The following is a 72,089-nucleotide window of genomic DNA, read 5'->3' on the forward strand; positions in this document are numbered from 1 at the left end:
AAACAACATCCGCTGGGGATACGAATAAGTCAGGGTAAAACTGAAGTACTCGACTCGTGCAGGGGAAAGCGATTTCACTAAGGAAATGCGCACTCAACTCAACTGGGGAGAAGAAAATATCATTTCAACACAGGAGGAGCAAAAATACATTATCTACTACCTGCTACTGGGTAAGGAGATAATAAAATTCTGACAGAGAGAACATCTGTCATCGGTTAGGATGAACATATCAAGGATGACTCGCTAAGGGAAAGCCAGGGAGGAATATCCATTACCGGTTACTAGGTAAGAATAGCCTTGATGGGGGTGTCAAGGAGGATATCCGTCATCGGTTAGGATGAACATATCAAGGATATATCAACTGAACAACAAAAGGGGAATTACATCTATCGAAGGTTGGATAGAAAACCGTCAAAGAGAAAAATTCATCACCGGTTAGGATGAACATATCAAGGATTCACTCTGCGAGGGGATAAAGCAGGATTTACAACTACCGATTACTGGGTAGAAGACCAATCAAAGAGAAAATTCGTCACTGGTTAAAGTGAACATATCAAGGATAGACTCTGAAATGGGGAATAAAAGTAGGGATTACATGTATCAGTTACTGGATAGAATACCAGAGAAGAGAAAATCCGTCACTAGTTAAAGTGAACATATCAAGGATAAACTCCTCTCAAAGGGGAACAATAGGATTTACAACTACCGATCACTGGGTAGAAAACCAACAAGAGAAGGAAATCTGTCATCGGCTAAGATGAACATATCAAGGATCAACTCTCTAAGGAACAAAATAGGGATTACAGCTACCTTTTTACTAGGTAGAATACCAAAGAAGAGAACATCTGTCACTATTTAAAGTGAACATATCAAGGATGGACTCACGCGGGGGGAATAGATCCACTAGGGATACTACTGAGGAGAAAAAGAGTAGTTTTGCCAGGTATTGGGCAAGAAGTAAGACACTGCAAGCTAAGAAGAATATTACTAGATACTGGGTAATAGACTCTTAGGGGACCAAAGCATCTATCTAGGTAAGAACTAGAAAGAAAATTGTCAATCAAGACTCAACCCAATGAGGATATAACTCAAGGGGAGTAATTCCATCCAGAACATGTACTGGAGAGGAAACTGAAATAACAATCATCCACGAGGAAACAAACTCAGTAGGGAAACGGAGAAAGGTGAAAGTCTTTCTCCTTAAGGGGCAGACACTCTACAATTGGAGGAGGACAGACACCCGATTTGGTATGGAGATAGAGTACCACCATAACAGAGAATGAGAATCTCAAACAAATCAAATATGAAGATGCGAGATGTGCAAATTATGAAATTATATGAATGTATATGTATATGTATATGTATATGTATATGTATATGTATATATGATGATTATGCTAACAAAATGATCACAAAGGATACAGAGGTGTCGCAAAGAAATTGAACCATCGGTACAACCCTCGGTCAATCCACAAAATATGGAGACAAACTGCTGAAGAACAGAGAGATCAACATCTCACGGGCTCAACCCTAGCTGAGGAAAGAGGAGATCTTCCGAGAATGGAACAACATCAACTCTGTGGGGGAATCTAAGGTCAACACCATAAAAATGGGAGATAACCCTACTGGGAAGAATCAAACATCTCTGATCCACCTGCTGAGGAAACACGAACTCCGCTGGGGAAGGCCGAAACTCTGGCGAGGATGGAGAAAGAAACTCCATCCCGGTGACTTCACTGTGGGAAACAATATGCCGTAGAGTATTTGAATCAATCAACTCAGTTGGGGAAGAAGAAAGAAGCTCCAACGGGGATCAAACACTCCATCAGGGAACTGAATCTGCTAGATGGGGATAACAGTAGTCCATTGAGGAAATGAATCAACACTGAATGTCTAGGGATACCCGAAGAGTTACTGCTTGGGGAACCTTCGATGCTTCACACTCAAAAACTTTCTTTTCACTGAAATGTTGTTGATATTACTGTTACTTGCTTTTATATTTTTAAAGAAAACTTGATTTCGATTTAAAACCTTAATTTTAAAATGATCATAATGAAATTTAAAACTATTGGCTGAAGTAAATAAGAGTAGAGACAATTGGATAAAAGCTCAACTTTATTTAAAAGAATGGTAGTCTGTAAATGACAAGACTCCATAGATTTTACAAAGTTGAAAATGGCAATTTACATTGAAAAGGGTTACATTGGGTACATATGATCCTTAATCCTTCTACTCAATCTTGATATCCACTGTGCTCTTGATCGCTGCTGGAGATGAACTGATGTCAACCCTTGTGCTCAAACAAGTCTCCAAAATCATTGAAGATCAGCAGAATGCAGTTACTTTCCATAATCCCTAATTTTGTCATAAGTTGCCCCAAGGTGGGGTACTCAACTTATCGGGAAATTCTTTTCTGTTTTTATGTCTCTAATTTTTTCCTAGATCGCCCTTTCGGGTTTTCAATCCACTGAGGCGCTCATTTTTTCCTAAGCCTCCCTTTCGGGTTTTCCACTTAGCGAGTTGTTCTTTTATTATTTATTTTTTAGGCGAAGTATTTCTTGACTGCATCTGCGTTCATAGGACGAGTGAACTCTTCACCATCCATAGTTGTAAGAATCAAATCATCGCCTGAAAAGGCTCTCTCAACAACATATGGGCCTTCATAATTGGGAGTCCATTTTCCTCTGGAATCTGGTTTGAACGATAAAATATTTTTGAGCACAAGGTCACCTTCTCTAAACACTCGAGGTTTGACCTTCTTATCAAAAGCTTTCTTCGTCCTTTGCTGATATAACTGACCATGACACATGGAAGTTAATCTCTTATCTTCAATCAAATTCAACTGATCAAACATGGTCTGACACCATTCAGCCTCCGTCAACTTGGCTTCCATGAGCACATGCAATGAAGGAATCTCAACCTCTACGGGGAGCACTGCTTCCATACCATACACGAGAGAAAAAGGGGTTGGCCCTGTTGAAGTGCGGACGAATGTACGATATCCATGTAAAGCAAATGGGAGCATCTCATCCCAATCCTTGTATGTCACAACCATCTTCTGGATAATCTTCTTGATATTCTTGTTCGCAGCTTCAACAACCCCATTCATCTTGGGTCAATAGGGAAAAGAATTATGATGTGAAATCTTGAAGTCTTCGCAAAGAGCTTCCACCATATTGTTATTCATGTTCGATCCATTATCAATAATGATCTTACTTGGCACACCATAACGACATATGATCTGATTCTTGATAAACCTTAAAAGAACTTGCTTGGTTACATTTGAATACGATGCCGCTTCAACCCATTTTGTGAAGTAATCAATTGCCACTAGAATGAAACGATGTCCATTCGAAGCTTTGGGCTCAATCATCCCAATCATATCAATTCCCCACATGGAGAAGGTCCATGGGGAAGAGATAACATTCAATAGTGTCGGAGGAACATGAATCTTATTAGCATAAGTTTGACACTTGTGGCATTTCTTCACAAATTTGCAATAGTCAGATTCCATAGTCAGCCAATAGTAACCTTCTCGCAACATCTTCTTCGGCATTGCATGTCCATTGGAATGAGTACCAAAGGAACCTTCATGCACTTCGGTCATCAACAAGTCTGCTTCGTGTCTATCCACGCATCTGAGCAAAACCATGTTGAAGTTTCTCTTGTACAATATATCACCATTCAGGTATAAATTACCGGCTAGTCTTCTCAAAGTCATCTTATCTTTCAAAGATGCCCCAGGCGGGTAAATCTGACTTTGGAGGAAACACTTAATGTCGTAATACCATGGCTTCTCGTCTTTAATTTCTTCAACAGCAAACACATGAGCTGGCCTATCAAAATACATCCCAGATAAATTAGGAATTCATTCCAATACTTCACTACAATCATTGATGCTAATTTGCAAGAGCATCTGCCATCCGGTTCTCATCTCGAGGGATATGATGAATCTCAACCTTTGTAAAGAATGTTGAAATCCTCCTCGTGTAATCTCTATATGGTATTAAACCAGGTTGATTTGTATCTCATTATCCTTTCATCTGATTCACAACCAAAGCCGAATCTCTGAAGACATCTAGATGCTTGATTCTGAGATCAATGACCTCTTCGAGCCCTATAACGCAAGCTTCATATTCTGCCATATTGTTTGTACACTTGAAAGTCAATCTAGCTGTAAATGTAAAATGAGTGTCTTGAGGAGTGATAATCACTGCCCCAATACCATTACCATATTGATTAACAACTCCATCAAATACCATGCCCCAACGGAAACCAGGTTCTGGCCCTTCTTCTAGCAATGGTTCATCACAATCTTTCATTTTTAAGTTCAAAATTTCTTCATCAGGAAAATCATATTGCACTGACTCGTAATCTTCAATTGGTTGGTGAGCCAAATGGTCGGCCAAGATACTACCTTTGATTGCTTTCTAAGATTGGTGTTCGATATCATACTCAGATAACAACATCTGCCAACGGGAAATTCTCCCAGTTAAAGCAGGCTTCTCAAATATATACCTGATTGGATCCATTTTGGATATCAACCAAGTAGTATGATTCAACATATACTGGCACAGACGCTTAGCAGCCCAAGCCAATGCGCAATAAGTCTTTTCAAGAATTGAATACCGAGTCTCACAGTCGGTGAATTTCTTACTGAGGTAGTAAATTTCTAAATCTTTCTTTCCAGTCTCATCTTGTTGACCAAGAACACAACCCATATTATCTTCTAGCACAATCAAATACATGATCAACAGTCTTCCTTCAACAGGTGGAGACAAAATCGGAGGCTCAAGCAAATATTCCTTGATACTATCAAATTTTTTCTGGCAGTCTTCGGTCCAATCACAAGAATGATCTTTCCGAAGAAGCTTGAATATAGGAGCACATGTGGCAGTCATGTGGGAAATGAATCTGGAAATATAATTCAAGCGGTCGAGAAAACCTCTGACTTGCTTCTCAGTTTTGGGCGCAGGTATCTCTTGTATTGCTTTGACCTTGGCGGGATCAACTTCAATACCCCTCTCACTGACAATAAAGCCCAACAGCTTACCAGAAGGAACACCAAAAGTACACTTATTGGGATTCAAGCGGAGTTTTTACTTCCTCAAACGCTGGAATAACTTCAATAAATGCTCAACATATTCCTCTTTATCAATTGATTTAGCAATCATGTCATTGACATAAACTTCAATCTCTTTATGCATCGTATCATGAAAAAGAGTAGGCATTGCTCTCTCGTAAGTTGCCCCAGCATTCTTTAGACCGAAAGGAATCACTCTATAACAGAATGTTCCCCATGGTGTAATGAATGTGGTCTTCTCCCTATCCTCGGGTGCCATCTTAATCTAATTATATCCGGAAAATCCATCCATAAACGAAAAGACTTTGAATTTAGCAGTATTGTCTACCAACATATCAATGTGTGGCAAAGGGAAATCATCTTTTGGACTGGATCTATTCAAATCTCTATAAGCAACACACATGCGGACTTTTCCATATTTGTTCGGAACAGGCACAATATTGGCCACCCATTGCGGATACTCAGCAGTCACAAGAAAACCGACGTCAATCTTCTTTTCAACTTCCTCTTTGATTTTCACAGTCATATCAGGATGCGTTCTTCTCAACTTCTGCTTGACTGGTGGGAATTCTGGCTTTAATTGCAATTTATTCTCCACAATATCAGAATCCAACCCAGACATGTATTGATAGGACCAAGCAAACACATCTGAATATTCTCGAAGAAGATCAATCAACCCCTTCTTAGAATCTGTACACAATCGAGACCCAATCTTGACTTCCTTCACATCATCTTCGGAACCCAAGTTGACAAGCTCAATTTGTTCTTCAAATGGTTGAATAATCTTCTCATCTTGATCAAGAAAATGAGAAAATTCATCACTCACTTCTACATCACTTTCCTTCTCGGCTTCAAACACAGGGAATTCAAAATATGGAGAAGGAGAAGGATCATTGTATTCAATGGGGTTAGGAACCACCTTGCATAATGATTTGATATTTTTATTTTAGAGAAGTGAATTTGTGATCAAATATTATGCAGATGGACAATTATATTGTTTAGTTATGTTTTTTGTGATTACCATTTTCAGAATAAAGCAAAAAGTAAAAATAAACATCAAAGATGTGGATGAATATAATTAATTTTATTGATGATCAATTTAAAATGCCCAAAAAAATTTCACCTCTCCCTTAGGCATAGGAGAAGGATTTTAAAATATAAAAGCAATTACTTAGATCGATGCAAAATAATAGGAATATCAACAGCAGTCCAATTGTTGCATGTCTTTCCATGCGTCACAAAGTTGGTGCAGTCTTCCTCTTCATTGTCCTCTAGCATAGCAGCTAAGTGTTGTTCATTCCCATGAATGAACCCTCCGCTACGGAAACTGAGTTACATCTCTTCAGATCTAATGGTCGACGAACCCTTCTGGAACCCCAAACCAGTTCTTCCCTTGTTGTCGGTGACCTCTACCACACGCCCCCACTGATCAACAGGACCTTCTTCAACAATTCTCTGCGCATCTTTCAGAAAGGACATAGGTGCCCCAACTCTCTTCTCAACAGCAATAGACAAGGCTTGGAACAAAGTTCCAACCTCATCCTTAGCTTCCACGTATGAGAAAGATGACAGATGGCTAACCAACAGTGCTTTTTGACCTCCCACAATTACTAGCTTGCCATTCTTGACAAATTTGAGCTTCTGGTGCAAAGTGGAAGTAACGGCCCCTGTCTCATGAATCCATGGCCTTCCTAATAAATAGTTGTAGGTCGGGTGAATATCCATTACCTGGAAATTAATTTGAAAATCACTCGGACCTATCTTGTTTGGAAGGTCCACTTCTCCAATAACTGTCTTACGCGAGCCATCAAAGGCTTTGACAATCACCCCAATGTGCCTCATGGGAGCTCCTTGGTAAGATAACTTTGACAATGTTGACTTCAGAAGCACATTTAGTGACGACCCAGTGTCAACTAGCACAATTGATAAAGCATCTTCTTTGCAATTCATCGAAATATGCAAATCCAGATTGTGATTTCTTCCCTCCTTAGGGAGTTTTTCATCGCAAAAGCTCAAATTATTGCATGAAGTGATGTTAGCCACAATTTGATCAAATTGATCCATAGTAACATCTTGCTCTATGTATGCATGTTCAAGAACTCTCTAGAGTGCTTCTCTGTGTGCTTTAGAATTCAAAAGCAGAGACATGACGGAAATCATCGAGGGGGTCTGGAGAAGCTGCTCAACCACATTAAATTCACTCCTTTTAATCAGTCGAAGTACTTCATCATCATCGCCATTGGCTTTCAAGTTGTTGGATTGACCAGACTTATCTCTTGAACAACCCACTAGATCTACATTAGGCACCTCCGCCTTCTTACCAACAATAAAATCTTCTTTGTTTTCTGGGAACACCGGTCCAAAAACTCGACCACTTCGGGTCACCTTCGTAACATCTGCAATGCTCACCACTGAATTGGTCGTAGGTAATGGTACCTCTTGACCTTTCTCTATCATCGTAGCATTGTATTGATACGGTATAGCTATATCAGATGCATACGGGACTGGGCCCGCTAACCGTATTACCAACGGCGAAACTGATCTACTGCTGACGTTCTTATTATTGTTGCTATCATACTGAATCACTAACCGCTCAGGCTACTTGAAAACGGGCACTATGACATTGACATTATCATCTACATGACGGGATTGAACAATCTGAATCATGCCTTCATCCATCAGGCGCTGGATGTCCCTTTTCACTACATCACACCCTCTAGGGTTCACGCTACAAATATCACAACCATCGTGATCATGTTCACAGTCACTCACCAACAAGATATCTTTATGCATTTGTACCAAAGATCTTCGGATAAACCCGACATCAAAAACCTTGAATTCACCAAGACAACCGTCCACTCTTCATAAGCTTTTGCACCTCGTACTTCAACGGATAACAGTTCTCAATATCATGCCCAGGTGCACCCTGGTGAAAAGCACAGCGAAGCTCAGGTTTATACCACCAAGGAAGTGGTTCTGGGATTTGTGGTGGATTCCTCAGTTGAATCAAATTTTTGAGGACTAATGATGGGTACAGTTCTGCGTATGACATACGAATTGGGTCAAAAGAGACCTTCTTCCTCTCGAAGTTTTGTTGCTGGTGATGATTGTTGTTGGAATTGTTGTTGTTGTAGGTGTTTGTTCTTTGTTCCGGTTGTTGTTGTTGACATTGATGTTGTTGTTGTTGTTGTTGTGGAATTGGTGTTGCTTGTTAATTAGAAAATACTGGAATTATTGACGACACTTGATGATGATGATGCTGATGGGGTGGTAGATTTCTTCTTGCTTGAGGCCTCCTCTTCCTCCCACTAGAAATTACGTTGGTCTCATTATCCTTCCTCTTACTGAAACTACTCCCATACCTCTTGCTGATTGACGCCTCCTCCTTTGACAAACGTCCTTCACGGACCCCTTCTTCGAGTCTCATCCCCATGTTTACCATTTCGGTAAAATCACTGGGGGCACTGGCGATCATGCGTTCATAGTAAATTGAACTCAAGGTTTTCAGAATGATTTTTGTCATCTCTTTCTCCTCCAAAGGAGGAGTGATCTGGGCAGCCAACTCCCTCCAACGCTGGGCATACTCCTTAAATGTCTCCTTATCTTTCTTAGACATGGACCTCAGCTGGTCCCCATCCGGCGCCATATCCACGTTGTACTTGTACTGTTTCACAAAAGCCTCACCTAGGTCATTGAAAGTGCGGATGCTTGCACTATCTAGCCCTATATACCAACAAAGTGCAGCACCTGTCAGGCTATCCTGGAAATAGTGAATCAGTAATTGGTCATTATCTGTCTGGGTTGACATCTTGTAGGCATACATCACAAGATGACTGAGTGGGCACGAGTTCCCTTTGTACTTCTCAAAGTCAGGCACTTTGAATTTCACTGGGATTTTCACATTGGGCACTAAGCACAGATCAACAACACTCTTCCCAAACAGATCTTTGCCTCTCAGTGTTTTCAATTCCTTGCGCAGCTCAAGAAATTGGTCTTTCATCTCATCCATCTTCTCATAGACGTTCGGGCCCTCAGACGGCTCAGAATGATAAATGGTGTCCTCTACACGAGGCAAATTGTGCACAACAGGAGGTGGCACGGACATGACCGGGCTAGATGCCGGCATGGAAGCAAAAGTGGGAGTGAAACCTTCTGGCATAAAATTGGGTGGCATTCCCCACGGGAATCCAGCAGGCAGATTGAGAGCAAAGTGAGCGGTGGCAGTAGGCACAGTAGAGGTAACCACTTCAGAAATGACAGTCCTCGCGGGAGGAGTTGCAGGTGTTGGAGAAGCTTGGCTCTGGGCAGCAAGAACTGACTCCATCATGGCAGTCAGTCGGGAAATCTCCTCCTTCAAATATCGGTTCTCTTGCTCAAGGTGTTCCATGATCCTTTGATGATTAGCTCGAGTGTTTTACCGGTGAGTCAGCTTGGCTAAAGCATAGAAGAACACCAATCAGACACCTGGCAAAAACCTGCTTATGCAAATGATGCATGAAATGCAATGCTTGACTATTTTTATTTCCAAGGAACTTACTATATCATTTGCATATATATATATATATATATATATATATTTAAATGGAAATTGCAACAATTTGATATGACCAAAAATCTCTTTTTATTTATATAAATTAGAAGGATTACACTTAGTACATTTTCAGAAACCAAAATAAAGAGATACAAGAGAAAAGGAGACTAGTCATCCTAAGGATCCCTAACAACAGTGTCAGAAGATCTGGCTGAAGGAGCTTACTTCCTTTGAATGCGACAAATCTCGGTCTCAAAGTAAGCCTTCATCTGAGTCTTCTCGAGGACAAGCTGGTCGACAATCTTCTTCCAAGCAACGGATGGCTAAGGCATGCTAGAAGGTGAAACCTATGTCTCTCTCTGTCTCTTTATCACTCGGTCTTCAAGTAGCTCAATCAGTGCATCTTTGTCCTTAGACTCCAACTGCAACTCTTCATGCTTCTTGCTCAAAGCATGGAAACGCTCTTCCCACATATCCTTCTCTTGCTTCATCTTGATGAGCGCATCTTCCAACTCCTCTAAATCTTGGTTAGGGAGAGTTAATGGCTAAACCACAACCATAAACATAGGTCTTTCACAAGGATAAGACATCTTCAACTCCAAAGTTCTCTTCTTCACCCAAAGAGTGGAAGCTTCGAAAGCTACACAATTACGTGGACCAAGCTCGGATCTTCCTTTCCTATGCATATTATGCCAAGCATGCATAATCTTCTGCTTCAAATGTTGGGGATCTTTACCCTCTTGATAGAAAATAACTGCTAACAACATGTTATTAGGTTTGTCTCTCAAGGGGAGCTCAAGTTGACGACGAGCCAAAACAGGTTTGTAGCTAATTCCTCCTTGTGTACCAATGAGAGGCACATTAGAGAATTCACCACAACTATCAATAATCTCCAAACTGCTTAAGGACATATCATACCAAACTATATCATCATTAGTGAGAGACATAAGTCTCTGAGACCATCTTAGACATTGTTTGTTCTCCACAAAAGCAGGTGTCTGAGGCAAGTGGAAAATAAACCACTTGTACAGAAGAGGAATGCAACAAACAATCGTTCCACCACCCTTAGAATTCCTTAGATGTAAAGAGAAATACATATCACCCAACAAAGTAGGCACATCATTCCCAATCAAGAAAAGTCTAATGGCATTAACATCAACAAAACCGTCAATGTTAGGGAACAAAGTTAATCCATAGATGAGCAACACAAAGATAACTTCAAAAGCGTCCACACTACCAGCTTTAGCAAAAATGGTAGCTTCCTTGATGAGGAAAACAGATGGCAACCTAAACAATCCTCCTTTCTTCAGCCAATAAGCCTATATCTCAGACTTCTTCAAGTGAAGAGCTTCAGCAATAATACTAGACCGGGGAATCTCCTCCAGTCCACTAAAAGGCACTCTACTAGCAACAAGTATCCCCAAAAGATGAGAATACTCCTCCAAGGTAGGCACAACTGAAAATCTGGAAAGTGAAACAATGGTAGAGAGGATCATAGTATTGTACCAATACACTTAAGAGTCTTTCAACTACATCAGCAGACAAGATGGACAGAAGCTTCCCATGACGTTGTTTGAAGTCCAAGGGATCTAATGCAAAAGATGCAAGCTTCCTCTACTCTTTCAAGTCGCGACATCTGAAACTGTACTTCTTAGTGTTCCTTCGTCCATAATCCATGGTCTGAAAATATTTGCAAATGATACCTTAGTTCCTTGAAATTTTGTGTGATGAATGTTATGATGTGCATGAATGCATGAATGCAACAATCACAGATAAGGGATCACACACAAGGCAAACAAAGGTCAAGGGATGAATCATGTCATTGTCAAGATCAATCATCCATTTTGGTGGATTATGGTTTGCACCTTATCAACACCCAAGTTCCATTGATATTGACAAGACTTGATTGGATCAACCAAGAATCAAGGGTTTGTTGCAAGTCACGAGCATGGAGTCTGGGTAAGAACCATCCCAAAGGAGTGAACTAAGGGTAAAAACCTGTAGATCATGTTCTAAAAAGTTCCCAGAGTCTTAATTCTATCTATCAGATATTACAGGTTAAGATGACTGACTCATCGACCCATAATATTCTCAAGAGAAACTCGTTTGAGTGTAGTATCGAGTAATAACTGTTATCAAGTCTACACTTGAACAGATTCCGCACTACATCCTAAATAGGCCAAGATGGGTTAGGTGTTCTAAGGTCCTCAGCTTCTCAGACCCAAATTAGAGATAGTAATGCCTAACCACAAATACTTGTGTAACATTTCCAAATCTAAATGAGTCTCCACTGAGTAGATGGATCTCAAGCCAACTTGCTAAGGACTACTCAACACAAGTCGAACATGACTATACCATCCTCCTATCTTAATTGCACTTAAGTTCGGGTTAGAACTTATCTCACCACTCAGAGATCACCAAGCATAACAAGCAGATTATATCGCACATACATATATACAAACATCACATATATATAAATATATTCACACAAAAAGTAGGCTTAACCCACTGGAGACTACTCCCCAGCAGAGTTTCCACTTAATTTTTGTAGCGGGAAATTCATGATCGTCAAGCTATTGACAAGCTAGATATCTATTAACAAGAGTCGTCACCGCGCTTTTATTGTTTCCAAGGGAAAAGGGAAAAAGTACGAAGAAAACTCAATTTGTAAGAAGTTTTCAAACAAAACTTAATAAAAGTCAGAGATCGCAGGTAAGGGGGTTGGTTACACAGAGGGAAGGTGTTAGCACCCAAAGTGTCCTAGGTACTCCTACGGAGCCCTTTTTGTGTGCATGTGTATTTTGTACAAAGTGATGTTCAAAAACAAACAAAATGCGGGGATGAGAAAAGAATTCATTAATTATATTTTTGTGTTTGACAAGACCTTTGGTCTTGTGCCTACGTACCAACATATAAATGAGGGGTCAAAACCTCGTAGTTTGTCCTATAAATTTCAAAATGAGTATGTTGATTTTAACAAAAAGTAAGTGTGAAACGCACAAGGGCCTAAAATGGTTTGAATGGGTTAATTCTTTTTGGCTTCTTGAAAGTTTAAGTCAAGTATAATTAACTTTATTTACAAATTTGATTTAAGAAAAGAAGTTTAAAAATGCAATGGCATAAGGCCAAAGTTTCTATCTTTTTTACAAAAAGTGGTCAAAGTTTATAACAAAATAGTTCACACAAAGAAGATTTTGAAAATTGAGGGAGAGATTTTGAAATTAAAGAAATGGGGAGGAGATGAAGAGACTACCCTATGCACAAAATTTAAAAGTTTAAAGTTGAAAAGATCTGACCAAGTGGGTAGCAATCCAATAGACAAGTATGTCAATAGAAACCCAGAATTCCCTTGGACTTTTTAGAATCAAGCAACATACAAATGCACAATTACATCAATCTTGAAGAGCAAAGGCATCAAATAAAGATAGCTTTATCCAAGCTTATCCACTTCAATGATCTTCTTCAAAAGAGCCTATGTAGCAGGTGAATTCCACAATTCACAGGTTCAACATAACAGCTTAACAATGACCAATGTTGCAGATGAAATGAAGAGATCTTGAATGATGTACCAAATACACTCAAACTGCAATAACTTGGTTCTTCACAAATTGGCATTGGCCAAGTCCATTAGCAAAGGAATGTTGCCTAAACTCTAAGTCCAATTGAGCAAGATCAAACCAACAATCCACTCAAAAGTTTTTTAGTGTTTTTGTTATTATTATGTGCATTAATGGTCAAAGACCACACAAACAAGCAAAGTAGCACAAAACAAAATATATCACACAATATGGTCCAAATGGACAAAGTAAAAATTACATAAACATAAACAATTAGAATGATATGTATAATGGCAAATGAAATTAATTACTAAAAGTAAATTGCATTAAAGTAAAGACTTGAAGTTAAAAGTTAATGGTTAGTAAGTTAGAAGTTAATTTGGTTTTGCTTTTGATTTCAAGACATTCTTTGTAGAACACTCAACCCACTTGCCACAAGCATGGATCCTTTAACCAAAACATCTTCCAAAAGGAAGGAAAAAAGGCCAAGTTTCACACAATACCATGGAAGAGGATAGACTTACAATCTCACTAACTAGAATGCTTATGCCTTTTGTATCATAAATTTAGCGCTATGTTAAGAAATCGTAATTGGACTTATGTAGAAGTCACAACTATTTGAGGCTGGGCAATAAACTTTTGGTGTTAATGCATGTTGGAGACATAGTATTAAGAACTATGCTCATTAAACATACCACACATAAAAATATGTAAAAGGTGTGACCTAATCTCATCCATACTCATGTTAATTTTTCAATCAACTAGCATTAGGACTTTGAGATGTCATCGGCCAATTGGAAATGAATGAATGAAGAACAGGAATTAGATGAAGAGGGAAGGGGATGAATGAGATCACAAATTGGTCAAAGGAGGACTTTTACCAAATTAATATCATTCATTCATTTTGGGAGATGGAATGTACATTCCATCAATCCCCTAAATCCAATGATATTAACTTGACAAAGTCAAATCAACCTTGACCAAGGCCCAACAACAAATAAGAAACTCAATTAAGTCAATACAAATGGTCAACATAATTAAAATGACATTTATATAATTAAAAATATTAAAATAATGCATTAAATTCAAATATGTTTTGTCCAAAACCTAAAATCTCATCAAAACACCAAATAAATGGCCATGAGATTTATCATAGGTCAAACAAGGTCAAAGGACCTTGGATAAAAAATTTCATAATTTTTGAAAACTTAAAAATATTTTTAAACAATTAAAAACAAATGCAAAATCAATTAATTCATGAAAAATATTAATAATGATCCAAAAAATAATTTTAATTCAGAATATGAAAGAGAAAAATATTTGGAAATGTTTGGTGAAAGTCCCATATTTTTTAAATCAATATTGAATTTATTATGAATTATTGAAGAAAATGAAATTAAAATAAAATTCAGAAAATCCAAAAATACGTGGACCATCAGATCTCCCTCATTAATTGAGGTGGCAGATATGATCATCCAAAATGTGTGTTCCACATATGTCCAAGTCAACAGCGTTGTATACATGGTATTCACAAGGAACAATTAAGATTAAAATGTGGAAGATGGATCCCATGGCTCAGACTTAAGACGCAACATCACTGGAGCCAGAGCTCCGGTTGTCTTCTCCGGTGAGCTTCACCGGACTGGTCAACTTGAACCATCACCAAAAAAGAAAACAGGGACATGATCTTAAAGAAAAAACAACACTGAGCACGAATATCACCATCAATTCATCCAGTCCCAAATATATTGAGAGATATGTGGAATTGAAAAATGAGATTCATGACCTGAGTTGCTTTGATTTGGCCTCAAAGCAACTCAATCTTCTTGCCTATATTGGTAGGACTTAAGACAACTCCAGAATCAATGGAATTGGGAAACAATTTAAGAGAATCAAAGAGTTTAAAATTTCTGCAAATTACCTTTAATGGAGGTCTGAACTAGTTAGATCTTGATCTGAATTGTGCTTGGCTTCACTTCACTTGCTTGCAGGAGAGGAATGGAAAGGTTTAGAAGCAATGGACTCTTGGATAATTGAATTCCAAAACAGTGGAGATTCAAACTCAAATTCAAATGAATTTATCAGGGTTATCCTTTGAGAATGAAGGGTTTTCAATGGAGATTCAAAGTTGGCGCAATGTGTGTGTGATTTCTAAGCAAATGCAGTTGTATATATATAGCCCAATCCATGTGATATTTGCACACTCTTTTCAAACTTCTAAATTTGGAAAATGATGAAAGCATGGTGCATGGCCGCGCATAGGCCCATGAAATGATAACTTGAAGTCCAAAATGAATGATCAGATGTGTTGAAGCAAGCTTGGAATGCAAGGCAATTGAACATTGTTACTTGATGTTGGATCCATGCCAAATGATATTAGCATGTTTAATCCATGCGCAGCCTATGCATTTCAAGTCCAAAATGAATGTATTTAAACTCTTTGGAAAGGTGAGATCAAGAGGAACAAGTTTGATGTTGAACACTTTTTCATTTAGAGATTGTACCTTTGAGATATTTGAGGTGGAAGTTTGGAAAAATTTGACATATCAAACATTTTCTAAGTGTCAAGCCATATGTCTCAATATTCCACCTTGCTTAACTTTCTATAGGAGCTTCAAATGAGAAAAATGTCTTCATCAAAGTTGTATCTCTCTCAAAGACCTTCAAAATTGTCACCAATTTCATGTCATTTGGATTTGAAATGATATAGTTATACATTTTTGAAGTTTCGAAAAATCAGTTGATCAATGGTATAGGTCAAAAGTGATCTATAGTGTAGCCTCATATCACATGTTCAAAGAAGTTGAATTAGTTCCCACTCTATACATAAAAGTTTAAGTAGACAAATTGAATTTGATTGTGAAACCTGGAAATCTTTCATCTCATAAAAATTGAGCAAGTTATGACCTTGGGAAGTTGACTTTCAAATTAGGGTTTAGACAAAATGACCTATAATGTTTCAACATAGAAAATGATTTTCCAAGCAAAAATAGCTCTAGGTCTCAACATCAAAATTGTTTGGAATGTAATTTAGAGTAAGTTTGCTCTTGTAATTATTTTCATTTGGTGAAAATTAAATAGCTCTAGGTCTCAACATCAAAATTGTTTGGAATGTAATTTAGAGTAAGTTTGCTCTTGTAATTATTTTCATTTGGTGAAAATTGTAGGAGATAGGGTCTAGGGAGACCCAGTTTTGATCAAATGAATTCATCTGGCCAACCACCATTAACCAACTTGCTAATTTCCAATTATCTTGATTTTATTGGCTCATGGTAGATCATATATGCATAAGATGATGAAATTTGATGTTCCCCTTGAGAAATTTGATCAATTGGCGAGATAGCTTGTTGGAGAAGTTACTCAAGATACCTAGTCAAACTAGGGTTTCTAAGGCAAATCACCTCCAAAATCTTGAAGCAAACATTATCAAAATAACATGTAGAGTTCATTAGGACTCATATATGATTTTTATAACCATCCTTGAACCAATTCTTGGTTGTGCTCTTTGTTCATGAGAGTCCCATAATCCTAGATGTGATCAATGTGATCAATGAATCAATGAGATCATGCCCTACCTACAAAAGAGTTAGGCAAATACAAAGACATATTTTTGGTATTTAGGTTAGTGAAATAATAAAATACAAGTATGAAATAATCACAAAGTTTTTGGTGATCTCTCCCAAAACAAACCCAATGAAAAGGGGTAAGGAGGATGCCAAGGCATAATCCTAATGCTAATGCTTAAGATGAAATTGCATGAGGGATCTTAGGGTCAAAATTGGGGTCTTACACAATGCTTCTTTGTGTGCTTCAGAGTTCATAAGCAGAGACAGCACTGAAATTTTGGAAGGAGTTTGGAGCAATTGCTCCATCATATTAAATTCACTCTTCTTGATTAAATGGAGTACCTCATCATCATCGTTAGGCTTCAAACAGCTGGATTCACCAGACTGACACTTTTGACCACTAACTGGATCTACTACAGGCACATCATCCTTCTTACTGGCCGATACATCTTCTACACTCTTCGGGAAGACAAACCCAAAAACACGACCACTACGGGTCACCTTCGTCACATCAGCAATGCTCACAACAAAATTGGTCATAAGCAACGGGACCTCTTGACCATTCTCTAACATAGTATCATTATATTGATATGGAATAGCTCTATCGGATACGTACAGGACTGGACCCGCTAACCGTATTACCAACGGTGATACCAATTTATTGATACTGTTACTAATGCTACTGTTAAATTAAATTACCACTCACTCTAGAGTCTTGAGCACAGGAACTATAACATTCACATCGTCACCCAAATGACGAGACTGAAAAATATGGATCATACCTTCATCCATCAACCTCTGGATGTCTCTCTTCACAAGCACACAACCTCGGGGGTTCACATTCCAAATTGCACAACCATCATGGTCATGCTCACAATCACTCACCATATAGATATCTTTGTGCATCGTCACCAAGGACCTTCTAATGAAATAGACATCATATACCTTGAACTCCCCAGGACAGCCGTCCACCATATTGAGAGAAGGATCATCATGAGTGGGTAATGGGTTAGCTTTGACATTTGGCGCACGGTCCTCAAAGGACACCATCCCACTCTTGACCAACTTATGGACTTCATACTTCAGCGGGTAGAAATTCTCGATATCATGGCCAGGATCCCCCTTGGTGAAAGGCATAGTAGAGCTCTGGCTTATACCACCATGGAAGTGGTTCTGGAATTTGGGGAGGATTTCTTGGTTGTAGAAGGTTATTAAGAACCAGAGATGGATACACTTCAGCATAAGACATAGAAATAGGGTCAAAAGAGATATTCTTCCTCTTGAAATTATGTTGTTGTTTATGATTATTATTGGTGTTGCGGTTGTTGTAGTTGTTTGTTCTTTGTTGCGGCTGTTGTTTACATTGTTGTTGAACTGACACTAATTGAATGTTGGAAAATAATGGAATGATAGTTGATACTTGATGATGGTGTTGACGGGGTTGTGGACTTCTCCTGACATGAGGCCTCCTCTGCCTCCCAACGAATACTGCATTGGTCTTGCCTTCTTTCTTTCTGGAAAACTCGTTACCATACTTTTTGCTTGACAAAACCTCCTCTTTAGACAACCGTCCCTCTCGGACACCTTCTTCTAATCTCATCCCCATATTTACCATTTCGGTAAAGTCACTGGGGGCACTAGCAATCATTTGCTCATAGTAAAATGAGCTCAGGGTCTTGAGAAAAATCTTGGTCATCTCCTTTTCTTCCAAAGGAGGGGTGATTTGAGCAGCCAACTCTCTCCATCTTTGAGCGTACTCTTTAAACATCTCCTTGTCCTTTTGAGACATCGACCTCAACTGGTCCCTATCTGATGCCATATCCATATTATACTTGTACTACTTCACGAAAGCCTCATCCAAATCATTAAACGTGCGGACACTCGCACTATCCAAACCCATGTACCACCTCAAAGCGGCACTAGTCAGACTGTCTTGGAAATAATGAATCAGTAACTGATCATTATCAGTTTGCATCGATATCTTTCTATCATACATGATGAGATGGATGAGGAGGCAAGTATTCCCCTTATACTTTTCAAAGTCAGGGACTTTTAACTTCATTTGGATTTTAACATTAGGAACCAAGCACAGTTCCGCAGCAATCTTACCAAAAAAATATTTTACCCTTAAGGTCTTCAACTCCTTTCGCAGCTCAAGGAATTGGTCTTTCATCTCGTCCATCTTCTCATAAACATTCGGACCCTCAGACGGCTTGGAATGGTAGATGGTGTCCTCAACACTAGACAGCGTGTGAGCAACTGGATGAGGAAAAGACATGATCAGGCTAGATGTCGGCATGGAAGCAAATATAGGTGCAAAACCTTCAGGCACAAAGTTGGGCGGCATTCCCCACGGGAATCCGGCAGGCATAGCGGGAGCGAACTGAGTGGCAGGTGTAAGACTCCGATTTTGACCCTAAGATCCCTTATGCAACTTCATCATATGCATTAGCATTGGGATCATACATTGGCATCCTCCTTACCCTTATTTCATTGGGTTTGCTTTGGGAGAGATCACGAAGCACCATGTGATTGTATCATACTTGTATATTATCATTTTACTAACCAAAATACCAAAAATATGTCTTTGCATTTGCCTAACTCTTTTGTAGGTAGGGCATGATCACCATTGATCTATCAAGTTCACACCTACGGTTTGAGACTCTCATGGCTAAGAGCACAATCAATGATTGATCCATAATGTGTCAAAGCATCATATATGAGTCCCTTTGATCTCTACATGTTATATTGATCAAGTATTCTACAAGAGTTTGGAGGAGATTTGCCTTGGAAACCCTAGTTTGACTGGGTATCTTGAGTCACTTCTCCAACAAGCTATCTCACCAATTGATCAAATTTCTCAAGGGATACTTAAAAAACTAATCATATTATGCATATATGATCTACCATGAGCCAAAAAAGTCAAGAGAATTGAAGGTTAGCATGTTGGTTGATGGTGATTGGCTAGATGAATTCATCTAATCAAAACTGGGTCTCCCTAGACCCTATCTCCTACACTTTTCACCATATGAAAATGACTCCAAGAGAAACGCTACTCTAAATTACATTCCAAACAACTTTCATGTTGAGACCTAGAGCTAGTTTTGCTTTGAAAATCATTTTCTATATTGAATCATTATAGGTCATTTTGTGTAAACCCTGATTTGAAGGAAAACTTCCCAAGGCCATAACTTGCTCAATTTTTATGAGATGAAATATTTTCAAGTTTAAAAATAAAATTCAAGATGTCTATTTCAACTTTCATGTTTGGAGTGAGAGCTAATTCAACTTTTATGAACATGTGATATGAGAATACATTATAGGTCATTTTTGACCTATACCATTGAACAAGTGATTTTTCCAAACTTCAAAAATGCATAACTCTATCATTATAAATCCAAATGACATGAAATTGGTGACCATTTTGAATGTATTTGAAATAGATACAACTTTTATGAAGACACTTTTCTCATTTGAATTTCACGTAAAAAGTTAAGCAAGGTGGAATATTGAGATATATGACTTGACACTCAGAAAAAATTTCAACATGTTGAAATTTCCAAACTTTCACCTCAAAATTCACCATGATCCAAGCTCCAAATGGAAAAGTCTTCAACATCAAACTTGTTCCCCTTGATCTAAGCTTTCCACAGAACCCAAGTTCATGCCTTTTGGATGAAATTTGTTAGGTTTGCGCATGGCTTTAACAGAGTTGCATGATTGGAAGAAATCAAATGCCAAAAATCACATTTCACATTGCCTTGACATCCAAGCCTCATTTGAACTTCAGAACAGATACAAGTGGATCAATTTGAATTGCTTCACGGGCATGTACATGCCCATGCAAGCTTGTGCATGAAATGTCCAAATTTAGAAATTTGTCAAGTGTGCAAATATCAGTCCCAATTGCTATAAATATAGGCCATTGGAGCTCAATTCAAACACACCTTAAGCGCCAACTTTGCCCGCCAATTTAAACCCTTGCATTTCAAACAAAAACCTGATAATTTTCAACTTGAAAATTGAGTTTGAATCTCACTGTTTGGAGATTCAAGAACTCCAGGATCCAAAGCTTTGTACCATTGCCAAACCTCCCATGTAAGTTTCTCAAGTGTGATCAGATCTAGTTTGAAGCAAGCTACATCAAGTTCTGCACAGCATTGAAGGTAAATTTCAGAAAGCTTCATCTCTTTGATTCTCACTCAATTCTCATCAATTCTCTTGGATCTTTAGTTGTCTAAAGTCCTACCAATGTAGGCAAGTAGATTGGGTTGCTTTGAGGTCAAATCGAAGTAACTCAGTTGACACACCTCAAAATTCAACTCCTCATATCCTTTTATATATTTGGAGTTAATTGAAATTGAGGTCAGATTCGTGCTCTACGCCATTTTTTCTTTCAGATCATGTCCTCTTTTTTGTTTTGGTGATGGTTGAGGGTGGACCAGTCCGGTGAGGTCCACCGGAGAAGAAGACAGGAGCTCTGGCTCCGGCGGTATGTTGGCACGTCTCCCAGCCATAGGATCCATTCAAATTGTTTTAATCTTAGGCGTTGTGGCACACTGACTAGGTTCCGTCATGGAACGTGCGTTTGTGTCCACTTGATCAGCCACCTCAATTAATGAGGAAGATCAAGTGGCTTACGTTTTTTTGATTTTTTTTATTTTTGTTTTAATTGATTTGATTTTCATTAATTCATATTAATTTTAATATTAATCCAAAAAATATGAGAGTTTCACCAACAAAATTTAAATAAATTGCTCTTTCATACTCTGAATTAAAATTACTTTTTGGATCATTATTAATATTTTTCATGATTTTATTGATTTTGTATTTATTTTTAATTGTTTAAAAATACTTTTAAGTCTTAAAAAATTCTAAAAATTTTTCTCCAAGGACCTTTGACCTTGTTTGACCTATGATAAATCTCATGGCCATTTCTTTGGTGTTTTGATGAGGTTTTAGGAATTTGACAAACCATATTTAATTTAAATGCATTATTTTAGTATTTTTAATTTGAATAAATGCCAATTAATTGTGTTGACCTCTTGTGATGGTTTGTGTAAGTTTGACTTGTGTTGTTGGGCCTTGGTCAAGGTTGATTTGACTTTGCTAGGTTAATATCATTGGATTTAGGGGATTGGTGGAATGTACATTCCCCTCCCTCTTCATCTAATTCCCCTTCTTTATGCATCCATTTCAAAGTCCTAAAGTTAGTTGATTGAAAAATCAACGTGAGTATGGATGAGATTAGGCCACCTCTTTTACATATTCTTTTTGTGTGTGGTATGTTTCATGAGCATAGTCCATTATACTATGTCTCTAACATGCATTAACACCAAAGTTCTATTTCCCGGCCTCAAATAGTTGTGACTTCTACATAAGTCCAAATACGATTTCTTAACATAGCGCTAAATTTTTTACACAAAAAGGCATAGCATTCTAGTTAGTGAGATTGTAAGTCTCCCTTCTTTCACGGTATTATGTGGAAACTTGGCATTTTCCCTTCCTTTGGAAGATGTCTTGGCTCAAGGATACATGCTTGTGATAAGTGGATTGAGTGTTGTCCAACGAATGACTTAAAACAAAAGTAAAAGCAAAACAATACTAACTTCTAACTCATTAACAACTAACATTTAATTACAAGTCCTTTATTTTAATGCACTTTAATTTTTAAGCTCTATTCATTGGCCATTATTCATACCATTCTAATTGTTTATATTAATTCCTTTTCACCTTGTCCACTTGGACCATATTGTGTGATATATCTTGTTTGTGTATACTTTGTTTGTTTGAATGGTATTTGACCATTAATGTACTTAATAATAACAAAAACCCTAAAAGACTATTGTGTGAACTGTTGACTTGATTTTGGACAATTGGACTTAGAATTTAGGCAACATTCCTATGCTAAAGGACTTGGCCAATGCCAACTTTTGTGAAACCAATTGCTTGCAATTTGAAACTTCATCTGATACATCTTTGAAGATCCCTTTGAGTTCATCTACAACATGATCATTTTGAAGTTGTTATTTTGAACCTGTGACTTATGGAATTCATCTTCTACATGGGCAATTTTGAAAAGACATCATGGAGTGGCTAAAGCTTGGATGGGGCTATCTTTATTTGATGCCTTACTCTTCAAGTTACTATTGTATGCATTGTTTGTTGCTTGATTCTAATATCCAAGGGAATTTGGGGTTTCTATATGACATTCTTGCTTATTTGATTGCTACCCATTGGTCAGATCTTTTCAACTCTTAACTTTTAATTTTGTACATAGGATTAGTCTCTTCATCTCCATCCCATCTCTTTAATTTCAAAATCTCTCCCTCCTTTTAAAAAAATTCTTCTTTGCTTGAACTAGCTTTGTTCTAAACTTTGACCACTTTGCAAACTAGAAACTTTGGTCTTATGCCATTGCATTTTAAAACTTCGTTTCTTAATCAAACTTGTAAATAAAGTTAGTTATACTTGACCTAAACTTTCAAAAGCCAAAAAAGAACTAACTCATTCAAACCATTTTTAGGCCTTTGTGCCTTTCAAACTTTATTTTTGTCAATGCACCCACTTTTAAATTTGTATCACGAACTACGAGGTTTTGATCCCTCATTTTTATGTTGATACGTAGGCATAAGTACGAAGGTCTTGTCAAACAAAAAAATAAATAATTAATGAATTCTTTTCTCATCCCCCCATTCTATTTGTTTGTAAGCATCACTTTGTGCAAAATACATATGCACACAAAAAAAGGGCTCCCTAGGAGTACCTAGTACACTTTATGTGCTAACACCTTCCCTTTGTTTAACCAACCCCCTTACCTGTAATCTCTGACATTTTATTAGTTTAGATTTGAAAATATCTTACTTTTGGGTTTTGTTCGTACTTTTTCCCTTTTCCCTTGGAAACAATAAAAGCGCGGTGGTGACTCTTGTTATTTGATGTCTTACTTATCCATAGCTTGATGATCATGAATTTAACGCTACAAAAATTAACAGGAGACTCTGCTGGGGAGTAGTCTCCAGTGGGTTTAGCCTACTTTTTTGTGTGCATATAATTATATATATGTGATGTATGTATATTTGTTTGTATGATATAATCTACTTGTTGTGCTTGGTGATCTCTGAGTGGTGAGATAAGTTCTAACCCGAACTTGAGTGAAATTAAGATAGGAGGATGGTATAGTCATGTTCGACTTGTGTGGAGTAGTCCTTAACAAGTTGACTTGAGATCCATCTGCTCAGTGGAGACCCTTTTAGATTTGGAAATGTCACACAAGTATTTATGGTTAGGCATTACTATCTCTAATTTGGGTCCGAGAAGCTAAGGACAGTAGAACGTTTACTCCTCTTGGCCTATTTAGGACGTAATGCGGAGATTGTTCAGGTGTATACTTGATAACAGTTGTTATGCAATACTACACTCAGACGAGTTTCTCTTGAGAATATTAAGGGTCGATGAGTCAGTCATCTTAACCTGTAATATCTGATAGATGGAATTAAGACTCTAGGAACTTTTTAGAACATGGTCTACAGGTTTCATCCTTAGTTCACTCCTTTGGGATGGTTCTTACTCAAACTCCATGCTCGTGACTTACAACAAACCCTTGATTCTTGGTTGATCAAATCAAGTCCTCTCAATATCAATGGAACTTGGGTGTTGATAAGGTCAAAACCATAATCCACTAAAATGGATGATTGATCTTGACAATGACTTAAATCAGATTTCCCGACTTGAAAGAGTTAAGGAAGCTAGAATCTTTTGTATTAAATCCCTTGGACTTCAAACAACGTCATGGGAAGTTATTATCTATCTTGTTTGCTGATGTGGTTGAAGGACTCTTGAGTGTGTTAGTGCAGTTCTATGATCCTCTCTACCGTTGCTTCACTTTTCCTGATTATCAGCTTGTGCCTACATTGGAGGAGTATGCCCATCTCTTGGGTATACCAATTTCTAGTAGAGTGCCATTTAGTAGGAGGGAAGAGATTCCCAGATCTCATCTTATTGCTGAAGCTCTTCACTTGAAGAAGTCTAAGATAGAGGCTCATTGGGTGAAGAAAGGAGGTTTATTTGGGTTGCCATCTGATTTCCTCATCAAGGAAGCTACTGCTTTTGCTCAAGCTGGTAGTGTGGACGCTTTTAAAGCTATCTTTGTGTTGCTCATTTATGGATTAGCTTTGTTCCCTAACATTGACGATTTTATTGATGTTAACACCATTAGACTTTTCTTGATTGGGAATCTTGTGCCTACTCTGTTGGGTGATATGTATTTCTCTTTGCATCTACGGAATTCTAAGGGTGGTGGAACCATTGTCTGTTGCATTCCTCTTCTGTAAAAGTGGTTTATTTTGCACTTGCCTCGGACGCCTGCTTTTGTGGGGAACAAACAATGTCTACGGTGGTCTCAGAGACTTATGGCTCTCACTAATGATGATAGAGTTTGGTATGATCCTTCTTTGAGCAGTTTGGAGATTATTGATTGTTGTGGTGAATTCCCTAATGTGCCTCTCATTGGTACACAAGGAGGAATTAACTATAATCCTGCTTTGGCTCGTCGTCGACTTGGGTTCCCCTTGAGAGACAAACCTAATAATACTTTGTTAGAAGGTCTTTTCTATCAAGAGGGTAAAGATCCCCAACATTTGAAGCGGAAGATTGTGCATGCTTGGCATAATGTGCATAGGAAAGGAAGATCCGAGCTTGGTCCGTGCAATTGTGTAGCTTTGGAAGCTTACACTCTTTGGGAGAAGAAGAGAGCTTTGGAGTTGAAGATGCCTTATCCCTGTGAGAGACCTATATCTATGGTTGTAGTTGAACAATTAACTCTCCCTAACTAAGATGTAGAGGAGTTGGAAGACACACTCGCCAAGATGAAGCAAGAGAAAGATATGTGGGAAGAGCGTTTTCGTGCTTTGAGCAAGAAGCATGAGGAGTTGCCGTTGGAGTCTAAGGACAAGGATGCATTTATTGAGCTACTTGAAGACAGAGTGACAAAGAGATAGAGAGAGCCAGAGGTTTCAGCTTCTAGCATGCGTCAGCCTTCCGTTGCTTGGAAGAAGATTGTTGATCAGCTTGTCCTCGAGAAGACTCAAATGAAGGCTTCTTTCGAGACCGAGATTCGACGCATTCTAAGGAAGTACGCACCTACAGTCGGATCTTCTGATGTTGTTGTTAGGGACCCTTAGGATGACTGGTCTCCTTTTCTCTTGTATTTTTCATTTGGTTCCTTCCAATTATATAAATGAAAAGAGATTTTTATGGTCATATCAAATTGTTGCAATTGTTGTTAAGTATATATATTTGTAAATGATATAGTAAGTTCCTTGAAAATAAAGAAACAAGTATTACATTTCATGCATTATTTGCATAAGCAGGTTTCTCTTTCGCCAGATGTCTCATTGGTGTTTCTTCTGTGCTTCAGCCAAGCTGACTCATCGGTACAACACTCGCGCCAATCATCTGAGAATCATGGAACATCTTGAGCAAGAGAACAAAGAGTTAAAGGACGAGATTGCTCGACTGACTTCCATGATGGAGTCAGTATTGGCTGCTTAGAGTCAATCTTCTCCAACGCCCGCAACTCCTCCTCCTTAGAGGACTGTCATTTTAGAAGTGGCTACTTCTATCATGTATGCTACTACTGCTCATTGAGCGCCTTCCGTTCCTTTTAGATTCTCGTGGGGAATGCCGTCTAACTTTATGCCTGAAGGCTTTGCGCCTACTTTTGCTTCCATGCTGACATCTAGCCCAGTCATGTCTGTGCCACCTCCCATTGTGCACACCTTGCCTCGTGTGGAGGACATCATTTATCATTCTGAGCCGTCTGAGGGGCCAGGTGTTTATGAGAAAATGGACGAGATGAAGGATCAGTTTCTTGAGCTGCGCAAGGAATTGAAGACGTTGAGGGGTAAGGACTTGTTTATGAAAAGTGTTGTTGAGTTATGTCTAGTGCCGAATATGAAGATTCCGGTGAAATTCAAAGTGCCTGACTTTGAAAAATAAAAATGAAACACATGTCCTCTCAGTCATCTAGTGATGTATGCCCGCAAGATGTCTACCCAAACTGACAACGATCAACTGTTGATTCATTATTTCCAAGACAGTTTGACCGGTGCTGCGCTCCGTTAGTATATGGGGTTGGACAGTGCAAGCATTCGCATTTTCAATGACATGGGAGAAGCTTTTGTCAAACAGTATAAGTACAACGTGGATATGGCGCCTGATAGAGACCAGCTGAGGTCTATGTCTCAGAAGGATAAAGAGACATCCAAGGAGTACGTGCAGAGGTAGAGAGAATTGGCTGCTCAGATCACTCCTCCTTTAGAGGAGAAAGAAATGAAAAAAAACTTTTTGAAGACCCTGAGTTCATTTTATTATGAACGTATGATTTCTAGTGCCCCTAGTGACTTTACGAAAATGGTAAACATGGGGATGAGGCTTGAGGAAGGTGTTCGTGAAGGACGTTTGTCAAAGGAGGAGGTATCGTCAAGCAAGAGATATGGCAGCAGTTTTAGGAAAAAGAAAAATAGCGAAGCTAATGAAATTTCTAGTGGGAGGCAGAGGAGGCCTCAGATCATAAGGAATCAACCATCCCATCAACACCATCATCAAGTATCTTCAGCCATTCCTGTATTTTCGAATAATCAAACAACACCAATTCAGCAACAACAACAACGTCAACAACAACAACCGCAATAAAGAACGAACACCTACAACAACAACAATACCAACAATCATCATCAACAAAACTTTGAGAGGAAGAAGATCTCTTTTGACCTGATTCCTATGACTTATGCAGAACTGTATCCGTCTTTGGTTCTCAAGAACCTACTCCAACCAAGAAACCCTCCACAAATTCCAGAACCACTTTCATGGTGGTACAAACCATAACTCCGTTGTGCTTTTCACCAAGGAGCTCCCGGACATGATATAAAAAACTGCTATCCGCTCAAGTATGAGGTTCAAAAGCTGATAAAGAGTAGAATGGTGTCTTTTGAGGACCGTGCACCTAACGCGAAAGCAAATCCATTGCTCGCTCATGGGAATTCTTCTGTTATTATGGTGGACGGTTGTCCTAGAGAGTTTAAAGTGTTTGATGTTCGTTTCATCTAGAGGTCCTTGGTACAGATGCATAAGGACATTTGTATGGTGAGTGATTATGAGCATGACCATGATGGTTGTGCTATTTGCAGTGTTAATCCCCGAGGATGTTTGGTTGTGAAGAGGGACATCCAGCGGATGATGGATGAAGGCATGATCTAAATTGTTCAATCCCGTCATATAGATGACGATGTCAATGTCATAGTGCCCATTTTTAAGCAACCAGAGAGATTGGTGATTCAATACGATAACAGTAACAGTAGCAGCATCAGCAACAGATCAGTATCGATGTTGGTTATACGGTTAGCGGGTCCAGTTCCGTATTCATCAGATAAAGTTGTTCCGTATCAGTACAATGCAACAATGATGAAGGATCGTCAAGAGGTCTCGTTGCCTACGACCAGCTCTGTAGTAAGTATTACTAATGTTGCCAAGGTGACCCGCAGTGGTCGTGTGTTTGGGTCGGTGTTCCCGAAGGACAAAGAAGTATCAACTGTTGTAGCGGGGTATTCGTTACCATTAGAGATATTGACTAAATCCAAGGTAAATCATACAAGTCGAGTCACCACCGCACTTCTATTTATCCAAAGGAATGGTTAGAAAGCGAACAAAAACCTAAAAGTTTTATCGAATCAAAAACTAGTAAAAATGTCAGAGATCTGGGTAAGGGGGTTGGTTATGCAATGGGAAGGTGTTAGGCACCCAAAGCATCCTAGGTACTCCTAGGGAGCCCTTTTCACACTTGTTGCAAAGGTTGTTGTTTTTTTTTTGAAAATTTATTTGTGCAAACATGATTGAAGGGATGAGAAAAGCGTGTATGTTTATCTAATGTACTACTTACTAAAAGAAGGGTCAAAAGAAAATGACTCGCACGGACGTCTCATCCACTGCATAGGTATCTCATCTGAATCTGAGAATCAGAGTCTTCGTAGCTCGGATACCTATGGGTTAAAGAGGAGTGTGCTCGCTAAGACATCGCGTCTTATGCCTACGTATCTCATCTGGGATGAAAATCATAGCAAAACGTAGTTCGACCACCTATGGGGTAAGGGTTGTGTTTTGGGGTGAACGACGTTACTACGCAATCTACCGGATGCTCGACCTTTGGAGACTTACTCGCCTGTAGTAGAAGGAGATAACGTGTTCTTAGGAGAAGAAAAATCAATGAGTTTGGGGTGTTTAAGGATGCTCATGCAAAAAGGCAGTCCTAGATGAAGGAACCGCGCTACCTTAAATGACATGCGACGAGGGGCTATACGAAACCTAAGAAATCGATAACATGCGGGAAAAGTAAAGGGATCGAGAGATCTACCGTACGGATAAAGATCTGAAGTAACAGCAATTAGATAAATAAGAAACCCAAAGACTCTTCCAAGCTAAACACCATTAAAGAAAGCGAGTCAGTACAGGTACTCGGAATAGACCTCCAGGTGGTACCCCATAAATAAAGTGGAACACCAAGCAAGCTATCCCTGTAAGAGTATGTGAGCCCTCACAAAAACTCAACAAACAGGTTAGAGTAAAAGGATGAAATCAGGAGAAAACAATGCCATAAAACAGGTTAGAGCAAACAGGATAGGGTAATCAAGAGTTGCCCCCAAATCAAAATGTAACCACATGAATCATGCCATTAAACTTCACAAAAAGCTCACAAAAAGCAACCAAGGGTAGGAGGCCTAAACCTCTTGTCAAACACATGCATCAAAAGGGTATCAAATTCACCCATAATACCTCATACATTCAGAGCATTCAAATTAAAAGCATAAAGTAATGGGAATAAGGCAAACCTGATTGGAGAGATCGAATGAAATTGAATTGCCCGGTTGGGTTTGCAAAGCACTTTTAGGGTTTATATGAGAGGGAATTGGTTCTTTGCCGATGATTTCCCTTCAGTCTCTGGAGGTTGCTCTGAACTCTGTTAGCTCTTCTCTCACTATCTTTTTCCCTGCCAGGGTAATAGGAATAGATATCCTTTTTGTTTCACTAAAACTCTGAATTTATAACCTGATTTTTGTGGACCTGTGGGCTCAAATGAGAGAGGCCTAAGTCCAAAAATTTTCTGTTATATTTTATTTATTTATTTATTTATTTATTTATTTATTTATTTTTTCTTTTCGTTTTTCGTTCTTTTGTTTTTTAAACACGTGGGCTTCGCCTAGCGAGCATGACAGTTCAAGAAATTCCTCTTAGCGTAGGTGATTCTGGTGGCTTTTCTTGGGACTCGCTAGGCGACCCATTCTGCTCGCCTAGCGAGCATGACAGCTCATGAACAAACTTTTGCTCCTTCAAGATTAACGTTTTGACTGACGAATAGACCCCATTTGAACCTGTTGAAAGTATCTCAAGCCATTCCCTTGTGGTGACTGATCATCTAAATAGAACCCACAAAGTGTCTTGGATGATACTCAAGCTTCAAACAAAAGATGTTAGTGACACATTTTTGTGCTTTTGGTTAGTAAACAAAAGTAAGAGAAACAATGATGTATAATTCAAGCATGCTTGGTGATCTCAAACCAATCACAAGGAGTCCCACCCAAAGGCAAAGGGAACCAAGATGCTAAAGATCCTTGAGGCAATGCAAATGCAATGTTATGATGCCATGAGGGATCTTAGGGTCAAAATTGGGGTCTTACAACTGTCAGTAAGGAAGTGGAAGTGCCTACTGTAGATCCAATTAGTGCTTCAAAGTGTAAGTCTGGTGAATCCAACAATTTGAAGGCTAATGATGATGATGAGGTACTTCATCTGATAAAGAAAAGTGAGTTTATATGGTGGAGCAGCTGCTTCAAACCCCCTCCAAGATTTCAGTAATATCTCTGCTTATGAATTCAGAAGCGTACAGAGAAGCACTGCAAAGAGTTCTTGAGCAAGCGTTTGTGGAACATGATGTTACGGTGGATCAGTTTGATCATATAGTATCTAACATCACTTCCTACAATAATCTTAGCTTCTGTGATGAGGAACTCCATGAGGATGGTAGGAATCATAATCTTGCTTTGCACATCTCTATGAATTGCAAAGATGATGCTTTGTCAAATGTGTTTATTGACACCGGGTCTTCATTGGATATGCTGCCAAAGTCAACTCTATCAAAGTTATCATATCAAGGAGCGCCCATGAGGTATAGTGGTGTAATCGTCAAAGCTTTTGGCGGTTCACGCAAAATAGTTATTGGTGAAGTAGACCTTCCAGTGAAGATAGGTCCGATTGATTTTCATATTACTTTTCAAGTAATGGATATCCACCCGGCCTACAGTTGTCTGTTGGGAAGGCCATGGATCCATGAGGCAGGGGTTGTTACCTCCACATTGCATCAGAAGCTCAAACTTATAAAGAATGGGAAGCTTGTCATTGTTGGTGGGGAGAAGGCATTGTTGGTTAGTCACCTGTCATCTTTCTCTTATGTTGAGACTGAGGATGAGGTTGAGACTCTGTTCCAAGCCTTATCTATTGCTGCTGAAAAGAGATTTGGGGCACCTATGTCCTCATTGAAAGATGCAAAGAAGATTGTTGAAGAGGGCAATATGGATCAGTGGGGGCGCATGAAAGAGGTCTCCGACAACAAAGGTAGAACAGGTTTGTGTTTTCAACAAGGTTTGTCAACTATAAGGTCTGAGAATATGCAACTTAGTATCGTAGCGGAGGGTTCATTCATGGCAATGAACAACACTTAGCTGTTGTGCTAGAGGATGACGAAGAGGAAGACTGCACCAATTTTGTGACGCATGGAAAGGCTTGCAACAATTGGACTGTTGTTGATATTCCTGTTATTTTTCATCGATCTAAGTAATTGCTTTTATATGTTTTCAAAAATCCTTCTCCTATGCCTAAGGGAGAAGTGAACATTGTTTGGGCATTTTGAAATTGATCATTAATAAAATTAATTCTATTCATTCACATCTATGATGTTTGTTTTTTACTTTTTGCTTTATTCTGAAAAATGGTAATCACAAAAAACATAAATAAATAATATAATTGTCCATCTGCATAATATTTGGTCACAAATTCACTTCTCTAAAATCAAAATATCAAATCATTATGCAGGTTGGTTTCTAACCCCATTGAATACAATGATCCTTCTCCTTCTCCAAATTTTGAATTCCCTGTGTTTGAGGCCGAGGAGGAAAGGGATGATGAAAAGACTGAAATTCTGGTATCAGATATGAGATGTCGAAGGTAATGTCACGACACTACTATCTGTATAATAAAAACAGGATAAAGATAAAGAATAGTAAAGCAAGAGACATAAGCAATTGTTAACTCAGTTCAGTGCAACTCACCTACGTCTGGGGGCTACCAAGCAAGGAAGGAAATCCACTAAATAGAATCAGTTCAAAGACTCTCAATAAACTACACAAGTTACAGTCTTTTTCACCTAATCTCTACCCGTATGACTTCTACCTAAGAACTCTTAGATATGAGATCCTACTCACTCCCCCTTAATAACACCAGTGATATTAAACAAGAATTACTTATGAAAAGAAGACACTCTTCAAAGACACACACTTGATTTTACTTAGCAGCTTCAATCAAGTAGACACACACTCATGCTTAAAAGCTTAGAGTGACAAATTACAACTCAAAAATCAGACCAATTCAATCATCTATGGATGAATTGAATGGCTTACAAGTCACACGACCACACAAATTTAAAACCCTTATTCTCTCTCAATATTTCGCTTTGTATTTCTTGTGTATCAAATCAGGTTTTCCATGTCCTTTTTATAGAAGCATTCAGCTGGGCTTGGACATCATAAAACCCTAAAACTATTTTCCATTCAAATCTTCTTATGACAGTTAGTTAGATCTCTTTGGAAAATAAGTTAAATCACGTTGTATTCATTGATTGATTGCATTTGCAATTAACTCATCAATCAAACATAGATTGCCATTAAAAGCGCAATCACATAACACATAACATTCAGACTGAATGTTATGTGTACAGATGTCATGACATCGGGTCTGACATCCTGGAACAATCCTACATAATTCCTTTTTAAATATCTAGCAGGTACATTATATCAGATGTCATGACATTGTATATAACATCTTGTGAACACTCTTCGTTTTACCAAAATTGCTGCCAACACTTAAAACCAACAAACTCCCCCTTTGTCAAAATTTGGCTAAAACATATATCTGTCCATTTTGTTCACAAGAAAAACACATCAGCAGTTAAACAGCATAACGGCGTTTAAGCAGCAGCAGAAGCAAAAGAATTACTAGCTATAACAGCAACTAGTAAAACACACAAATGCACATGGGTACTTCTTTTCCCCCTAAGTCTGTTCAATACAGACATCTCCTTCAGCACCTGTAACATTCAGAGTTACCCTCTGACAACTCCTTCATCATCACCTGTGCACCACAGAGCATGCACAGAACATCAGACATCTCCTCCAACATCACAGAATAGAACATCATTATGTTCAACATCAAACATCTCCTTCAACATCAGTTGTTCATCTGTTTAGCCTACATCAACTAGCTACATACTAACTGCAGTTCTCCACATACATCTCCACACAGCTCCACATATTTAACTGCAGCTCTCCACATATTCACTTCTCCCCCTTTTTAGTCAAAATAGACCAAAGGTGACCAATTAGACAAAATAAATGTCAATCAGCCTAGCAGAGAATGTCACAAGTGATGTTATAACATATAAAATGTTAAAACATAAATGTTAGGAGATGCAAACCATAATTATACACAGTTGCAATAGCTGAGATAATTAGAAATCCATGGAACTCATAAAGAGTCCAAATGTTACATCAAGGCATCAGTAAGGACTGCCAAAAATTACAAACATTAACCAGAAAAAAACAACACATTATCCAGCATCCAAAACAGCCAAAACATCATCCATAACAGCATCCAAAACACACAGTCTTCATAACAGGGGGACAATCACAACTTAGTCTGAGGAAGTAGCATCTTCTTTACCTTCAGATTCAGAACTGCCACTAGATTGATCTTGAGAATTGAACCTCTCACTTGAGGTATGGGCATCTGACTCCTTGGTTTCACCAACCTTATCTATCTCTTCCTCCTCCAAGCTACTAATGAGAACCTCTAAAGCCAATTTCCAGCCCCTTACAAGTTTCCTTCAATTGAGCAATCAAGCCAACTTGAGAGGCTGGCTCCTTCCTTGCAGATGTCATAACAACATCATTGACATGGCTCCCTTCAAATAACTTGTAGTGAATGGACAGTGGAGGCTTCCTTCTGCTGGGAATATCACTTGTGTTTAGAATAGGAGGTTGCTGGCTTAAAATAATTCAACAAATGATAGATGGAAAAGCAATAGGAAGCTTTACTGCATTAGTGCAGGCATGTCTAACAATTTGTTCAAACATAAACTTCCAAAATCAAAGTTGAGCCTGGTTCCAATAGCATAGATGATTCTTCCAAGACCATTAGAGATGGTTGAGATATGGTTTGTTGGCACCAAGTTGGCTGAACCAATCTTGTGCAAGATGGCATATTTAACAGTTAACTTTCCAGCTGATAGATGCTTCTTACTTGGCCATTCCTTGGCTTGGCCAGCAGTAATTATCCTACAGACTTCATTGTCTGTAGCCTCTAACTCAACACCTCCTTAAGTTCCTCTCCTAGGAACTTATTGATTATGGTTGGGGAGAACCTTACACATCTTCCTCTCACAAAGACCTTGCAAAATTCCTTGCTATTTTTGTCAGAAATATCCTCTGGGATATTAACCACAAACTCTTTTACTAATCCTTCAAAACATTCGGGAAAAGCAACAATAGTTTTCATCAGACCAGCAGTCTTGATTAATTCCATGACTTCATTTACTTCTACAGCCTCCTTCCCTAGCTCCCTCTCAACAGCAACTCTCATTTGCATAACAAACTTCCATTTGGCAGCACCATCTTCCAGATGGAAAGAAATATTGTCCAAATGTACAGCTGCAACCTTAGCTGGAGAATTTTTAACAGTCTGCCATTTAGCAGGAGAGATGTCTGGGACATCATCTTCGATATCATCTTCAGAATCAAAGCTTTCTCTGATCTTCCTCTTCTTGACCTCTACTTTACTCCACGATTTAGAGGGTCCTACACCAGCAGTTTTCTTCCTAGTTCTGGCTGTCAACATCTCAGCCACAGTCTTACCTTTCCTGGTCTTCATTTTCCTTGCAACACTTGGTTTCAAATGATGAACCAAGGTGTCATCTTCTTCTTCTGAACTTTCTTCCTCCAAATCAATTACTCTCTCAGCAGTGTAAGGCTTCTTAGAATGAGAAGCATCTATAGGATCTTTGCTAGACATATTTTTTCTTAGAGAGCATAATCCCTCAGCAACAATGTCTTTTTTTGATCTAGATGAATCATCATCTTTCTCAGTTTGAGGTTCCACCTCAGGAGAGGGGTCCCTTCTAGACAGAGGGGTTGAAACACCCTTGACTACATGCCCTTCATTAAGAATCCTAGTTACCAGGTTCCTAATGACACGATCTGTATAGTGCATGTCATCTTTAGGAGGAGCGTTATCAAGAATGTTACCTTGATTGTTTCCAGTCGTGAAAGAAGGGCCAGGGGCGTCGCCTGGAATAACAGAGAGAGGAATAACCTCCAAAATATCTTCATCCAGAAAGTCCATGGAGGGAGTCCTTGCTTTATGAGTGGGTTTTGATCCAGATAATGAGGGATGTTGTGACATTTTGTTGAACTTTTGAGAGAAATGTTATTGCCCTAGCAGAGGTTGTCTGAGAAGTTGAATGAAGATGGAGATGGTTGTGTTGAGGTAGCGTGTGGAAATGACATAGATACTAGTTCCAATACTAGGTAATGATTTACCATAAATGTGGCACTTTCTTTTAAGTGGGCAGACAATATTTTTATTACCTTTTCCACTCCATATTAATTGCTATAAATTCTTATAAATAAAAATCCCCAATTTCCCTCTTAAACATTCAAACTGATTAGCATCCCAAGCCTTTGTAAATTTGTCGGCTAATTGCATTTCATGCTTCAGTGCTATGATTTTCTCTTCCACAAATTTTCTAATGAAGTGTTGACAAATATCAATGTGCTTATTCTTGTTGTGTTGAATAGGATTTTTGGAAATAGTTATGGCACTCAGGTTGTCATAGTACAATGTCATGACATCGTGTGTGACATTGGATTCAGTCAACAGTTGTTTCAACCAACCCTGTTGAGAACAGCTACTTCCAGCTGCTATGTATTCAGCTTGATATATAGCACAAACACCATTTTCATCTTTCAAATGTGTAGGAGCAGGTGTCCTTTTATGATCTGCATTCTCCATGCCAGCCTTCTTGTCCTTGTTCTTGGCATATTTGTTTTGAGATAGAAAAATAGACTCTTCTATCTGCTTGACTTGTAGTCCAAGTCCAACAAGGCTCATATCAATTTTAGACTGCATTTGTCTAACACCATGTTCTACCATTTGATCTGACCTCCCATCATACCCAATATTATCCACATCTATTTGAGTCACCATGAGCTTTTCTCTTTTATTTTTCACAGATAGGATCTTGTCAATACCTCCCCTCTTGTAACCATTGTTAGCGAGGAACACTATGAGTCTCTCATACCAAGCCCTAGGAGCTTGCTTCACACCATATAGGGTTTTCTTCAATCTGTACACATTCCTTTTAGACTGTTCAACATATACTTCCTCTTTCAAGTAGTCATTTGAGATCCTTTCCCTTGATTTAGTTGTGACCCTTTTTTCTTGGATCTCTTCGATTGAGATCTTTGGGATGATCCTTCTGAACTTTGATGGAGGGTCCCTTGTTAAATTTGTCAGGTTCAGCTTGAGGAGGTTCATTTACCTTGTCTGAGAAATTAGTTGGGGGATCATTCAGAGATGTCTTAACATCGTCTATGACATCACTCTGCTGGTCATCAACCACACCATTAATAAATTCCATCATTACTTTGGTTCTGGAGTTAAAGACTCTATATGCTCTGCTGTAGCCGAGAAATAATCTTTCATTTTTTTGGGGTCCATCTTCCTTGTATCTTCTTGAAGTTTTAGACAAAAACCTTTGAAGACATCAAACACATCAAATTTGTTTTTGATCCAGGTGTATCTGGAGAAGTCATCCACCACTACATACTTCTTCCCACCAAGGCTTTCAACCTGCATGGGTCCCATTAAATTCATATGGAGGAGTTTCAAACCTTTGGAAGTGATGTCATGTCTGAGGTTCTGGTGTGACATCCTTGTGTGACATTTCCCACAGATTTTTCTTTCATCAATCTTTAATTTGGGAGTTCCTCTAACAGATATAATCATCTTCATCCCATTAAGATGCAGATGGCTCAAACTTTGATGCCATGTCTTCACTCCTTCTTCTTTGACTAAGGTACACTTTGAGGAATAACCAATTTGAGAGCTCCACATGTAACAGTTCTCTTTGGTCCTGACTCCTTTCATGATCACTTCACTTTCTTTGTTAGTAATCAGACATTCAGTTTTAGTGAAGTTAACATTTAGACCTTGGTCACATAGTTGACTGATGCTTATTAGATTTGCAGTCAAGCCCTTAACAAGTAGGACCTTGTCAAGTTCAGGAACTCCAGGGCAATCAAGCTTACCTATCCCCTTGATTTCACCCTTTGCTCCATCACCAAAGGTTACATGGCTCGTGGCATGAGGATGAAGGCCAGTTAGAAGGTCTTTGTTTCCAGTCATGTGTTTGGAGCACCCACTGTCAAAATACCAATCTTCTTTGGCAGAAACTCTGAAGGAAGTGTGAGCTATTAGATTTGTAACATTAGTCTTAGGAACCCATTGCTTTTTGTTGACAGGCTTGTGATGTTTGGGTCTAAGTTGATGGTGAGTCTGATGATGAACAGGGCTAGGATAACCATACAGCTTATAGCAGAAGGGCTTTTTGTGGCCAAATTTTCCACAGTAATGGCATCTCCATCTTTGGTGTTTCCCTTTCTGTTGTCTTCCCTTATGATATTGTGACATATGATGTGACATCTCAGGTTTGCTTTTAATATGGCTGCTATTGAGTTTGGATTTAGGTTTGCCACCAGTGTAACTACACTCAGCCTTAAATTCATTGAACCCAATGCCAGATTTGTCTCCTATTATTTGACCAGTCTGGAGAATCTTGTCTAAGGTGTCAGATCCATTGTTAAGCATTCTTACATACTTGGTCATCTCATCTAGTTTAGAATGTAAGAGTACAACTTCAGTCTTCAACTTGGAGATGGTTTCCACATGTTCTCCCTTCTCATTCTCCAACTGAGCTATCACTTTCTTCTGGCTTTCAACTTGTCTGCACACTTTTGCACTTCTGTGACACAACTCTCTGTAGGTAGTGGCCATCTCTTCAAAGGTTACTTCATCATCACTTGAATCTTCATCAGAACACTATCTTCCAGTCAATGCAGTCACATGATTTGCAGCTTCTTCTGTTTCACTTTCATAAGACCATGTGGCAACAAGACTCCTCTTATGTTTCTTGAGGTAGGTCCCACATTCAGTTCTAATGTGACCATACCCATCACATTCATAGCACTGAACTTCTTTTCCTTCTTTGGGTTTTTCATCTGACCTTGTCCTTCTTCCAATATTGTTGAATTTACTGATGTCAGATATGATGTTCTTGACATTGGCCTTAGATCTTACATCCATCTTTTTCATAAGTCTGTTGAACTATCTTCCCAGCATTGCTACATCATTTTCCAGATCTTAATCAATATCTTGACCACCTTCCTCATCTTCCCCTTCAGTGTTTGACATGAAGGCTATGCTCTTGGCTTTCTTTTCATATCCATCACACATTCCCATCTCAAATGTTTGGAGGGATCCAATTAGCTCATCAACTCTCATATTTGAGATGTCTTGAGATTCTTCTATGGCTGTCACCTTCATAGCAAATCTCTTAGGGAGTGACCTGAGTATTTTCCTTACTAACTTTTCATCTGACATCTTTTCTCCCAGAGCTCCAGAGGCATTGGCAGTTTCAAGGATATTCATGTGAAATTCATGAATATTTTCATCTTCTTTCATCCTTAAATTTTCAAACTTGGTAGTGAGCAGCTGCAATGTAGACATCTTTACTCTAGAGGTGCCTTCATGAGTGCTATTGAGGATGTCCCAAGCATCTTTAGCCACCTTACAGTTGTTTACCAATCTGAAGATATTCTTGTCTACTCCATTGAATATCGCATTTAATGCTTTAGAATTTCCAAGGACTAGATCATCCTCCTCCATGGACCATTGTTCTTCAGGTTTCTTATCAGTTGTGGCTTCTCCTTCCTTAGTAACTACTGGATGTTCCCAGCCTGTTAACACAGCCTTCCAAGCCTTATTATCAAGAGATTTTAGGAAAGCTACCATTCGAGGTTTCCAATAGTCATAGTTAGATCCATCCAAAATTGGTGGCCTGTGAACAGATCCTCCATCTCTCCCCATAGTACCAGAAAGTATCGTCCCTAGATCTCACCCAGAACCAGAGCAGGATGCCTGCTCTGATACCAATTGAAATTCTGGTATCAGATATGAGATGTCGAAGGTAATGTCACGACACTACTATCTGAATAATACAAACAGGATAAAGATAAAGAATAGTAAAGCAAGAGACACAAGCAATTGTTAACCCAGTTCGGTGCAACTCACCTACGTCTGGGGGCTACCATGCCAGGAAGGAAATCCACTAAATAGAATCGGTTCAAAGACTCTTAGTAAACTACACAAGTTACAGTCTTTTTCACCTAATCTCTACATGTATGACTTCTACCTAAGAACTCTTAGATATGAGATCCCACTCACTCCCCCTCAATCACACCAAAACAAGAATTACTTATGAAAAGATGACACTCTTCAAAGACACACACTTGATTTTACTTAGCAGCTTCAATCAAGTAGACACACACTCATGCTTAAAAGCTTAGTGTGACAAATTACAACTTAAAAATCAGACCAATTCAATCATTTATGGATGAATTGAATGGCTTACATGTCACACGACCACACAAGACTAAAACCCTTATTCTCTCTCAATATTTTGCTCTGTATTTCTTGTGTATCAAATCAGGTTTTCCATGTCCTTTTTATAGAAGCATTCAGCTGGGCTTGGACATCATAAAAACCTAAAACTATTTTCCATTCAAATCTTCTTATGACAGTTGGTTAGATCTCTTTGGAAAATAAGTTAAATCACGTTGTAAGCATTGATTGATTGTGTTTGCAATTAACTCATCAATCAAACATAGGTTGCCATTAAAAGCGCAATCACATGACACATAACATCCAGACTGAATGTTCTGTGTACAGATGTCATGACATCGGGTCTGACATCCTGGAACAATCCTGCATAATTCCTTTTTATATATCAAGCAGGTGCATTATATCAGATGTCATGACATCGTATGTAACATCTTGTGAACACTCTTTGTTTTACCAAAATTGTTGCCAACACTTAGAACCAACAAAGTCCATTCATCCGTTTGAAGAGAAGATTGAGCTAGTCAACTTGGGTTCCGAGGATGATGTGAAGGAAGTCAAGATTGGGTCTCGACTATGTCTAGATGAGAAGAAGGGGTTGATTAATCTTCTTCGAGAGTATTCAGATGTGTTTGCTTGGTCCTATCAAGACATGCCTGGTTTGGATTCTGAGATTGTGGAGCATAAATTACCGTTAAAACCAGAATGCCCGCCAGTCAAGCAGAAGTTGAAAAGAATGCATCCCGATATGGCAGTAAAGATCATAGAGGAAGTGCAAAAGCAGATTGATGTCGGTTTCCTTGTGACCGCTGAGTATCCACAATGGGTGGCCAATATTATGCTTGTGCCGAAGAAAAATGGAAAAGTCCGCATGTGTGTTGATTATAGAGATTTGAATAAAGCTAGTCTGACAGATGATTTCCCTCTGTCACACATTGATATGTTGGTAGACAATACTGCTAAATTCAAAGTCTTTTCGTTTATGGATGGATTTTCCAGATATAATTAGATCAAGATGGCACCCGAAGATATGGAAAAGACCATGTTGATTACACCTCGTGAAACATTCTGTTATAGAGTGATGCCTTTCGATTTAAAGAATGTTGTTACAACTTACCAAAGAGCAATGACTACTTTTTTTCATGATATGATGCATAAAGAGATTGAATTTTATGTCGATGACATGATTGCTAAATCAATTGATAAAGAGGAACATGTTGAGCATTTGTTGAAGCTATTCCAGCGTTTGAGGAAGTATAAACTCCGCTTGAATCCCAATAAGTGCACTTTTGGTGTTCGTTCTGGTAAGTTGTTGGGCTTTATTGTCAGCGAGAAGGGTATTGAGGTTGATCCTGCCAAGGTCAAAGCAATACAAAAGATGCGTGCGCCCAAAACTGAGAAGCAAGTCAGAGGTTTTCTTGGCCGCTTGAATTATATCTCAAGATTCATTCACACATGCTACCACATGTGCGCCTATATTCAAGCTTCTTCGGAAAGATCAGTCTTGTGATTAGACCGAAGACTGCCAGAAAGCTTTTGACAGTATCAAGGAGTATCTGCTTGAGCCTCCGATTTTGTCTCTACCTATTGAAGGAAGACCATTGGTCATGTATTTGACTATGCTTGAAGATAGTATGGGTTATGTTCTTGGCCAGTAAGATGAGACTGGAAAGAAAGAATTTACAATTTACTACCTCAGTAAGAAGTTCACCGACTATGAGACTCGGTATTATATGCTTGAGAAGACTTGTTGCGCATTGGCTTGGGCTACTAAGCGTCTGCGTCAATATATGCTGAATCATACCACTTGGTTGATATCCAAAATGGATCCAATCAAGTATATATTTGAGAAGCCTGCTTTAACTGGTAGGATTTCCCATTGGCAGATGTTATTATCAGAGTAAGATATTGAATACCGATCTCAGAAAGCAATCAAGGGTAGTATCTTGGCTGACCATTTGGCTCACCAACCAATTGAAGATTATCAGTCAGTGCAATATGATTTTCCTGATGAAGAGATCTTGTACTTGAAAATGAAACATTGTGATGAACCATTGCTCGAAGAAGGGCTAGAACCTGGTTCCCGTTGGGGCATGATATATGATGGAGCTGTTAATCATTATGGAAATGGCATTGGGGAAGTGATCATTACTCCTCAAGGCACACATTTTCTTTTTACAGCCAGATTGACTTTCAAATGTACAAACAATATGGCAGAATATGAAGCTTGCATTATGGAGCTCAAAGAGGCCATTGATCTCAGAATCAAGCATTTAGATGTCTATGGAGATTCAGCTTTGGTTGTGAATCATATCAAAGGTGAATGGGAGATGAATCAACCCGGTTTGATACCATATAGAGATTATGCGAGGAGGATTTCAACTTTCTTTACCAAGGTTGAATTTCATCATATCCCTCGAGATGAAAACCGGATGGCAGATGCTCTTGCAACGTTAGCTTCGATGATTGTAGTGAAGTACTGGAATGAAGTTCCCAATTTGACCGTGATGCGTCTTGTAACACCCTTCTAAAATACCCCAATAATTAATTAAAACAACAAAATATAAATCAGAGTAGATATGCAATTTTAGGGTGTCACACTTGACACTTCACACCATTCACCAAAATAATTTGTCATGCTCATTTATTAGTCAAAATAAAACATTGCACAATTCGCAGCGGATAGAAATCCAACAATATTCAAACCATGTAACACATTACATGTAAAATTGTTCAACAACCAAAAATGAAAACAAGCAAAACATCCCGTCCCGATGTTACATATACCAGAGCATGACCCACTAAGGAACTACACTAGACTCCAAGCACTAGCTTCTACTCAATCACTGCTCGTTACCTGAAACATAGTTGTAAGGGTGAGTTCCTCAATCGATATAATAAGCATTATAAAATATCATGTAATGTTAAGTAAATTAACACATTCATCACCCTAATCAGATCACACATTCAGCAACGGCAACATCCACTCATAATCATACTCAACACAAACAAAAAACACACGTATAATATTGGAATACATCCATTCATATTATACGCCATACATACATTATGCAATGAGACTCCATGCATGCGGTACCGACTATTCGTGAACACATAGTTCAACCTCACCGATCAAACCCAGATACGGCTACCAAGCTCACTAGTCCCACTCATTTGAGACCTAGTGACTCACTCACTAATTCCTCACCATGGGAATTAGCTACCACCATAAAGGCCATGCTATGCACGCTAAATCACCTAGCATGCAAACATCAACAACAATCCACAATGGACATATGCTCACACTCTAAGCCATAAACAGTCCATCCACAATTGCATACATAATAGATATATTCACAACATTATGCATACCATCATACATCATCAGCATATTTATCACAGAATCATATCATGTCATGCCAAATAATAAATCACAGTATTAGCACACTATACTAATACCTATACTGCTCAAAACAACGGGAAATGATCCCTACTATATCATACATCAGCTAATTTCATCATTCAGCTGAAACGACCAAAACTGCACAACAACAGCTCAGAAAAATCAAACTTCTGCCCATACGCGTATGCCTCATGCCCATACGCGTATGGCACATTTCCTAGCCAAGCCCATACGCGTAAGGCCTGTCTCTTACGCGTATGCTACGCGTACCACTTCTCCCATACGCGTACCAACAGAGACAAAACTACGTTAGAACATCATCTTCTTCATTCATACGCGTATGGCCTCACCCCATACGCGTACCAGACCATCTCATACGCGTATTGCCTAGTGCCATACGCGTATGACCAGAACTCAGAATTCCAGATCTGCTATGGGTTTTCTCTGCTACGAGATTTCTCAGATTCAACCTTCCACAGTCCAATTTTTACACAACATTCGTTCATATTATCTAACATAGATCATACCCATTCAATTTCACAAATTCTACCCTAGTTACATCTAATTCCTACGAATTTTCTTCAATTATAACTCATATCTCATTCATCCAAAAGTTCACAAATTGCAGCATTCATCATCCAAATTAGAGTAGATTCAATGGCTTATTACTACCCATTACATGTTAACCCATAATACCCATTAAACGACGATAAACCCCCCTTACCTGAGTTGATCCGGCAAATCCTTTAACTTCAAGCTTTTCCCTTCTTCAACCCTTTTTCTCTTGCTCTTCCTTTTTGCCCTTTTTCCACTTTTCAGTCGCTTCTCTGTTTTCACGTGAAAAACCCTTTTTACCAAATGGGACTCTTTAATCATTCCAACTTTATTATTCCAATAATAATAATCCAATAATATTCCAATTATTTAATTAAATTAATAAATATACTAATAATAATATATATGAATGGTTTATCTTTTATTTTGAAAAATAATACCCTCTCATTCATATTTATCATCATAATGAACTATTAAACTTAAATTAAATAATTATCATATTTTATCGGGGTGTTACAACTCTCCCCCACTAAAAGAGTTTTCGTCTTCGAAAACACACCTCAAGCGAATAACTCTGGATAAGACTCCTTCATCTGACTCTCAAGTTCCCAAGTCACATTGCCACCTGCTGGTCCTCCCCAAGCTACCTTTACCAAAGCAATCTCTTTACCCCGCAACTGCTTCAACTCTCGATCCTCGATCCTCATAGGTGATGTTTCAACAGTCAGGTTATCTCTCACCTGTACGTCATCTACTTGGACCACATGCGACGGATCAGGAATGTACCTCCTCAACTGAGACACATGAAAAACCTCATGCAAATTCGCAAGTGACGGCGATAAAGCGATACGATAGGCTACCTCCCCTATCCTCTCCAAAATCTGATAAGGACCAATAAATCGAGGTGTCAACTTCTTTGACTTCAAAGCTCGACCAACCCCAGTTATCCGAGTAACGCGAAGAAACACATGATCTCCCTCTTGAAACTCAAGTGACTTCCTCCTCTTATCGTGATAACTCTTCTGACGACTCTGAGCAATCCTCATCTTCTCCTGAATCATCTTAATCTTTTCCGTAGTTTGTTGAACAATCTCCGGTCCAACCACAGCACTCTCACCGGACTCATACCAACATAAAGGTGTCCGACATCTCCTACCATACAAAGCTTCAAACGGTGCCATACCAATGCTCGAATGAAAACTATTATTGTAGGTAAACTCAATCAAAGGTAAATAACAATCCCAAGCACCTCCCTTTTCCAAAACACAAGCCCTCAAAAGATCCTCCAGTGACTGAATCGTCCTCTCAGTCTGACCATCAGTCTGCGGATGATATGTAGAACTCAATCTCAGCTTAGTTCCCAAAGCCCTCTACAAACCTTCCCAGAACTTCGATGTAAATCTAGGATCTCTGTCCGAAACAATACTCAACGGAATACCATGCAAACTTACAATTTTCTCAATATACAACTCAGCTAATCTCTCTAACGGATAATCCATTCTGATCGGAATGAAATGAGCTGATTTTGTCAATCTGTCAACAATCACCCAAATAGCTTCAAAATTCTTAATTGTCCTCGGTAAACCAGAAACAAAATCCATACTGATACTATCCCACTTCCACTCTGGAATAGCCAACGGTTGCATTAGCCCAGACGGCTTCTGATGCTCAATCTTGGACTTCTGACAAGTCAAACAACAATAAACAAAACTCGCAATTTCTCTTTTCATTCCCGGCCACCAAAATAACTTTTTCAAATCATGATACATTTTCGTAGCCCCAGGATGAATACTCAGGCCACTACGATGTCCTTCCTCAAGAATACTCTTTTTAAGTTCGGTAACATCCGGAATACACACCCGATTACCAAATTTCAAAACACCATTCTCATCAACTCTGAATTCACCACCTTGACCTTGATTCACTAGAGTCAACTTATCAACCAAAAGCACATCGGATTTCTGACCCTCTCTAATCTCATCCAGAATACCACTCGTTAACTTCAACATTCCCAATTTAACACTATTGTGAGTACTCTCACACACCAAACTCAAGTCTCTAAACTGCTCAATTAAATCCAATTCCTTAACCATTAACATAGACATATGTAATGATTTCCGACTCAATGCATCAGCCACTACGTTTGCTTTACCCGGATGGTAATTCAAACCAAAGTCATAATCCTTCAGAAACTCTAACCATCTCCTCTGTCTCATATTCAGCTCTTTCTGATCAAACAAATACTTTAAACTTTTATGGTCACTGAAAACCTCAAATCTTGACCCGTACAAGTAATGCCTCCATAACTTCAGAACAAATACCACAGCTGCCAACTCTAAATCGTGTGTCGGATAGTTCCTCTCATGAACCTTCAGTTGTCTCGAAGTATAAGCTACAACCTGCTTATTCTGCATCAAAACACCACCCAAACCCAACAATGAAGCATCACAGTAAACCTCAAATGGTTCCGACGGACTTGGTAATATCAGAATAGGAGCAGTAGTTAACCTTCTCTTTAACTCTTGGAAACCTTCTTCACATTTTGAGTCCCAAACAAACGCTTGCCCCTTTCTAGTCAACGTCGTCAACGGTAACGCCAACTTAGAAAATCCCTCAATGAATTTCCTATAATAACCTGCAAGTCCAAGAAAACTCCTTATCTCAGAAACTGACTTCGGAGCTTCCCACTTAGATACCGCTTCTATCTTAGAAGGATCAACAGCAACACCACCTCTTGAAACCACATGACCAAGAAAACTAACCTCTTCTAACCAAAATTCACACTTGGACAGTTTAGCGAATAACTTCTTTTCTCGTAGAACTCCTAAAACCACTCTCAAATGTTCAGCATGCTCTTCTTCAGATTTCGAATACACCAAAATATCGTCAATAAACACCACAACAAACTTGTCTAGGTACGGATGGAAAATCCTATTCATATACTCCATAAATACCCCAGGCGCATTAGTCACACCAAAAGGCATTACAGAATACTCATAATGTCCATACCTTGTTCTGATAGCAGTCTTTTGAATATCCTCAGTTTTCACACGTATCTGATGATACCCCGATCTCAAATCTATTTTGCTGAACACACTCGCACCAACCAACTGATCCATCAAATCATCAATCCTCGGCAAAGGATACCGATTCTTGATCGTCACTTTATTCAGTTGCCTGTAGTCCACACACAACCTCATAGTACCTCCTTTCTTCTTAACCAATAACACTGGTGCGCCCCACGGCGACACACTCGGACGAATAAATTTCTTATCCAATAGATCTTCTAGCTGACTCTTCAATTCAGTTAACTCAACAGCAGACATACGGTACGGAGCCATCGATATCGGCCTAGTACCAGGTACCAAATCAATCGAGAACTCAACTTCACGTTCTGGTGGTAATTCATCCACTTCTTCCGGGAACACATCAGGAAAGTCACACACCACGGCTAGATCGCAAATCACCAGTTTATCTTTAGCCTCCACAGTCGCTAACAGCATAAACAACTCTGCCCCATCTGCTATTGCCTCATTCACCTGCCTTGCTGATAGAAACAAACTCTTTCCTTCCTCACTCTCAGGAAAGATCACAGTCTTATCAAAACAGTTGATATAAACTCGGTTAAACACCAACCAGTTCATACCCAGGATAACATCAATCTGCACTAGTGGAAGACACACGAGGTCCACCCCAAAGTCTCTACCAAAAATACTCAAAGGACAATTTAAACAAAATGAAGTAGTAGTCACTGAACCCTTCGCAGGAGTATCAATCACCATACTCCTATGCATCTCAGATATCTCTAATTTAAGTTTCACAGCACAATCCAAAGATATAAAGGAATGAGTCGCACCTGTGTCAATAATAGCTACAAGAGGAAAGCCATTAATATAACACGTACCTCGGATCAAACGATCATCTGCAGAAGTCTCAGAACCCGATAAAGCAAGGACCTTGCCTCCCGACTGGTTCTCTTTCTTCGGCTTAGGACACTGTGGACTGATATGACCCACCTCTCCACAGTTGAAACAAGTCATAGTCTTCAACCGGCACTCTGCAGCCAAGTGACCACCTTTTCCACACTTAAAACACTTCTTCTCAGTACTGGTACACTCATGGATACGATGTCCAGCCTGACCACATCTGTAACACTTAGCAGGGGCACTGGAGTCTCCCCCACTAGGTCTCTTCATCCCACTCTGTCTCTGGAATCCTTTGCCAGCTGCATACGGTTTCCCACGATCATTCTGATTCTTGCCTTTCCTATCAACCCTCTGCTGATAGCTCTCCGCTCTGGCCTTGGTATCTTGTTCAAAAATCCTGCAACAGTCGACCAAGTCAGAAAACACTCTAATCCGCTGATACCCAATAGCCTGCTTGATCTCGGGACGTAACCCGTTCTCAAACTTCACACATTTTGAAAATTCCCCTGTAGCCTCATCATAGGGAGTGTAATACTTCGACAGTTCTGTGAACTTAGCAGCATACTCAGCAACAGACCGGTTGCCCTGCTTCAATTCTAAGAACTCTATCTCTTTCTTTCCTCTAACATCCTCTGGAAAGTACTTCCTCAGGAATCTCTCTCTGAACACCGCCCAAGTGATCTCAGCACTCCCAGCAGCTTCCAACTCAGTGCGGGCAGCAACGCACCAATCATCTGCTTCCTCTGACAGCATATGCGTACCGAACCTGACCTTCTGGTTATCGGCACACTCAGTCACTCGGAAAATCCTCTCGATCTCCTTCAACCACTTCTGAGCACCATCTGGATCGTATGCTCCCTTGAACATTGGAGGATTGTTCTTCTGGAACTCACTCAGTTGACGAGCAGCTCCCCATCCCACAACATTCGGATTCCCTCCAAGTACTCCAACTAGCATACCCAGAGCCTCAGCAATCGCAGCATCGTCTCTACCTCTTTCAGCCATCTCTGAGTTAATCCAACAAGCTAAAACAATAAGTACTGATAGGGTTACACAACACCTATCACATACAGGAAAACAGAATAATTACGACTCGACTCGACCGACTATGCTCTGATACCACTAATGTAACACCCTTCTAAAATACCCCAATAATTAATTAAAACAACAAAATATAAATCAGAGTAGATATGCAATTTCAGGGTGTCACACTTGACACTTCACACCATTCACCAAAATAATTTGTCATGCTCATTTATTAGTCAAAATAAAACATTGCACAATTCGCAGCGGATAGAAATCCAACATTATTCAAACCATGTAACACATTACATGTAAAATTGTTCAACAACCAAAAATGAAAACAAGCAAAACATCCCGTCCCGATGTTACATATACCAGAGCATGACCCACTAAGGAACTACACTAGACTCCAAGCACTAGCTTCTACTCAATCACTGCTCGTTACCTGAAACATAGTTGTAAGGGTGAGTTCCTCAATCGATATAATAAGCATTATAAAATATCATGTAATGTTAAGTAAATTAACACATTCATCACCCTAATCAGATCACACGTTCAGCAACGGCAACATCCACTCATAATCATACTCAACACAAACACAAAACACACGTATAATATTGGAATACATCCATTCATATTATACGCCATACATACATTATTCAATGAGACTCCATGCATGCGGTACCGACTATTCGTGAACACATAGTTCAACCTCACCGATCAAACCCAGATACGGCTACCAAGCTCACTAGTCCCACTCATTTGAGACCTAGTGACTCACTCACTAATTCCTCACCATGGGAATTAGCTACCACCATAAAGGCCATGCTATGCACGCTAAATCACCTAGCATGCAAACATCAACAACAATCCACAATGGACATATGCTCACACTCTAAGCCATAAACAGTCCATCCACAATTGCATACATAATAGATATATTCACAACATTATGCATACCATCATACATCATCAGCATATTTATCACAGAATCATATCATGTCATGCCAAATAATAAATCACAGTATTAGCACACTCTACTAATACCTATATTGCTCAAAACAACGGGAAATGATCCCTACTATATCATACATCAACTAATTTCATCATTCAGCTGAAACGACCAAAACTGCACAACAACAGCTCAAAAAAATCAAACTTATGCCCATACGCGTATGCCTCATGCCCATACACGTATGGCACATTTCCTAGCCAAGCCCATACGCGTAAGGCCTGTCTCTTACGCGTATGCTACGCGTACCACTTCTCCCATACGCGTACCAACAGAGACAAAACTACGTTAGAACATCATCTTCTTCATTCATACGCGTATGGCCTCACCCCATACGCGTACCAGACCATCTCATACGCGTATTGCCTAGTGCCATACGCGTATGACCAGAACTCAGAATTCCAGATCTGCTATGGGTTTTCTCTGTTACGAGATTTCTCAGATTCAACCTTCCACAGTCCAATTTTTACACAACATTCGTTCATATTATCTAACATAGATCATACCCATTCAATTTCACAAATTCTACCCTGGTTACATCTAATTCCTACGAATTTTCTTCAATTATAACTCATATCTCATTCATCCAAAAGTTCACAAATTGCAGCATTCATCATCCAAATTAGAGTAGATTCAATGGCTTATTACTACCCATTACATGTTAACCCATAATACCCATTAAACGACGATAAACCCCCCCTTACCTGAGTTAATCCGGCAAATCCTTTAACTTCAAGATTTTCCCTTCTTCAACCCTTTTTCTCTTGCTCTTCCTTTTTGCCCTTTTTCCACTTTTCAGTCGCTTCTCTGTTTTCACGTGAAAAACCCTTTTTACCAAATGGGACTCTTTACTGATTCCAACTTTATTATTCCAATAATAATAATCCAATAATATTCCAATTATTTAATTAAATTAATAAATATACTAATAATAATATATATGAATGGTTTATCTTTTATTTTGAAAAATAATACCCTCTCATTCATATTTATCATCATAATATACTATTAAACTTAAATTAAATAATTATCATATTTTATCGGGGTGTTACACGTCTCGATAGGACAGCTCATGTGTTTGCTGTTGAAGAGATCAAAGACGAGAAGCCGTTTTGTTACGCCATCAAGTGTTTCCTCCAAAGTCAGATCTACCCATTCGGGGCATCTGTGAAAGATAAGAAGACATTGAGGAGATTAGCCGGTAATTTTTACCTTAATGGAGATGTATTGTATAAGAGAAACTTCGATATGGTTTTGCTCAGATGCCTGGATAGACACGAAGCAGACCTGTTGATGACTGAAGTCCATGAAGGTTCCTTTGGTACTCATTCCAATGGACATGCAATGGCGAAGAAGATGTTGCGAGCAGGTTACTATTGGCTGACAATGGAATCTTACTGTTGCACGTTTGTGAAGAAATTCCACAAGGGTCAAATATATGTGGATATAATTCATGTTCCTCCGACACTATTGAACGTTATTTCTTCCCCATGGCCTTTCTCCATGTGGGGAATTGATATGATTGGCATGATTGAGCCCAAAGCATCGAATGGACATTGTTTAATTTTGGTGGCTATTGACTACTTCACAAAATGGGTTGAAGTGGCATCGTATGCGAATGTAACCAAGTAAGTTGTTATAAGGTTTATCAAGAATCAGATTATATGTCGTTATGGTGTGCCAAGTAAGATCATTACTGATAATGGATCTAACTTGAATAACAATATGATGGAAGCTTTTTGCAAAGACTTCAAGATTACACATCATAATTCTTCTCCCTATAGACCCAAGATGAATGGGGTTGTTGAAGCTATGAATAAGAACATTAAGAAGATTATTCAGAAGATGGTTGTGACATATAAGGATTGGCATGAGATGCTCATATTTGCTTTGCACGGGTATCGTACATCCATCCTTACTTCAACAGGGGCAACCTCTTTCTCTCTCGTTTATGGTATGGAAGTAGTGCTCCCCGTAGAGGTTGAGATTCCTTCATTGCACGTGCTCATGGAAGCCGAGTTGATTGAGGCTGAATGGTGTCAGACCAGGTTTAATCAATTGAATTTGATTGAAGAGAAGAGATTAACTACCATGTGTCATGGTCAGTTATATCAGCAGAGGATGAAGAAAGCTTTTGATTAGAAGGTCAGACCTCGTGTATTCAGAGAAGGTGACCTTGTGCTCAAGTATATCTTGTCGTTCAAACCACATTCTAAGGGAAAATGGACTCCTAATTATGAAGGCCCATATGTTGTTAAGAGATCCTTTTCACGCGGTGCTTTGATTCTTACAACTATGGATGGTGAAGAGTTCACTCGTCCTGTGAACGCAGATGCAGTCAATAAATACTTCGCCTAAAAAGAAAAGAACAGCTCGCTAAGTTGAAAACCCGAAAGGGCGGCTTAGGCAAGAAAGGAGCGTCTCGAAGGATTGAAAACCCGAAAGGGCGATCCAGGAAAAAATTAGAGACATAAAATAGAAAAACAAATCCCGATAAGTTGAGTACCCCACATTGGAGAAACTTATGCAAAAATTAAGGATTATGGCATGTAACTACATTCTGCTGATCTTCGGTTTTGAAGACTTATCTTGAGCATATTGTCAGACTTTGGTTCACTATCTCCAGCAGTCACCAAAAGCACAGCGGATATCAAGAGTTTTTAGAAGGATCAGTGGTCAATTGTATTCAATGTAACCCTTTTCCATGTAAATTACCATTTTAAACTTTGTAAAGATCTATGGAGTCTTGTCATTTACAGACTACCATTCTATTAAATAAAGTTAAGCATTTATCCAATTGTTTCTACTCTTATTTATTTCAGCCAATAGTTTTAAATTTTATTATGATCATTTTTGAAATTAAAATTTTTAATCAAAATTATTTTCTTAAACATATAAAAGCAAGAATTTTTCAAAGGCAGTTTTAAAAACAATATCAAAAGCATTTCGAAAAAACAGCAAGTCCTAAGTGAGGAGCATTAATGGTTCCCCCCAGTAGATAACCCTTGGAGTATCCCTAGCCGAGTCTATTGGTCCAGTTCCCCTGCGGAGTGTTTGACCCTCAGCAGAGCTTCTATACTTTTCCCAGCTGAGTTGGTTGATTTAGTCCCAGGTAGAGTTTGTGTGTTCCTCAGCAGGGTTGGTTTTCTGTTTTAATCTTCAGTAGAGTAAGATCGATTTCCCCAGTAGATCACGTTGGTTTCTCTGCCAGTAGCTATCCGACTCGCTCCCAGTCAGAGTTTCCTCCTGGTTTCTGAGCAGCTATTTATGTTTATCCTCTATATGGTTGTCTCCCATTTGATATGGTTGACCTAAACTTCCCTGCAGACTCGATAATATTTCCTTTCCTCATCGATCTCCTCTTTCCCCAGATAATGTTGAGCCTTTGGGATGTTTACCTCCTTGTTCTCCAACAGTTGTATCCCGTTGTTGTGGATTGACCGAGGATTGTACCGATGATTCAAATTGTTTGCGACACCTTTATATCCTTCGCGATCATTTTGTCAGCATAATCATCATATATACATATACATATAAATATACATATAAACTCATATAACTTCATGATTACATATTTTTTCATAATCATATTTGTTTATTCATTGTCTGAGATTCTTATTCTTTGTTATGGTGGTACTTTATCCCCATACAAGTTTGGCGTATGTCATCCTTCAATTATAGAGTGTCGGTTCCTTAAGCAGAAAGGTTTTAACCTTTCTCCTTTCCCCACTGAGTTATTTCCTCGTGGATGATCATTGTTTTAGTTTCCTCCCTAGTTGATTACCTGGATGGAATTACTCCGCTTGAGCTATATCCCCATTGGGTTGAATCTTGATTGACCTTTTCTTTCTAGATCTTACCTAGATAGATACTTTTGGTCTCTTGAGAGCCTATTACCCAATAACTGGTAATGTTCTTCTCTTGTTCTTCACTTTTCCCCAATACCCGGTGTAGCGGTGTATTCGTCGCTATATGATCTATCGATTAAATCATAAGCTAAGAGATACATTGAAATTTTCGAGTCGCCACCGCACTTTTATTTATCCAAAGGACTGGCTAAAAAGCGAACAAAAGCCTAAGAAGTTTTACACGTAGAAAACTAATAAAAAGATCAGAGATTCTGGGTAAGGGGTAAATTACGCAATGGGAAGGTGTTAGGCACCCACTACGTCCTAGGTACTCCTAGGGAGCCCTTTTCACACTTGTTGTAAAAGATTGTTATTTGTTATGACAAAAATATTGTGCAAACATGATTGGGATGATGAGAAAAGAATATACAATTTAGTTATTGGGTTTGAACGGATGAACCCGCTGCCTACGTACCTTCCATCAAAGGTAAGGATCAAAACGCCGTAGTTCGGCTAAAAGATTTCCAAAAGTGGGTTAGGTTCAATTTTAAACACAAACCCTAGGTCTTACGTTATCCACGGGAGAAAACTCAACCTTATATAAACAACAACGTCCACCATGTGAGAACGGCTTCAACTTGCCAGGGAGGGGTTAACCCTATAATAGGCAAGGAAGACTTACAATTCAATCACTAAAGACAGAAGGTGAGATTAACATCAACCACTAAGATAAATCAAACCTATAGCTCACGTATGAAAAGATTAATGGACAAAGCCAAAACAAGTGAATGAGTGGAGTTACTGATTATGATTATGAAAATGAAGTCAAAGTATGATTAAGATCAATTCAAATAAGTATTATGAAAATGAAGTTTTGAAAAAAAGGTCAAGGACTTGAGTCCAGGTTTTTAGTTAGAAAACATGAAAATGTTTGCACAACACTTATGTCAAGTTTGAAAGATAAAGTGTGAAAAGGTTTAGGACATAATGAATGATGAAGGGATGGAGAATGGAAAGTAAAAACTTCTTAGAGGGTTCACTTCTTGAGATCATATGGGAGATGATTCAAGTGTGTCCTTTGGAATAGGAATTAATAATAACAAACAAGCAAAGCAAGCAAAAGCGGATATCGGATGCCAATCACTGGTCTTATACCAATCTCCTAAAATAAAACGGGATATCAGATGCCACTCAATGGACTTACACTAATCTCCACAGAAGAAAAACAAAGATGAAATATGGGAGTTATCTGCCAATTTGTCTGGACTTAGGTTAACTCCACAGTATGGTCCTAGGAAATCCAATGCCACGTTACAGGGACTTACAATGGATCCTCACATACAAGAACAAAAGCAACAACATGATCACAGGAATGCAAATGCCAACTTACAGGGACTTATAATTGCAACCTCTCATACAACCAGATGAAACAAACTATGATCACAGGAAAGCAGATGCCAACTTACAGGGACTTATAACTGCAACCTCACATACAACATCAAACAGATCAAATTATGATCACAGGATAACAGATGCCAACTTACAGGGACTTATAACTGTATCCTCACATACACAGATAAACAGAAGATATGAGTGACCAATGAGGTCTTACACTCTATCCTTCCATATCACAGGAGCAAATGCCAAAGCAATGGACTTACAATTGTCCTCAATGGGCAAACAACAATGATAGCATCACAACAGCAAAAGAGATGAACATGCACTAATGGCAATTGATGATGATGATAAATGCATAGCATACAAGCAAGCAAGTGCACATGAAACAATCAATCAAGCAATGAATATCAAACAGCACACTCTATAGCCAAACAATGGGGGCTCACACAAGAGGGTTTGACTTTAAAAGTCCACTGTAATGGGTAAAGGTCGCTCTTAACCTGGCCATTGAGGGGCTCAGGTGAAGCAGATGAAAAGGAGATGAGGAGTATGCCTCATTGCTTCAATCTCATATCAGAGAGAGCATCAAAGAAAGTGTGGGAGTTCAGAAAGTAGGAACTCTCTCCACATTGTTGACTCGATTAGATCTTGGGTATTTATCTCATTGCTTCAACCAGGTACTGGGAGCAAAGAGAGGACACACTGAATAGTGGGGGATAGATTGCTTATCCCTACCTTCCACCAATTGCCTTACTGGAAGGACTTTTCCTGCTTAGGACAAATATAAACAAACACAGGCATTGCCTCTTAAGGAGGACTTCAGACAGTTTGCCCGGTCAAATAACAGACCGGGTCTCCAGACTACATGAAGAAGAAAGGTTTATACCTCAAAGCAAATGCTAAATAGCAAAGCAAGCAAGTTCAAAGAACTTAGGCAACTAAAGTACCTGAAAAAGTCAAACTCATTAGTAAACAAGTCAACAGTCAAAATCAAAAGCAAATGGATAAACAAAAGTCAACCACAGAGGGACCAATTGTGCAAGGCACAAAGACTCAAGCATATGAGTCACCTACAAAACAAAGTGTTAGCACATGATAAGCAAACCAACTCAATCAAAATTGAAAGGTCTTTGGGGCATTGGTGCTCAACCTGAAACAGATGAACTCAACATAAGCTTAGAAGACCACTAGGACTAGCCTAGGGTCAAAGATGAAAGAAAAAGTCAAGGCAGCAAGAAAAAGTCAACCCAAACCAAGTTTAAACATTCAAGAAGCATTCTCAATTGGATTCATAACCAAATCATGCATCATGGTCATTTCATATGCAAAACAATGCAAAGCATGGCAAGGGAAGCACACAAAAGTCAACAGCAAAGACTTCATTCAAAAGTCAACTCACACAATCTCAAAAATTATGAAATAAATCAAACTCAATCCTAACATCTAACATGGTATACATGCAAAATTTCATGGCATTTGGGTGAGAGGAAGGCAGTCAAGTAAAATCATGAAGTCAAACCAAATTCAAGTAAGCATGGTGAAAGTCAACAAGCATGGGTCAACTTCAAAAAATCATATCAATTTGAAAACAGAAGAGAAATGAATGAGCTTAACACCAATGCAAAGCTTGATATGTCTAGTTATCACATATGAAATTTCATGATCATACAATAAGATTTGAGAATTTCACAAAAGATTTGGCAATGCATAGCACAAAAAGTCAACAAATGACCACATATGGAAGAGAATTCTCAATCAAATGGAAAACAGCAAGATTAATTCCAAGAAAATTCATACACAAACTAGACATGTGAAGGATCATTCATGCAAAATTTGGAGTCATTTGGATAAGGGGAAGCATGTGAACAAAAATTGTGAAAATGCATGATCATGGTATAGCACCAAATGCAACACACAACTTCAAAAAATCATAACTATCAATCCACAAATGATAAATGCACAAACTTTATATGGAAATGAAGATCAATGTGTCTAGTTTTACCACAAAAAATTTCAAAGGTATTGGATGCAATATGAGTATTTCACAATTGAAATGGCCAAGGGTATCATTCATGCACACATGTTGAGAAAATAATTGTCAATTAAAAACCAACCAATGGAAAATTAATTAAAATTCACAATTAAATTCTAGACTCATCATGAGTTTAATGCAAAAAATCCCACAATTTTTGGAGTTAAAATGAATTTAAAATGAATTGTGGAAGTTGATGAATAATTGAACAAAGTATGAACAAGATGACATGATATAAGGAGTCAAACAAAGTCAACCGATGGCACAGATGTAATTATGGATTTCACTAATTGAAACGCACAGCTTTGGCAAACAAAATGAAATGTTCTCATTGGCTGTTGCCAATGGAACAGTAACTCAGCCAGATGAGTTCAAAAGCTGGGTTCTAAAACCCTAGGGTTTTAACAGCCAGGCATGCTTCAAACTTATGTTCATGAACAACAATCAACAAATAGCATCAAAGATCCAGCATGGCACGAAACATCATCATCTAGTCAACAGCAAAACACACGTAAACATGGAATTCTAGGCAGGATGTGTCAACAGGGCATATGCATCAAGTTTATCATCATCATGCATTCATCATAAACAAAAGTATAAGCATACAGCATGGTATTGATACAGCAAAACCATTCAGCAACAACCAAGCACAAACATGAAAATCTGGAAATGATAGAGTTTAAACACAGCAGTATGGTTCATGGTGTCTATCAACATCCAAACAGAATGACTCGACCAAAAAACAACAGCAACGTCATGGCATTGGCAATGTTCTAGCAAGCATTTAACAAGCATACAACACAGTCACATTGTTTTTTTCTGAACATGTTCATAAGATTTCAGAAACTGCAGCAGGAATTTAGCAACAGCATGGTTTTAGCATTGTATAAACATCACAAACAAACTCAAGCAAACAACGTGGCAGTGGTAATGTTCTTCAATGCAAATATGTTATACACAATAAAACCAAGACAAACATGAGATTTCTAGGCAGCCCTAGGGTTTAAGCATAACAGCAGCAACTCAACATCATTATGAGCTTGAAAATTCAATGTGCTCAGAAATCAAAATCAAATAAGCTAACCTCATCATTAAACCTCAAGCAACAAGATTATGGTGTCCAAATTCATTAAATCACCATGAACAACACAAATCGACAGAAAATGTATTTGCACACAAAAATGAAAATCAAGATTTAGACCAGCATGGTTAACCAATTCACATGATTCAAGCTACACAATACTCAACAAGGTAAACACTACATATAGCATCGCATTATTTTAAGAAAAGAGTTGGTTGGAATTTTACTTGTATTTGAAGAAATTATGATGCAGTGTTCTTTTTGTGGTTGTAAGCAAAAATAGATGAGCACAATGGTTGATAATGATGGAGGCTTGAAGGACCTTGGCTCAGTAGTGCTTGGAAACCCTCAACACTCTAACTGCCATTTGAGATGCTTGGAGAAAACAGGTTCTGCAGTGATGGTTCCAGCTGCGATTTCACACTTGGAAAGAGCTTGCCATGGTGATGGATGATCAAGAAAACAAGAGGAAGCTCGAGGGTTTGGAGGACTTGGCAGAAATTCAAAAATTGCAAAATGCAAGAGTGAGAGAACTGTATATTTTCTGTGTGGTAGGCTGCAAAAACTAGGGTTGAAATGTGACAGAAGAAAGCTTTATATGACCTGTTTAACCTTACTTAACCATGTGGTAAGCTAGCTTAGTGTAAATGATTCAATTTGCAATTTTGCTAATTGTGGACAAAGTGGGAAATGGGAGGTGCAATGCTGCTCAGATGGGCTCTAAACAGGCTGTCAAGGACCACCCAAATGCTGTTTTTGGTTGTACAGAAAATGCTGTACTGGTTTTACTTATGTGAAGCTTCTTGCCAATTTTGTCAATTTTGCATTTTGTCCAAAAATGATGGCATAAGGGTGAAATGAACATGGTTTTGGAATTGGAACAAGCCACAAATGACATATGAAACATTTCCCAATTGGCAAAATGATGAAAAAAATCTTAATTCAAAAAGTCAAAGTTTGGTCAAACTTTGAATTTAAATGAAAAAGGTCCAAAAATGCCATTTTGATTGGCAAGGTTTTAGGTCATGAAATTTATATTTTTGGAAAGAGGATGAAAAATGTGGTTTGTAGGAAAAAACCCCACCAAATTTGGCCTTATGGTTTGGGAGATATGGCCCTTTGAAGTTCAAAAATTGATGAAAATGAATTGATCATATCTTGACAACCACATATGGGATTTGAGAGTTCTTGGACTTTTTGAAAATGGGAGAACAAGATCTTCAACTTTCATGTTGGGCAAAAATTCATTTGAAGCTTGTATCATGATGTAAGTTGAGGATCAAGAAGTTTCCATTTTTGGCAGTTAAAATTACAGGTCCACTTTCTATTTCTGGAAAATTTCTGATTTGACTTGATTTTCTTCCATGATGAGGTTGAACATGATATATGAGGCTAGTATAAGCATGAATGAACTTCTTCAGATCAATTCTATCCATCAAATCTCTGATTAAATCCACAGTTGACCAAGTTTGACTTTTCTAGGGTTTTGAATGATTGATGCACTTCTGATGAATTCCAAACCCTAATTCCTTGAGAAATTGATTTCAAATGATGCCACAAGATGTATGAACTCTTGATTATTGATCATGGTGCCCAAATTCTGCAAGAATGGCCACCATGCATTGCTTTGACTGATCAATGACTGACTTTGACCTAATTGCTGATGATTGCTTCAACTGCAAGCAACAAGGTTAGACTGACAATATTTTTGTACTTTTTGAATGATAAACATATGAAAGCAAAGATATACAAATGCAGAGTATGCTTGGTGATCAAGAAACAAACCTACAAGGCAATCTACCCACTAGGAGGGGACAAAAGCATGCATTGATCCTTGAGGTTATGATATGAATGATATGGGCCATGAGGGATCTTAGGGCCCAAAATTGGGGTCTTACAGATGCCCCTATTTAAGGTCATTCTAGCCGGAGAAGTGAAGTTTAGAAATCTTCATCTCGACGCGGTAGAATGGACTTAAATAACAGTAATGAGACAAATTTTGGTCCCTAAGAGACCTCATGATGCAGATGTATGTATGCAAAAGACGCAAATTCTGTGGGGAATATAATTCACACAGAAGAAAAGACGATCCATCGGGGTAATACACTCACCAGGAACAGAGACTCTAACAAGACTCTATGGGGATAATAAAAGAAAAGGAAATGTGTGAACAATACACGACTCCAAACTGGGGAAAAAACAAAACTGACACAACGTGATTAAAACACGACTCTGATTAGGGAAAAACAGAAAACAGACTGGAGAACTCACTGGGGAGTGAAGGACTCACACTGGGAAGAGAATTCCAAATGGAAAATAAATCCATTGGAGAGACACAAGCTGACTCCTGAGGAGAAGCAACAGAAAACTCCACTGGGGAAGTAACAAAGAAATGAGATGTTACCGGTATAAGGGTAACAAAAACAGGAAGGAAACACCAAGGATACCGGGTTGTAGGTATGTAACAGGTGACCGACCAAAGGCGTGAATTGGTGTGTGTTCCAAAACACTCATCATCCTGAAGTGAGCGAAAGCAAACTTGTTTAAAGGATGGACATTCAATTCCACAAAGAAAATGAATCTTACTCTGAGGGGAAAACAATCAAAAGATCAACTCAAGAGTGAACGAGATATAATATCCATTACCGTCAGAACGTGGATAGAATACTCAGATGAGACATATTATTCATTACCGGCAGACCGTGAATAATATACTCGAAAGGGAAATTATCCTGAACCGGTTACTGGGTTGTTTATAGGATAAAATCCGAAAACGTGAATTGGTTTTCACTTCCAAAACACTCATCACCCTGAAGAAAGCTAGAACAGCAGACTTGTTAAAAGGATGGGTATTCGATTCTACAAAGAATACGAATCTTACTCGACTGGGGAAGATCAACAAAGGACTCCAACCAAAGAGCGCATGAGATATATTATTCATTACCGGCAGACCGTGAATAATACACTCGCATGAGATATATTATCTATTACCGTCAGAACGTAGATAATAAACTCGCATGGTAAGAAACACCAGAGATACCGGTTACTGGGTATATAATAGGTGATCTACCGAAAACGTGAATTGGTTTTCACTTCCAAAACACTCATCATCCAAAACACAAACTGGTTAAAGGATGGCTATTCGATTCTACAAAGAATACGAATCTTGCTCAGTTGGGGAAAATCAACAAAGGATTCCAACTAAAGAGCGCATGAGAAATATTATTCATTACCGGCAGACCGTGAATAATACACTCGAACGGAAAAGACACCAGAGATACCGGTTACTGGGTATATAATAGGTGACTAACCAAAAAGAGAGACAATCGATACCAAGCATACGGGTAAACGAAAGACAACTCAAAGGATAAATTGCAAGCATCCGGCAATTATCCGTCAACAAAGAAATATTCGACTCCACAAAGGGAAATAACGAATCTTACTCGACCGGGGAAACGCAAAAGGCTTCGACTGAAGAGTGCATGAGATATATTATTCATTACCGGCAGACCGTGAATAATATACTCGCATGGAAGATTATCCACAACCGGTTACTGGGTTAACAAAGGATAAATCAACCGAACAGAAAGGCATCGGGATACCAAATTAGGTATATAATGATAACCAATCAAAAGGAGCAACAGACATTACCAACAAAAGGGTAAATGAAAGGCGAACTGCTGAGGATAAATTGCAAGCATCCGGCAATTATCGACAGAAGACTAGCTGGGGATACACTGGTAAACAACCAATGATCCGGGGAACAAATCACTAGCATACGGTGAAAAGACCCACTGGGGATAAAATTGCTAGCATACGGCAATTATCCACAAAAGACTTGCTGAGGGTATAAGTGCTGATCTGAGCAACTTATACAAGCAAAGGAAAATCATCATCAAATATTGAATGAAGATAACCACAAAATTAGGGTTTACATCTACCGAATACGGGGTAGAAGACCAACAACTCCGCGTGGGGATAGAACAACTCACAAATCCGCACGGGAAACCAAAATAGGGTTTATAAAAAACCACAAACTGCTGAAGAGCAGGAAAATAGGATTTACAACTACCGGGTAGTAGGTAGAAGACCAAAAACTCTGGCTGGAGAATAAAAGGTGTATAACCACAAATTCTGTTAAGAAAGCCAGGAAAGATAGGACTTACAACTGCTGGTTTATAGGCAGAGGCCCAAAAAACATTCCGCTGGGGAACAACCCACTGGGAAACACAAGACATTTGACAAATAGCCAACTCGGGAATAATCCGAAAAGACAGACTGAATCAAGACACGTCCTAATGAGGATGTAACTCAAATAGGAAAATCCATCCCAATATATGTGTTGGGGAGGAAACGGAAGAAACCGTCATCCACGAGGATATATCTCAGTGGGGAACTGCAGAAGGAAAGACTACATTTTCTGCTTATGGGGCTGACTCTATATGGAGAGATTTTAAACACCCGACATCTGCTTGGGGAGATCTGTAAAGAGATCTATATCACCCGTTGCAGGAGACACGACAAACAAAAGATATATGGCGAAAAATGCAACATGAATATCTGAATGTTGATGAATATGCATGAATATGCGTGATTTATGTTTGATGAATGCTGACAAAACAGACAACTCTAACACAAACAGGTTCAGGAACAAACGTCCGGTATTATACTTCCAGGGGAAAAACCAGCTGGAGAGCCAATCTGCGGAGATCTATATGCTGTAAAGCAAAGATCTGCAGGTACTGCTGAAGAAGCAGAGAATCATAGATATCAGGAAACAACCCAATCAGGGTACAGAAAGTCACAACGGGCAAAACAGCCACCAAGACAAATCTGTAGAGGAACAAGAGAAATCCCAAAGATATCTGCAGGGGATCCCCAGTGTCAACTGAGAAACAAAAGTGCATAAGCACGAACTGCTGTGGAAGCAAATTCACACAACTCCGCTGGGGGAACAACCCACTGAGGGAGAATGATATCATCCAGGTAGAATCTAACTGCGTAAGCAACTCTACTGGGGAAAACTGTCGGCTACTCTCTTGGGGAACAACCCACTGAGGGAGGACAGATCAAACAAGCAGATTCTGCAACGAACCACTCCACTTGGGGAGAATACACAGCAAACTGATCACGACAAGTAGGTTCTGCAATATAAGCCACTCTACTGGGGATCACAAACAGTCAGGAAATTAATCCGTACACGGGAGGCTAGAGCCATCATTCGACCATACTGGGATTGAAGGAGAATTCAACAGGCAAAAACTGCCGCAACAAACATTCTGCAGACTGTGCTGAGGAAAAGATGGTTGAACACATTGGGATATCAACCCAAATCAAAACTGCTCAGGAAAATAAATCCTGCTCTGCTGGAGAGAATAACTCTGATAGCAACAATTCCACAGACGACTTCGCCGGGGAAAAAGGTAAAGTACTGGGTATCAAACCACTGACTTACCGAATCTTCAAAAAGAAAACGATCATGCTGAGGAAAAAGACAGTTCCGCTGGCAACACTGCATGGGGAAAAGAGGTAACAACTCCACTTGCAACCCTGGTGGGGATATTAATAACAACTCTACTCGTGACTCCGAGGGGAGTATTAATCAATCAGTTATACTCATGACTGCTGAGGAGACAAATAAAGTCTGGGGCATACGACCCACTGGAGAAAGTGACGGGGCACCAAGATGACAAACCATCAACCACCGAAACTTCACAAGGAACACCCATGCTGGGAAAACTGCTGCTGGAGAAAACCAAGTCTTCAACAACAAATCACTTGCGACTATACTGGGGAACAGCCCCAACAACAACTTTGTTTGAGGAATAACCCCAACAAAGGTCTGAAGAAAGAAGATACCACCAAACCAGGAATATGAGCAAATGTCTTACCTGTTGGGAATCATGCCACCCTCGGGAGAGCACTGAGATATTCTTGAGTATCCTTTCAATCTTGTGAATATTCACTTTGTTTAAAACAAAATTTTGAAAAATTTGATTTGTTTAAAACAATGACATTTTATCAATTTAAAACATGCAAAACATTTGTTGAGTTGAAACAAATAAGAATGCAAATAATTGGATAAAAAGCTCAAATTGATTTGATAGAATGGTAGTCTGCAAATGGCAAGACTCCATAGATCTGTACAAATTTGAAATCAGTGATATATATTGGAAGAGGGCTACATTGAACATAATGATCCTTTCTCTACCAATTTGAATCTCGATGTATCCGAAGCTTCAGTTGACGACGAATCGAGAATCTTCTGACGAAATGACGACTGATGAACCAGAAAGTCTTGTCAGGATGCAGTTACTTGCCAAATCCCTAATTTTTGCCTAGATTGCCCCAGAGTGAGGTACTCAATCTAGCGGGATGCAAATATATTCTTTTTTTCAAGTCTCTAATTTTTGCCTGGATTACCCTTGCGGGTTCTCCACCGAGACGCTCATTTTTGCCTAAGCCGCCCTTTCGGGTTTTCAACTTAGCGAGCTATTCTGTTTTTTTCATTCTTTTTTTTCATTTGCATATACTTTTTTTTTTAGGCAAAGTATCTCTTAACTGCATCTGAATTCACAGGACGAGTGAAATCCTCCCCATCCATTGTTGTAAGCATCAAAGCTCCGCCTGAAAAGGCTCTCTTAACAACATATGGACCCTCGTAGTTTGGAGTCCACTTGCCCCTGGAATCGGGCGCGAAAGACAAAACTTTCTTGAGCACAAGGTCACCTTCTCGGAACACACGAGGCTTGACCTTCTTGTCGAATGCTTTCTTCATTCTCTGTTGATACAACTGACCATGGCACATGGCAGTTAATCGCTTCTCTTCAATCAAATTCAGTTGGTCATAACGACTCTGAATCCATTCAGCATCAGTCAACTTGGCTTCCATCAAGACTCGCATTGATGGGATCTCCACCTCTACTGGGAGAACGGCTTCCATGCCATAAACAAGAGAGAAAGGGGTTGCCCCTGTTGAAGTGCGTACAGACGTACGATATCCATGCAAAGCAAATGGCAGCATCTCATGCCAATCTTTGTAAGTGACAGTCATCTTCTGGATAATCCTCTTGATATTCTTGTTAGCAGCTTCAACAGCCCCATTCATCTTAGGTCTGTAAGGAGAGGAATTATGGTGTGCAATCTTGAATTCAGCGCACAACTCATCCATCATCTTGTTATTCAGATTGGATCCATTATCAGTAATGATCCTCTCTGGCACACCATAACGGCAAATCAACTGGTTCTTGATAAACTTCACAACCACCTGCCTGGTTACATTCGCGTACGAAGCGGCTTCAACCCATTTGGTGAAGTAATCAATGGCTACGAGAATAAACCGATGTCCATTGGACGCTTTCGGCTCAATCATACCGATCATGTCGATTCCCCACATAGAGAAAGGCCATGGTGATGAAATCACATTCAGGAGTGTCGGAGGAATATGAATCTTATCCGCATAAATTTGACACTTGTGACATTTCTTCACATACTTGCAACAGTCAGACTCCATTGTCAGCCAATAGTAGCCTGCTCTCAACATCTTCTTAGCCATGGCATGTCCATTGGAATGAGTACCAAATGAACCCTCATGGACCTCAGTCATCAATAGGTTTGCTTCGTGTCTATCCACGCATCTGAGCAAAACCATATCAAAATTTCTCTTGTACAGCACTTCACCACTGAGGTAGAAACTGCCTGACAACCTTCTCAAAGTTTTCCTATCTTTCACAGATGCCCCAGGCGGGTAGACCTGGTTCTGGAGGAAATTCTTGATATCAAAATACCAAGGCTTGTCATCTTTCACTTCTTCGATTGCAAATATGTGAGCGGGTCTGTCCAAGCGCATCACAGTAATATTGGGAACATCATTCCACCATCTGACAACTATCATAGAGGCAAGCGTTGCAAGGGCATCTGCCATCCGATTATCCTCTCGAGGAATATGATAAAATTCAACTTCTGTGAAGAAAGTTGAAATTCTCCTTGCATAATCTCTGTATGGGATGAGACCTGGTTGATTTGTCTCCCATTCACCTTTGATCTGATTGACAACCAAAGCTGAATCACCATAGACATCAAGATACTTGATTCTTAAGTCAATGCATTCTTCAAGTCCCATAATACAGGCTTCATACTCCGCCATGTTATTCGTGCATTTGAAAGTTAGCCTTGCTGTAAACGGAATGTGCGATCCCTGGGGATTAACAATTACTGCCCCAATTCCATTTCCATATTGATTAACAGCGCCATCAAACACCATCGTCCATCTGGAACCAGGTTCTGGACCTTCATCAAGTGTAGGCTCATCGCAATCTTTCATCTTCAAATACAGAATTTCCTCGTCAGGGAAGTCATACTGAACAGACTGATGATCTTCAATTGGCTGGTGCGCTAAGTGGTCAGCCAAGATACTACCTTTGATAGCTTTCTGAGCTCGATACTCAATATCATACTCAGACAACAGCATCTGCCAACGGGCAATCCTCCCAGTTAAAGCAGGCTTCTCGAAGATATACTTAATTGGATCCATTCTGGATATCAACCAAGTTGTATGATTAATCATGTACTGGCGCAAACGCTTAGCTGCCCAAGCTAAAGCACAACACGTCTTCTCAAGCATAGAGTATCGAGACTCACAGTCAGTAAACTTCTTACTGAGGTAGTAGATAGCAAACTCCTTCTTCCCTGATTCATCTTGTTGACCGAGTACACAACCCATCGAGTCTTCAAGAACTGTTAAGTACATAATCAGAGGTCTTCCTTCTACTGGCGGAGACAAAATCGGAGGTTCGGACAGATAACCTTTGATACTGTCGAAAGCTTTCTGGCAATCCTCGGTCCAATCATGAGACTGATCTTTCCGGAGGAGCTTGAATATCGGCGCACATGTGGCAGTCATGTGGGATATAAATCTGGAAATGTAGTTCAAGCGGCCAAGAAAACCTCGGACTTGCTTCTCAGTTTTGGGTGCGGGCATCTCTTGTATTGCTTTGACCTTTGCAGGATCAACCTCAATACCTCTTTCACTTACCACAAAACCCAACAACTTGCCGGAACGGACTCCAAAAGTACATTTGTTCGGATTCAGACGAAGCTGGAATTTCCTCAAACGCTGAAAAAGCTTCAACAAATGCTCAATATGCTCAACTTCCGTTCGGGACTTAGCAATCATATCATCAACATAGACTTCTATCTCCTTGTGCATCATATCATGAAACAAGGTAGTCATAGCTCGTTGATACGTGGCTCCGGCGTTCTTCAAACCGAAGGGCATCACTCGATAACAGAATGTTCCCCAAGGTGTGATGAATGTTGTCTTCTCCATATCCTCTGGTGCCATCTTGATTTGATTATATCCGGAAAATCCGTCCATAAAAGAAAAGACTTTGAATTTAGCTGTATTGTCTACCAACATGTCAATGTGTGGTAGAGGAAAATCGTCTTTTGGACTAGCTTTATTCAAATCTCTGTAGTCAACGCACATACGGACTTTTCCGTCCTTCTTAGGAACAGGCACAATATTGGCCACCCATTGAGGATATGTCGAAGTCACCAGAAACCCCGCATCAATTTGCTTCTGAACTTCCTCTTTGATCTTCACTGCCATATCTGGATGAGTTCTTCTGAGCTTCTGCTTCACAGGCACGCACTCAGGCTTCAAAGGCAGGAAATGTTGCACAATATCTGTATCTAAACCCGGCATGTCTTCATAGGACCAAGCAAAGATATCTGAATATTCTCGTAGCAAGCTGATCAAATCTTCTTTAACAGACCCTTCAAGAAGTGCCCCAATCTTCACCAGGCGCTCACAATCTTCAGATCCCAAGTTGACTGTTTCCAAGTCTTCGAGATGCGGCTGAATGATCTTCTCTTCGTGCTCAAGGAGACGGGTGATCTCATCAGGAATCTCTTCAACGTCATCTTCTTCTGCCTCAAATACAGGGAATTCAAAATTGGGAGATGGCGTTGGATCATTATGTTCAATGGGTTTTAGGATCAACCTGCATAATGATTTTGGTTAAGAAAAACTTCAGAATTTAAGCAAGCAAATCATTATGCAGATGAAAAAATGTTGCTTTTATAGCTTTTATTTTGTTTTTATGGTTTTTTGTGATCACTGATTTCATAAAGAAAAGCAAAAAGTGAAAACAAAGGAAAAACAAATGTTTTGACAATGCAAAAATTGAATGAAAACATCATTGTATATATGCTTTGCCAACAATGTCATCACTTCTCCTTTTGGCATGGGAGAAGGGTTTTAAACAAAATGAACAATTACTCTGATCTATGGATAACTGTAGGAACATCCACAGCGACCCAATTGTGGCAGACACCACCAGGAATAACAAAATTGTTCAAGTCTTCTGCATCTTCTTCTTCAATGATAGCAGCAGCTTCCTCTTCTGCAGGTTGATCGGCGTGAATGAATCCTCCACTGGTGAACAGACCTTGCTCGTTGAATGCCCCAGAACCATAGCCAATGCCAGCCCGGGATCGGTTATCTTCAAGTTCAAGCACTTTCCCTAATCCAGCGACTGCACCACATTCAATGGCCAGCTTTGCATCACGGTAGGAAGTGAATGAAGGAGACTTCTTCTCGATTGGTTTATCAATAGATAAAGCTTGAAACTGAGTTCCAACTTCATCCTCTGCATCAATGTACGAGAAGGAAGACAGATTACTGACCAGGAGAGCCTTTTCTCCCCCTACTACAACCAATTTCTTATTTTTCACAAACTTCAGCTTTTGGTGTAGGGTGGATGTCACGGCGCCAGCCTCGTGAATCCATGGTCTGCCCAAAAGACAGCTATATGATGGGTGAATATCCATTACTTGAAAAGTGATCTGGAAATCACTTGGTCCAATTTTGATCGGGAGGTCAACTTCCCCAATCACGGTCTTACGCGACCCATCAAAGGCTTTTACAACAACCCCACTCTGCCTCATAGGAGGACCTTGATATGACAGACGAGAGAGTGTGGATTTTGGCAATACATTCAGAGACGATCCAGTGTCCACCAACACATTGGACATTGCATCAGATTTGCAATTCATAGAAATGTGTAAAGCCATGTTGTGGTCTCTTCCCTCCTCAGGGAGATCAGCGTCACAAAAGCTCAAGGTGTTGCAAGCGGTGATGTTTGCAACAATGCTATCAAATTGTTCCAGGGTGACGTCGTGATCGACATACGCCAGGTCCAAGACTTTCTGCAGAGACTCCCTATGGGGTTCTGAATTCAACAATAGAGAAAGAATGGAAATCTTGGAGGGCGTGTGTAGAAGCTGGTCTACAATGTTGTACTCACTCTTTCTGATGAGCCTCAGCATCTCATCAGATTCTTCATCAACAATGCCACTCGGGCCAACAACTGAAGAAATAGGAGTCTTTTGTACAGAGGAGGACGGCTGGGCAACAACAAATGCCGGATTCTGAACATTTACAGCGGTCCCAACTGGGTGCACAACGGTGTCAGAAGCAACAGCCTTAGCAGGCGCAGAGAATACACGACCACTGCGGGTCAATCCACTAACATCAGCGATAGTGGTCACGGAAGTGGAAGGCAAAGGTACTTCAACCCCATCCTGGACGGCAACAGGATTGTATCTGAAAGGTACAGCTTTATCAGATGAATAAGGTACAGGGCCTGCCGGTTTAATAACCAAAGAAGGTGATGCCTTAGGCTTGTTGCTATTATAACGAATAACAACGGGCTCTGGAAGCTTGAACACCGGGGAGATGACACTCACTTCGGGCTCAACAACATCAACATTGCGATTCTGGAGAATCTCAATGGTACCTTCATTCAACATCTTCTGAAGCTCTCGGCGAACCTGATCACAACCCAAGCGGTTAACAGAACAGACACGGCACTGGTCATGGTTATGCTCCAAATAGCTGTGCTGACACAGCATCTTATGTAATCCAACCAATGACTGCCGGATATGACTGATGTACTTCACCTTGTATTCCCCAAGGTCTTCCTGGATCATATTGACAGATTTCCCATGCGAAGGCAATGGGTTCCTGGTGACATTCGGGTTTGAGTCTTCAAAACTCAGAATTCCGCTTCTCATAAGGTCTTGAACCTTAGTCTTCAGCTGGAAACAGTTTTCAATGTCATGGCCCGGAGCGCCAGAATGATAGACACAGTGCTGGTCAGGCTTGTACCACCACTGGGGGTTGATTGGAATTGCCGGAGGATCTCTAGGAGACACCAACTTCCGCTCTATCAGAGAGGGATAGAGCTCTGCATACGACATCGGAATTGGATCGAAGCTGATCTTCTTCCTTTCATAACCCACGTTTGCTTGATTACTCGTATTCCCACGAGGCTTGTAAGCCTGTTGCTGTGGACGAGCTTGTTGTTGATACTGTGGTTGCTGATATTGTTGAGGTTGAGGAGCGTTGTTCTTGAAAACAGGTGCTACATGAGCCACCTGGTGCTGATGACCAGAATGTCGTGCAGGCTTCCTCTGAACAGAGGGTCTTCGATGCTTGGGCTGAGACTGCACAGCATGCGCTTCACCTTCTTTCCTCTTAAATGCTCCATATCGCTTAGAGGCAGAACCATCATCTTTGGCTAACCGTCCCTCGCGGACACCTTCTTCAAGACGCATCCCCATGTTCACCATCTCGGTGAAATCAGAGGGAGCGCTGGCCACCATTCTCTCGTAGTAAAATGACCCAAGAGTTTTCAGAAAGATCTTGGTCATCTCTTTCTCTTCTAATGGTGGAGTGATTTGAGCTGCCAGCTCACGCCATCTCTGGGCGTACTCCTTGAACGAATCTTTGTCCTTTTGTGACATAGACCTGAGTTGATCTCTGTCAGGCGCCATGTCAACATTGTATTTATATTGTTTGACGAAAGCTTCGCCAAGATCGTTGAAAGAGCGGATGTTGACGCTGTCCAGGCTCATGTACCAACGGAGGGCAGCACCAGACAAACTGTCTTGAAAGTAGTGGATCAAGAGTTGATCGTTGTCTGTTTGCGTGGACATCTTTCTGGCATACATGACTAAGTGTGCCAAAGGACAAGTGTTCCCTTTATATTTTTCAAAGTCTGGGACCTTGAATTTAACTGGTATCTTAACACCGGGAACTAGACAAAGTTCGGCTGCTGACTTGCCGAAGAGATCTTTGCCACGGAGAGTTCTCAATTCCTTTCTCAGCTCAAGGAATTGATCGTTCATCGCATCCATTTTCTCATGTACATCTGAGCCCTCAGACGCCTCAGAGTGATAAATGGTGTCGTCTACCCTCGGCATGGTATGCACGACAGGAGGAACAGGAATAGGGACCGGGCTAGATGCCGGCATTTGTGCAAATGTAGGAGCTGGCAGATCAGGCATAAAGCCAGGAGGCATCCCCCAAGGAAAACCGGGAGGCATGGCATTTGGCTGCTGGGCACTGACAGGCACCGATGAAGTAGCTATCTCTGAGATAACCGTCCGCTGAACGGGAGTTGCTGGCTGTTGGGGAGCAGGCTGATTCTGGGCAGCAAGAAGTTGCTCCATCAGAGCGCCAAGTCTGGCGACTTCATCCCTCAAACTCTGATTCTCTTGTTCCAATTGCTCCATGATCCTTGCAGAGTTGACCCTCGTATAATACCGGTGAGTCAGCTTGTCTTCAAAATAAATGAAGAACAGACGTTAGAACCAGAAGACCAGAAAAATGGGTACCTGTTTATGCAAGAATGATGCATGAAATGCTTGTACAAATGTTTTGATTTTCAAGGAACCCTCAGGGTATTGTTTGCAATATTTTGAGTATTAAACATTTTGATTGCTCATGGAAAATATTTCTTTCAAAATATATCAAAACAAAGAAATACAGCATTTTTGAATTCAATTATTACAAAGAGAAAAGGTAAATGACATCCTATGGATCCCTAACAGCTCGGGATGCTGGAAGACGAGAAGTGCACAACTTCTTGATCTCTCTCTCATAGGCGGCTTCCATATCAGCCTTCTCCTTTGCAAGTTGATCATACTTCCTTTTCCAGAATTTGGAAGACT

The sequence above is a fragment of the Lathyrus oleraceus genome, chromosome 5 (assembly GCF_024323335.1).
Source record: "Lathyrus oleraceus cultivar Zhongwan6 chromosome 5, CAAS_Psat_ZW6_1.0, whole genome shotgun sequence".
Lineage (NCBI taxonomy): Eukaryota > Viridiplantae > Streptophyta > Magnoliopsida > Fabales > Fabaceae > Lathyrus > Lathyrus oleraceus.